Here is a 72,089-nt window from a genome sequence, read left to right as displayed (position 1 = left end):
AAGAGACTTTGTTGCTAAATATTACATGCATAGCCACATTGTCTATGTTAAGTTAGCCATTTGGAGGAATTATTAAAATAGAAAGGCAAAACAATATGGCATTATAGTCATCAATTAGTGCCTTAGTGGTACATATCGAATTAGGCACTATTAGCGATCAACATGCATAGAGAAAGAGAGTAAAGAGAGTAAAACCCAAAGAAGTGAAGTATTACAGTTTAGTGATGACATTTTTGAAATCATTATATCATCCTGATCTTAGTGCTATGGCGAAAGTGTATATAGATTATACCTTACAAAGAGCAAGTGATAAGTACCTTGTAACTTTGTTGCAGTAGGTCAATGGATCGGAGTGTATCAGTGTATGCCTATTTCAATTCTTACAGTACGTCAATGGAAGTGTATGCCCATTTCAATTCTTTGTACTACTATATTGTTGCACATGAAATGAAAAGGAAAATTACTCAATACCTACTGAGCTAATCAATATACATTGTCGGACGACACATCTAATTTGCATAGAGCAAATAAAAGTTTAAATTTTAAAAAAAAAAATATGATTATATAAACTCACACAACGACCAAAACTTGATAATAATAGTTATTATTATTATTATTATTATTTGATTGGTAAGTCTGTTTTAAATGAGATCAGTAACTCTTTGATGCTGGTGGGGTTCGAGCCCCAGACTTCTGGTATTATCACCCAAAGGTTTTACCGACTTTGCTAGTCGGCACCTGCAAAGGATAGAAGATAGGCGATAATAATAGTTATTGACAACATGATATATCTTATAATGATTACTGGCATCTGATATGTTTATTCATTAATTAGCATTATATATAATGTAAAAATAACATAATTAAAGAATTTGAAAAAAAAAAAAAAAAAAAAAAAAAAAAAAAACAGAGAGTGAAAATGTAAATGAAAAAATAATAAGAACATCAACAAAAACTATTTTACCCATAAACTATAAATTGAACTAGACTAAACTACACAAACCCCCATCAACATTTTAGACAAAACAAACAATAAAACAACTATTGAACATAATAAACTCATTAAAAAAGGATTGCCTTGGTAGTCTTTTAAGGAAGTAAGACTCCATAAGTAGTCAATCATTGATGGAGGAATGATTTTTTCTCCACCAAAACACAGTTCAAAGAAGGGATAAAACGCTTTGCCATGTCGGAGAGAGACATACCGTTTCAAAAGAATTCGACTATGTTGATGGAAATATGGAACTGCTCTTTATTTAAGAGAATTGAAATTGGAAATCCCATAAATTCGATCGACTGATAGAGAGAGAGAGAGGGCAAAAGAGAAGATGCCTTTTGGAGCCCGGGATGATTTGAAAGGAAACATTTTAAATGGAAAGACGAAAAGTCGTTTCAACCCTAGCCATTTGAGAGAGAATATTAACTGATTTTTTTTTAATCCTAACCTGTTGAACCAAAAAACGGTTATTTCGGGGAGTTCGCTTTCTTATTAGAATATATATATACGAGTAGGTTTCGTTTACCATACTTTTTATACCATAGTTTATACCATGCCCCACAACTTCACCTACAACGCAAATTATAATCTAGTTTTTTGCGGATGTGTTCAACTAACCATGAAGATCACCTCTATAAAATTTCAACTCATTTGATAATGTTTAACTATGTCAAAAGATGATTGCAAAATCGAATAATCTAAGCCGTTAAACAAAATTCAAAGTTAACAATGATTTTTAACTAGGTTAGAGATTTCCAAATAAGATGAATTTTTGTGTAGATGATATCTATGATTAGTAAATCATATCCACAAATTATTAGCCCTTAACTCATTTTGTAGGGGGGTGTAGTATAAACTATAGTATAAAAAGTGTGATAAACGGAACCTGCTCTCTCTCTCGTAGGGGGGTGTAGTATAAACTATGGTATAAAAAGTGTGGTAAATGGAACCTGCTCTCTCTCTCTCTCTCTCTCTCTCTCTCTCTCTCTCTCTCTCTCTCTCTCTCTCTCTCTCTCTCTCTCTCTCTCTCTCTCTCTCTCTCTCTCTCTCTCTATATATATATTAGAAAATAGGAAGCTCGAAGTTGCGATGTTTCAGATGGAATCCATGGTACTAGGTGAAGCTCCCATATTGTTCAGAGTTCAGATTACTGGTTAGACGCATAACCACACCTCAATTCTAATGCACATTCTATTTGAAGGGCTGATGTGATGAAAGAAAATTTGTAAGGCGCGTAGCACTTATATATGAAGAAAATTTGAAACAAAGATTTAGATTTTATATACATCAAGAACTTCCATAAGAGCAAGTCCAATGGAGAAGTTGCTAAATTGGGTCGCTAAAAGATGCCACATAGGCTTTCTAGCTTGCCCAGTCAAATTTGGCACCCAAAAATCAAAAAACCAATCCAATCGTGTTTTATGTTTTGGAGTGTTAAATGATACAGACGGCATAGTTTCTGCCGTCTATCCATTATTTTTTTGGATGGACGGCACAGTTTCTGCCGTCCGTCGAAATTTAACACACGGACGGCAGAAGCTATGTCGTCCGTCTTCCGAACTTATTATAGCAGCTGCTAGCGAAGGTCTTAACTTTGGCTGGGTTTTTGACTCCTTCCAAATTTAAGACCCTTTTAACAGCCCCATTAGAATGACATTTTTGTGGTTGGGGTGCTATATATATTTGCTTTTAGTAGCCCATATAGCCCCCCATTGGACTTGCTCTAAGGCCTACTGAGTAAATAACGGATGGCATTATATTCCATAAGGCCTAAAGAAAAGGAACAAATGCACTTTTGATTCACCAGCATTACTTTATTTTCCACCCAATTTCCAACCTCACGTTAGATTGTTTTACATGAGCCCCTTTTAGTTAATTTACTTTTTTTATTCCTTTCCTTTCCATTAGTAAAATTTTAACAAACTAACACACATTTATACTTCTCAATTTCTCAAGACAATCTATATAAAGTTTAAATTGTCTCTTACCTAATTCCCAACATAATCTCAAAGATTAATTTTGAAGAAAAGCGAAAAACACTCAACACTTTCGAAAAGTTTTATTTAAATCGGTTCTTCACTTGCTTCAAATCTGTGATTTTTAGGGTTTCTAGATCGCCAATGTTGAAATCTAATACCGAATATCTAACACATCAAATTCCTCTAAAGCGATAAATTTACAAAATTTCAGCGAGAAATATTTTGAGAACTCCACGAAATTTAAGGTGAAATCTTAGCATGATTTTGAAGAAAAGCGAAAAACTAACACTCAATACTTACGAAAGTTTTTATTTAAATCGGATTCTTCACTTGCTTCAACAAATCTGTGATTTTTAGGGTTTCTAGATCGCCAATGTTGAAATCTAATACCATAATATCTAACACATCAAATTCCTCGAAACGCATAAATTTACAAGAATTCAGCCGAAATATTTCAAGAACTCCCGAACTTTAAGGTGAAATTTAGCATAACATTGTTTTTTCTGTTTTTGCAACGAAATATTATGATATGTGGAGTTAGTGTAACAATCCGCCCATCCTAACACAATCGATAATGTTTCTACTTAGCCCTTTTGCAAATATCCGATGAGTGTGGGTTTTCGGGACTCGAGCAAACAACTTCCCACCCTTAGATTATTCCCACAAAAACGCTTTAATTGCGGAGTTCCCTGAAATTAAGAACTAAAGGATCGAAAAATGCACGGGCGTTAGGATTTGGTGGATTAATTACTTATGCCCCAGATCTCGAACAACTTCCTAAATGGTAAAATGCATATATTGCACAACCGCCACCCCAAGGGCTAGGCACCTTTCCAGATACATGTAGTAACATTTCGCCTCGGGATAGACGCCTTTTATTATATCCCCGAATGGACATTACATTCTCCCCTCGGGGAGAGAGCCATGCATCCTCGGCTCCGATACCATTTTGTAACGATTTCACTACGTGTCGATATTATCCCTTCTTAGTCACTGTGGACATTCGACAGTGTGAGGCGCGCTGGTTTTAACTCTAGACAGTTGTTTCCCAGGAGCTTACCCATCCTTCAATTACTCCCACCAAAACACGCTTAACTTTAACTGCAGAATTCCCACATAATCTGTAGCCAAACGATCGGGAAAAGGCATCGACGCTAGGTTTTGGTTGATCAATTACATACTTAGGCCACAGATCTCGAACAACTTCCTAAATATTAGAATGCATATATGGCGCAACCGTCACCCCATGGGATAGGCGCCTTTGAGTATGTCCCCACGGAATATTATAGTTATATATCGTGATTTTCTGGGATAGTTGCCAAACTACTCCATACCACACCATATATCTAATATTTTTCGAAATATCAGTTTTCTTTATATATATATTATAGCTCTACCCTCTTCAATTGAGAAAGCGTTTCTAGGGTGTCCACGTGTCATGACTAATTAAGAAAAAGTAGGAGATAAAATAGGAAACAAATATTTATCTTTATCCTTAGATATATATTATAGTTATAACTTCACCGATCTATTTTTTGGAGCACTCGCAAAGACTCCAGTTTTTTCTAAACTCTATTATTAATTATAAAAAGTATAATATAAATAAAAGAAACAATCCCAAAAGAGTTTCACAGAGTCTCTAACTTTTCCTAAACACTATAGCTAATTACGAAAAAACAACCCCATCTAGAGTTTCACGAGTCTCCAACTTTTCCTAAACAATATAACTAATTAAGGAAAAAAAAAGAGCCAAAAACTAAATTGCTAAAAACAATAGTTTCCCGTAATAACGATTTTCCTAAAACTCTTTCGATTTGATCACGACATCCATTTTGTGGGATTTAGACATTTATTCATAGTTAAGAATTCCAAAAATCACAATTAGACCACAATAATTCTGACATATTCCAATTCTTTAGATATATATTATAGCTATACCCTCACCAATCTATTTTTTTGGAGCACTTTCGGAGAGATTCTAATTTTTTTCTTAACTTTATTACTAATTATAAAAAAAAATATGATATAAATAAGGAAACAATCACATTTAGAGTTTCACAGAGTCTCTAACTTTTTCCTAAACACTATAGCTAAATCTAAAAAAAAAAATCTCATTTAGAGTTTCCATGAGAGTCTCCAATTTTTTCCTAAACAATATAGCTAATTAAAAAAAAAATATGAGACAAACAACTAAATTGCTAAAAATAATAGTTTCTACCGAAAAGCGATTTTCCTAAAAGCCTTTTGATTTGATCGCCATCCTTTGTGGGAATTAGACATTTATTCATAGTTAAGGATTCCAAAATAACAATTCTTGCCACAATAATTATGACATATTCCAATTAAATTTATGAATTTATAATTTTTCAGCACTATAATATAATTTTTCAACTCTATAATGTTATATATTCATGGAATAACGAGATTAAGTTAAAAGTGGATATTGGATTTAAATAAATTATATACCAAATCAAAACAAATTACATGTGGAAAATTAAATTATACAAAAATAACATCACAAAATATATAATAGAAAAATGAAAAAAAATAACGGCAAAACAATAATGACAAATATTTTAAAATATATATAATATTAAATGAAAATAACGTCAAAAAACAATTAATGGGGAACCCTAAAACTGGATACAAATGCAACGAACTAAACCTCAAATAATATTTAACGTGAAATCGAAACCTGGATGTAAATACAAGCATTAAACTAATTTTTAAAAAGTAATTAATAGAAAATTGGAATATAGATACAATTTTGCATTAAACTAACCTCAAAGAATAATTATCGGAAAATCAAAACTTGGATGCAAATACATCAAACTAACATAAAAAATAATTGTCGAAAATCGAAATTAGATGCAAATACATTGAATTAACCCTCAAAGATTTAATTAATGGGAAATGGAAATTAGATGCAACTCCATTGAACTAACCTCAAAGAAAAAATTAATTGTAGAGAAACATGATGCAAATCGTAGAACTAATCTTAAAAAAATAATTAACGGAAATTGGAACCCGGATGCAATTGCCTTGAACTAATCTCAAAAATAAATTGGATGCAAATACATTGAACTAATCTCAAGAATAATTAATTGAAAAATAAAAAACTTGATGCAAATTCATTGAACTAACCTCAAACAATAGTTATGTAAAAATCGGAAACTAGATATAAATGCAACATTATCAAATAATAAACCAGAAATCGAATCGGGAAATGGGATGCAAATGCATTAAACTAATCTCACATAATAATTAATCGGAAACTAGAAATTGGATGCAAATGCATCAACCGACTTCAAAGAAATAATTAATGTGGAAATTGAAACCTGGATGCGGCTATATTGAACTAACCTCAAAACTAAATACTTGAGAATCGGAAATCGGATGCAATTGCATTTCGAACTAGCCTCAAAATATAAATAACGGAAAATCAAAACCGGATGTAAATGCATTGAACTAACCTCAAAACATGGTTGAAGTTATATATATGTTGTGGGAATATCTCGATAAAGTACAATTTTGCATTTAAAATAGTATTTATCTTATCTCTTTCCATATGATTGAGAACTCCTTGCTATTCAAGTAGCTTCAATATATATAAACTTAACTTTATTGGATAATCTCACAAAACTTCAATCAAACTTCTATTATTAAACAACAAAATGAAGTTGAATTGAAGGTTTTTATCAAAGGTGAGTTTTTTAATGGAAGTGAGGTTTTTACATTATAAGAAATTTGGATGAGTGATCAATATAATATTAATATATAATAGTTATGTATATTTGCAAATATTTTTCAGAATAATTAATATAACAACACCCATTCGTAGATAATCTTTGAAGATTCTACATAGTGAGTCATGCATATAATTTAAAGAATAATTGACGGGAAATCGGGAATCGGATAATCTTTCGATGATCCCACATAGTAAATCAAGCATAATTTAATTTTTATGTCATGTTTGCAATGACACTACAGATGGATCATTAGAAGTTGGTATTACACACTACATTGGATAATTAAAAGAAAATCGGAAACTGAATTCAAATACATAACTGAGCTCAAAGAGTAATTACTTGGAAAATTGGAAACTTTATACAAAAGTTTCACAATGTTGGTTCCGCAATTAGATGCAATAAACTAAACTCAAAAAGTAATTAACTCAGAAATCGGAAACCTGGATGCAATTGCATTAAACTAACGTCGAGAATAACTAACGGAAAATTAGAAATTGGATGCAAATCCCTAAAAAATATTTAACGGAATTGGAAATAGTATGCAAATACATCAAACAAACCTCAAATAATAAAGCTAATGAAACTAGATGCAAATGCATTCAATTAAACTCAAAAAAATAATTAACAAAAATAAAAACCGAATACAAACCGCATCAACTAACCCCATAGAATAATTTGTGGGGAAATCATAAACTAAATACAAATGCGATTGAAATAACCTCAAAGAATAGTTAATGTAAAAATCAGAAATCGGATGTAATTGCGTGATAACTAACCTCAAAACATAAATAATCATAAACTAGATGGATGTATTGAACTAACCTTAAAGAGTTATTAACGGAAATAAAAAACTGATGCAAAATGCAATGAACTAATCTCAAAGACTAAGTAAATCTAAACATTGAAAATGGATTAAACCGCATCAACCAACCTAAATGAATAATTAACGGAAATTATAAATTTGATGTAATCGCATTGAACTAACCTCAAAAAATGAACTAACCTAAAAAAATAATTAATTAAAAAAATTGAAAACTTAATGCAAAAACATTGAACTAACCTCAAATAACAATTAGCATAAAAACGGAAATTGGATGCAAATCAGATTGAACTAACATCAAATAATAATTAACGAAAATCCGATTTGGATGCAATCGCGATTAAACTAAAATTAGAGATTAACTAACAGGGAAATCGAAATTGGATGCAAATGCATTAAAATAACCTTAAAAGAATAGTTAAGTGGAAATCCGGGCCAGGATGTAATCAGATCAGCACCGACCTCAAAGTATAAATAACTAGAAATTGTAAACTATCGAACTAACCTAGAAAAATAATTAACGGAAAATCAGAATTGGTGCGCATGTATTGAACTAACCTTAAAGAGTAATTAATAGAGATTAGAACACGGATGCAAATGCAATGAACTAATCTAAAAGACTAATTAACTAAAACATCGAAAAACTGGATGCAACCAGTATTGAATTAACCTTAATGAATAACAAATGGGAAATCATAAAGTGGATGCAATTGCACTAAACTAACCTCAAAAATAATTAACGGAAAATTGAACTTGATGCAATTATTGCATTGAACTAACCTCAAAGAATAATTAATGAGAAATTGAAACCTGGATGGAATGTACTAGATTGAACTAACCGTAAAATAATAATTAATGGAAAATCAAACTTGATGCATATGCATTGAACTAATAACCCCAAAACATGTTTGTATTACATGTGGGGAATATCTCGACAAATATAGTTTTGTATTATAGTGTTTTATCATAATTATTTTATTATGATTGAGAATGTTTTGCTCTTCAAGTAGCTTCAATATTATTTTATTTTTACATTTGGCATTCTCACAAAACTTCAATTAAACTTCTATTATTAAACCTAACAACAAAAGAAGATTTATATGTTTTATCAAGGTATGGTGTTTCCTTTTTATAGAGAGTGGTCAAGAAATTTGAATGAGTGATTAATATAATTTTCATATCTCATAGCTATGATACTTTAATTAACTATGCATATATGCATATTGCTAATATTTTTTAGAATAATTTTATAAAGGCACCCGTCGCAGGCCGGGTTCGAAGCTTAGCAGGGAATCTGATATCAGTTTTTGTACCTTTGGTCTTTAACTCAAGTACATTATTATTTTTTTGTAACATGCTTTTCAGTGAATAAAATTACAACTAGAAATTCATTGAAAAGTACAAAATGTTCAAGAAAAATATAGTAAAATTTCTCTTGGTTTCTTCTTCTTGTGGCTTCCAACACTTACAAGGGGTTTTAGTAGTATATAACGTATGTTGTACGTACAGTTTTATAGGACCTTCGTGGGAATATATTATCTTCTATGGTGGGGGTCAGCCCATCCAGTGCACAATGCTACCCGCCAATGCAGATGGGAGGGTCAAGTTACGCATCCCTTTCATCAGTTTCATGCTAATTGCTGGAGGCTGTGTCCGGATTTAAACCCGTGATATCCGCGTCACACCGGAGAAACATTGCTGTTTAAGCATTGGTTTCTAGGTAAAGTTTAAACTTCTAAAACAAAAATCAAAAGCTAACATTATCCAAAGCTGATCATCTAGTTCTTTATTGATTCTTGATATCCCAATTGGGCTTTAGTCATGTACGTACGTAACTACTACTGTTTGGGACATCATCCAACTTCTATTGTGATAAAAACAAGGTCCTACAGTTGGCTGAGACAAATGCAGTAAGTAATAAATCCAAAACAGCAAAGATTGAAATTGAAGACACCATGTTAATTATTATTATGTTTGAATACATGCATTGCCCATTCTGCTTATCATTTTCTCCTCCTCGTCTGTGAACATGATGACCGTGGAACTCCGCTTTATATGTGAGGTCGTATGTGAGGTCGGCTGTCAGATAGATGTCAAGGTAATGGCTAATAATCCAACTTAGAAACACACCCACTTCCCTTTATTCTGAGCTTCACGTGAGTGTGCACCCCCAAAACATTCCAGCAGCTTGTTTTCACATGAAATGATCCATCAACGTATCTGTTTTCGAAGGCAATTAATTATGACGTTTGGAAGTTTGGTGGTAGAAAGCAGTGTGTTAGAAATCAGTTTCTTAGCATTGTGTTCGAGGCCTAGTTTTAGCACATTTAGAATGAGATTGGGTATTTTTTAAAAACATAAGAAAGTAAGTTCTGTGTGTCAAAATTTCAACACAAAAGCCTCGATGCGTTTGGATACTTGTGGAAAGAGTTGTGTCATTCGGAAGATAGTCCGTTAGAAATCTAGTTTCTGAATATTAGAATTTTTACGTTTTCGACCTAAGTTTTTCTTCTAGATGGGCTGAGGTTGGGACTTCGAGTTCTACATGAAAAAGTATATCTACATACCTTAGTTTATAAATAATTAAGTTACATATCATTTGGATGAATGTAGGAAAAACTATAGCATTGACTATGTGGCTGATAAGAACTACGAAGGCTTGATTCCAATCTTAAAAGATTTGGATACGTAGGCAGCTTTGAACAAAAGTGCAGCCACTACACTATACTATATTATATATTATATATTAGTTATTAGTTATTGTGATAACTATATGTGTACAATGTTAGTACTTAATGTTGTACGTGATTGTGGTTGTTTAAAATGTATTCACAAGACATTTAACTAATACGTTATTCCTGATTGAACCTTATCAGCCACATAGTCAATGCTATAGTTTTTCTTACATTCATCCAAATGACATGTAACTTAATTATTTATAAACTAAGGTATTGTAGATATGCTTTTTCATGTAAAACTCGAAGTCCCAACTTCAGCCCATCTAAAAGAAAACTTAGGTCGAAAACGGTAAAAATCCTAATATTCAGCAAACTAGATTTCTGACGGACTATCTTCCGAATGACACAACTCTTTCCAGAGGTATCCAAATGCATCGAGGCTTTTTGTGTTGAAAATATGACACACATAAATTACTTTCTTATGTTTTACAAAAATACCCAATCTCATTCTAAATGTGCCAAAACTAGGCTCGAACACAGTGCGAAGAAACTGATTTCTGACGCACTGCTTTCTGCCAGTCAAACTTTCAAACGTCATAATTAATTCCACGATACTTCGAATACGATGAGGCCAATTGGAATAGAAATAAGACTTCCAGATCTTACTCTTTTATGCTTTATAAAAATACTAACTCTTAACCTAACTATTTTAAAACTGGACTTGAACACAGTGCGCAAAAATTGATTTTTGACGCACTGTTTTCTATCAACCAAACTTCCAGGCATTATATCTACCACCACAGACCTCGGAATATGACGAGGCCAATTGAGTTAGAAAGAAGACTTATAAAACTCACCTTTTCAAGTTTTACAAAAACTCTAACTCTCCCCCTAGCTTTATACAATTTGTGATCAAACCCTATGCAGAAAACTGTTTTCTGACGAATAGAATTTCTGACGCATAGAATTGTTGAGGTCATATATTTTCCGTCACTCATCCAAATTAAGTGAGGCTCACTGCGTCGGATAAACGACTCTCTAAGGTTTCATTAGGTTTTGGTTTCCCACAAATCTACAAAATATAGTGTCCTATACACTTCCTACAATGCAACATATCCAGAATATGTGCACAAACAGTTATCATATATTGAAATCAGTTTTCATAATCTTAAACACGAGTATAAACTCGGGTCAAAGTATGAGGTTGTACCTATGTAAGTCTAGACTCTAATGGTTTTGGAATCAACACAAAAGAGTAAATATTTTATTTTATATGATTTTATTACTACAGACCGCTCAGTTTCAGTCCCAGTTTCTGCGTCAGACTTCAACTTACATTTCAGTATGCAAAACGACTAGATATGAAATTTTACGAAACACAAAAATTGTAGATATGCGTGTCTACAGTAGATAGACTGTAGACAGGCGTTGGATTCATATCAAAAAGATTAAAAACGAATTTTCTATACTTAAATTACTAAGAATAGTTCTGAAATTCTAAAAATCAAAACCCTATAACATGAATCCAATGAGTTCACACCATTCAAAACAGTTGCAGGCATATATAATACTACCAATCAATCAATAAACACATGGTTTACTCACTACCATATACAAGTACTCCTGAACACAACAACACCTATATATCAAAGCTAAACTTTTGGTGTCAGTAACTCAATATACCGAAAGTCTCTGATTAAACAAATAATTTTGATCTCAAAGTTTTATATCATTATAGAGAATTAAATACACAACTAATCTAAACCATAGTAAAAAATCAATTATATGAAAATAAGGTTTAGACTACTCATCCGAAATTGAATTTGCAAAAAATAACCATATACGCTTCCTTTTCTCCAATTCCTTTTCTTTTTCTTCCTATTCTTTTTATTTCTTTCAATCAAAAATATTCTTTTTAATGGAGGCTAGGTTTTTGTTTTTGAATAATGAGATTTTTATAGAGGAAATTCTCAATGTTTTAAGTCTGTTTAAGTTAACCTATAGGCTTTAAATGGGTCTAAAAACACCCCAGATCCATACCTATATCAATTGGTACATTTTAACAATGTTTTCAAGCCCAAAAATGATTCTAAAATGCCCACACAAGTTCTAACAAACAATTCAAGTAAAAACCATTTTGAAAAATCAACAACAACCAAACAAATTCTAGAACAAACTAGACTTCATAATATAATAATTATTTTCAATTCAAATAATGTAATCTATGTTGTTTAAAAATTGGGGTTGTTATAAGGATGGAGAAGGAGACGATGAGTACACAACTTCAACTACTTTCCGTCCTTGATGATACAGTAGTAAGACAAGAACCAACACTCACAAGGAAAAACAGAAAGACAAACAAGAACAAGAAGAGCGGTCAGGAGTTGACTAGGAGAAACTCCAATATTTATTTTCCTGAAGAGATTTTCCGCAACATACTAATCAAGCTCCCTCCAGAATTACTACTAGGCAAGTTTAGGTTCATATGCAAATCGTGGTGTAATATTATTTCAAAGCATCTTTCTGGTCATTTAAACCTTGTCCTGTCTGAGAAGTTAATCTTAAGAATCCCAAGCAGTACAGGAAGAATAACCAAGACCAAGTCATGTATACTGGAGATGAAAGATGGTGAACTTGTCCGTGATGGCAACTAGTTTACTCAGGGCATGGGAATGGCGATACTGGATAATTGCAATGGTTTGTTATTGTCAAATGATTCGGATAAGAGAGGAGTGCTTCATGTCACTAATCCAGTTACCGGCAAGGATATAACACTTCCTAGTTGTCCTTCACGATGTCCACATATGATGCCAGAATGGCCGCATATGCTTTGCTCATGCTCGCTCGCATTCGATTCTGTCAAGAAAGTATATAAAGTAGTACACATGTATGGCTATTTTGTTGACCGCCCATTTGGGTATGAGATATTATCACTAGGAACTGATAGTAACTGGAGAAGGGTTCCAGGGCCTTTTGAGGAACTGATAGGGACATTATACATGAATCGGAAAAATTCAATTTCATTGAATGGGAAGATTTTGCATTGGTACGTTTGTTCGTCTAGTTTTCATACTTTCTATGGATGTGAATGATGAAACATCCCAGAAAACATATCTGCCCAGCAATGGCAATGCAGACACTGCAGTTAACTATGTTTTGTTCAAACTGGGTGGCTTTTTGTCAGTTATGTTCTACACGTCGGAAACTCAACTAGATATATGGATATTGCCATATTGGAGGATTTGAATACAAGTCGCTGGATGAAAAGACATAGCATTATGTCGTCGTCCATAAGGATACATATTCCTCCTCTAAAGATGCTTACGCCTCTTCTTAGTTTCAGAAACAGTGAAGTAATACTATTCAAGAAAGATGACGAGTCAAGGTCTTCTGCCTTGTATAGTTATGATATCAAGTCAGAAAGAACGAAGAAGTTGAAGATGACTTTCAAGAGTAACCAGAGTTTCCTCTTGGGGGTGCTAGTGCTGCGTTAACGGATTCTTCTCTACTTCACGAAAGTCTTTTTTGACCTCCAATGGATAGACAGATACAGCTCGCATGCACTCTGACGATACAAGATCGGTATCATCGGATTTTTTAGATTTTCTATTTAAGTATTTAGGCTACTTATTTCGGTCTAGAATGTAAATTTCCATCGGAACTTCAAACTGTTCAAAGTACCATAAGATGAATGTGTACTCCCTTTCTTGTATTTATTATTTATTGGCATATGGGCATATGGGCATGTACTCACTAAAATCTGATGCATAAAACATCAGATGGTGTCCTGATGGGGCCGTTGAATGGGTTCTTCACAGTCGAATTATGTGACGAGTTTCGGGTGGACTTCTGTCTGGAGGCCCAACATTAACACAGAAAAGTTATGGCACAGAGCTAAGCGGTTCACATATTTTTCTGTGTTATGGCACGTTTCCATACTGAAGTTTTTATGCCATCTTTGTCTTTTTTGAAGTCTGTGCAGAACATCAGTTTAACTTCAGTTCAATGGATTCTTTGATCTTGCCGGGCTGCTTCTCCCGGGCTTCTTAGTATTTGGTAATTGCATACGGTTTAACCATGCACATTAATTGTGGCAGGCGTTCAAATTAAATTTAGTACCAGGGTGCTATTGGATATGAGTTGGTGCATATTAGGGATGGAACATTTGTTTAGATTCATGGGCATGTGAATTGTGATTGGTAATGCGTAAAATTCTAACTCTTTTACATTATTGCTACTATGCAACTGATTCGGTGTTTTAGAACAACTCTTTTACATTATTGCTACAATGCAACTGATTCTGTGTTTTAGAACAATTTTAGAAGGTGAATAACAAAGTTTGTTACGAGTCTTCAACTTAGGTTGCTAGGAAACGCGTGAGGAGGCATAGGTTGGGCTGTTTTTATCTGTTATGCTACAACTCTATGATATCAAGATCAACATGCCGCGGTTTTTGGTAAATTAAAGATCTCTGATTTTTATTTTGAGAGAAAACTTGCTCCACTATGGAATGTGCACACCTGAAGGTCAAACCTGATCAGAAGTTTCTGTCACAAGACGTGGTAGAGAATTAAGAGCAGGGGTAAGCTGCCATCTCAACTTTGAGGCACACCCTATTATCGAGTCATGTCCATTTTTTATACTTAGATTGTCTTTAGCAGAGTCTAAAATCAGGAGTAACAAGAGCATCAAACCCCAGCTCGTGAGTATATCATTTTCAACAGGCGTTAGCTTCATTGAACGTAGGCAAAATAATATACTACATTCAACGCCAATAGCTAAGTATGCTGTATGTGCACTCCTTTATAATGTAAGGCGTATTGAGACTTGCTTGCAACAACTTTGAAATCTTTGCCTTTTTTTATTATCACGTTCTCGAGCCAACGGAAATAGGTGTCCATGTGAAAACGCCCTTCACCTCTGCTGGCCCTTCCTGCAGAAAGCGTGTTAGAGCAGTAACGGAGGCGGATACAGTAGCTTGTGTTTTATAACACTTTAAAACTAGTGTAACGTAAGGCAATAGTGGTGAACAAAAAGCTCCTTTGATATGGTTTCAGATGGTAAAATGAAAATCGATAAACAGCAGAAGTTTCGTGAATCTTGAAAAACGTATAGGTAAGTACAGGATGAAGTGGGTTGGGCATCCGTTCTATTTGGACAATGAATCATGAAAGAAGGGCCAATATGAACTTTTTTCCATTACTATTCTTATCAAGTGCATTCTAGAGTTTGCTAAGTTACAAACCGTAACATACGAACCAAGCGTCTCAGATATATTTTAGTATGTTGGTATAGATGCTCGCAGATATATTTTAGTATGTTGGTATAGATGCTCGCATGCTGCTCACGCTTTAAACCAACATCCAATGGAGAATTAGAGATCCATCAAACAGAAAAGGCCGTTACTGGTGCAGTGGAGTTAATGCCCCATTTATACTGAAGCGCCCTTCTGTAGTTGTGTACTACAATTAAAAGTAATACCATCATCAAAGAATCTTACGAACTTACCCAGCACTAGAAGAACACTTGTTAGCAATTGTAAAAGACTGGTTTTCAAGAGTTTACATGCGTTACTTCTCACTATTTCTTCAAAACCCCAAAAAGCCTTCCCTTTCTCATTAACCATGACCTGTATTTATCAAAGTGTTCTAAGCACATTTAGTTAGTTTAGAAGATACAGCAGTGGAACCATGGACATACTACTATGCTAATTACAGAACCAACCTTACTGAATCACGTATCCTCCTCCACAACGATATAGATTTAAAGGATTCCCTAGAATATAACACTGATTACTTACTAACCTCCTTGTAATGCCAAATTTGTTACTCTACTCTCCAAACGCTTTACATGTACAGCACAGTACAAACAAGGGTAATCCATGGCCACTGATCAGAGGTCTAAAACTCATTTTCGCATCATTGATTCCCCCAAACTGTAGTCTCACTCTCATATCATATTCTAGTAGCACAAAGGATGCACAGTGCGTACCCCCATGCACATAAAAGAATATATGCTTCAGTTCATTCAATGTGTGTCTATACCATAATGCAAGACAGATACCGTATAAAAGGAAAAAGTAACATCTTCGATTTGTATAACAAATCAAAAAGTTGAACACAGTCACGAAAATCGAATAAAGCTTCAGGTTTGTAACCAAGTTTATTATGATGAAAAAAAACGCATGTCCAAGATCACACTAATACAAAGAAGATCACACTGCTGCAGCTTTTTAGATACAACCACCACTTGCAGCTTTTAGAATATCCAAAAAGGCCTTCAGTGGGAAGCCTGGAAAAAACAAAAATGAAAGATAACTTTTGGTTGACAACAAAACCTGGTCTTAGCAATTTTACAGATGAAAGTTCTTTTATAAAATCTCCCCAAGATGTTTTTTCTTTGATTTGTTCTTTTGATAATGGAACTCACAAATACTCTTTGAAATGCGTAATGATACACAGACCTACTAATTTGACCTACTTAACCGACCTACTAATGGTAATCATTGATTTACATAGAGATATGTGTCCGTGTGTATTGCAATGCAAACCAACGTTATCCAAATAGTGAGTCTCAATAGTAGGTCCGTGTAGCACTACTCTGAAATCGTACCCATTAGAACTCACATAATATGACCTTAGACAAAGCACCAATGGTCATGTCATACCTCGTTCTCATGTTCATGCACATGCCCATGCCCATGTGCGTGATCACCATGACCGTCCCAAGGATGTCTCCAACCCTATGAACAATAGCACCATATAAGGACAACTCAAACCCAAAAAACAACAACAAAAAGAAGGCATGGGAGGGTAATAACAAACTAAACTAACAAATAAAGGAAGCTTACCAAGACCACAGGACCATCTTTCTTTGCTCTGTAAAGAACCCAAAACCTACAGAACAGAAACACTAGTGAGAAATTACTACAGTTAAAAGAAAATTGTGTTTAACTGTCGACAAACTAAGTGGTTCAGAGAACACAAAAAAGATAGGAATTATTTGTTTCCGCATAAGATAGTCAGATACATAAGTTTTAAGAAATGCATCTGAAAAGGCTTCATAGGCCTAATTGCCTAGGAACATGGGGAAACTCTTTAAGAACATCCATTCCTTTCTCATAAAACAAGGAACTTAGCCAGAAAAATACAGCAAAGCTACGACGCCTACAAGCAATCCAAAACTAGTAACAAAAACGAATAACAAGTAAGTAATCAAACACACATAGGGGTGAAGTCTTCTACCAGATTTAGTTACCTAAATGGAGTTGCAAGCATGCTAGGGCCAACAAATAAAACAGAAAGAATTAAGTACCAAAATATTCAGATCCTAGTCGACAAATTCTCTGGTGAACACATTTTCATTAGTTAATAGAAAGGAAGGACAGAGGCAGAGAAGTTTGAGCATTGAGTCGAAACAATATTATATCGAAACCTACACAAATAAACGGGCAGGCGCTGGATACGCGACCCTAGGGCCTTTCAGTGCATATATCCCAAAATTCCACTCATTGCAAACACTAGAATGAAACTATGAGCAAAAATCTTAATCCACAAAAAACACAATCTCCCTATCTATCAAAAGCACCACCAAGTCTCCCAAAATTCCACACTAATAACTTCGAAAACCCAAATAACTCAATTGCCAACTATACTTAATGTCAATCTAACCTATAATGTTAAATTGAATCCAAATGAGAAAAATACCAAATTGACCCCCAAATCAAATGGCAAAGAGATTGTAAATACAAAAAAAAAAAAAAAAAATATATTGGGTTAAAGAGAAGAAAGCAGTTGTAGTAAGAAAGAGTGAGTGAGTGAGTTAGGAGTACCACATGATGGCACACATGCCCTTTCCAGTGACAACATGCCAACGTTTTGGGTGATGCATCGTGAAACCTTTGTAGCTCGTGCTGTGTCCATCTCCTCCTCCCATCTCTTTCCAAACTCTTCTTTCTTTCAATCCCTTGTCATCATCATCATCTACCAATCGATTTCAGGAGATGGGCCAACGTTCTTCCGGCCCATATGGTCCAGCCCAATGGGGCATGTTGACTCGTTTGTAGCAAGGCTGTAAATGGGTTTCCATAACCCGATAACCGATTCGAACCAAACCGATAAAAAACGATTTAGTTTGTCCTCTACCGACTTAAAACTGAACCGAACCAATAAGATATTGGTTTGGTTTGGGTTTGCCCTCCACCGAACCGATAAGATAGTATTTTAATAATATTTATGATTAATTTTGTATATGTTTATCAATTGTGTGGTTAAAATTAATTAATTTAATTTAAAATTTAATTGATTTTATAGTTTTCGATTTGGGTTGGTTCAGGTTTGGTTTGCAATATATCTTATCGATTCGATTCGGTTTCGGATTAAACATAATATTATCGGTTCGGTTTGGTTTCAGATTCTCAATTTTCTTATCTGTTCGGGTTCGGATTTTCCAAAATCTGACCCAAACCGATCCATTGACAGCACTATTTGTAGTGCATGGAACCAAATAAATCATCTAATTCAGTTATTAGGTGCGGTGCGCCATCACGTTCCATAACTATCACAGGGAGTTTCTTTTAGAGAAAGATTCTAGGGACATATTTTATCTTGACACGTAAACAAAATCAAAATCATTAGGTCATTTATAAGTTTCAGATTAGGCTAATATTTTGTAGATATGATCTCTTAACTATTCTAAACATTGTCACAAATAATCAAAAAAATCAAAAAATTCTAAACTTGCCAAATGTAATTAACAATTTACAAAATTTGGCTAATTATAAACCGTTCATTTTCACCATTTTTGATACTATATTTGGCAAGTTTAGAAATTTATTATTTTTTTTTTATTATTTGTGACAATGTTTAGAATAGTTATAAAATCATATCTACAAAATATTAGTCTAATCCAAAATTTATAAATGTCTTAACGATTTTGAGTTTGTTTGTATGTCAAGATAAAATATGTCCCTAGAATCCCTCCCTTTTTTTATTGGTAGTGTCATGTTTGAAATGCAACTTAATACTTGTTCAAATCGTGATACTTGTCTACATAGGACAGGAATTCCAGCCCACCCATTGAGGCACTGTGCCATGAGCTTCTTGCTACTGGACAGACTGTATGCAAAGCGCTGGATTGGGTTCCTTCTCTCTCTTTTTTTTTAGATTTCTTATCATTTATTGTTTTCAATTTTTTGATGAAGTCCAAGTAGTATATTTCAATATTTGACAATATGTGAACACGATTTTAAGAGAGGGCCAAGAGAGCCAGAGACAAAAACATAATTACTTCGAAGTTAGAACCAAGTAGGAGTTGATTTAGTTAGAAGCAGGAACGTGTTGGACATCATTTAAGAAAATTGTATGCCACAAATTATCTTATATATTCTATTGACCGTAGCAAATGCTCTCTTATTTGGTGCCTATCTTATTTACATTGTTTGATATAACGAATGATTAACAAAACAATTAAACCAATCTGTATTCTTGTATGTGAGTCTCTTCTATAATCACTTCCAGTGTCCATCATCGCAAGGCGAGCAACCCTCTTGAGCAATGTCTGTTATCTGAACCCCAGTATCATATATTACACCAGCTTTCCAGTTAGCAGGAAGAACTTTGGGTGCCCACACCCACTTCCCATCAAAACCTCCAGTTACCACTAGCCTAAACTGCAATGGCCCTTGTGGTACACGACTTGTGTCCCAAACTGCACCATGATTCCTGCTTAAGTAACTCCAACTTGATGAACCAACCTGCCAAATAAGATCAAGATTTTGTTAGTAAGTACTTACGAGCTAAAACCAATTGCTCTGTATGAACTTCTCTATCAGATGCAATTTACAGAAACTGGGACGCAGTATGATTAATTGAGTATTTACCTGAGCTACGTCCACACCAACAATATCTGTTTGACCTCCTTGGTAGAGAAACTTAATTGCCAAATAATGTGGCGTCTGGCTCGACTCTTCAACTCGAACAGACAAGTTCTTATTTTTATAATCACAAGGTATTCTGTTCCATATAATTAAGAATGTACACATTAATTGATGAGTAGACCAACATTGAAACATACATAGCATAAACAAAAAAAACAGATAGGACGTTATTTTGAAAGTCAAATATTTTGAAGAGACCAGGCCTCAGCCACTCGTCAAGTATTGCCGTGAGATACAGTATGGATCGGTGGGCATCTCAGGGCACCAATGTCTGCACAGAGGTTTACTTGACGAGTGGAGGATGAGGGGCACTATTATGGTCCATGCGGCCTGGTGAAGTGACAGAAGCTATGTGACATAACTAATTAGACAGAAGCTATGCCGTCAAGACGCAAATCTATACTAAACGTCAAAACCCACCTTGGAATTGTCTATTTCAAATCAATAACACAACCAATAATTATGTGTAATCAAATTCTTTGGAAGACAATTAGCAATAATACTCCTTTTAGTGGTGGTTGTAACTAAACCACTCCAAGAAAAAGTTTTTCAAATGCAGCTGGTCCCCGTTATGTTATATATTGTTTTGATTAAGACCTCCAATCACACCATTTATTTCGATAATAAAAAAAAATGATTTTTCACATACCTCTTATACTCCACGTCAACAACTCCAAGCTTCAACATGTTTTGGCCCATACCCTTTTGAGCCATGGACATAAAAGCTTTGTTAGTTAGAACAAAATCTGTTCCATTGCTTTTATTGAGATCAGTAACCATGACTTTAGTTCCTCCACTGCTGCAAATGTTCTTGTTTTTGCACCTTATCTATCAAATAACCAAAAATATCAAAATTAGTACAAAACATATCAAAAATAAAAAAACAAATTAAAATGAAAAATAACAACTATGTGAATCTCTCATCATATATCATCTATACCTGAAAGCAAGCACCACAACCAACACCTTCTCTAAAAAGAGAAGGAACACCAGCAGCAAGGTGTCCACCACTTAAGCCTAAAGCCAAGGAACCATACCCACATGCCCCAGCTGCAAAGTAATACATTCTCATTTGATTATTTCACAGAAAGATGAAACATGGATCAATGCCCCTATAGCATAATTCAATCAAATTTCCAGTATGGTCATCAACAAATAAAATAACATATGAAGAAAGACAAACTTACAAGAGAGAGCAGCAGAAGAAGAGAAGTAAGCAGCTTTGGTTTGATGAACACAACGATCACAAGCAGAAATGGAAGAGATAAGAAGGAAAAAGAAGCATAACAAGATAGCCATGTTTATTGTTTCTTTGAGTTGGAGTGAAGAGAAAACTGATTCCTTATATATTTATAGTGAAGGTGAATGACAGCAAGGCAGCAAGGTAGTGAAGTCAAAGGTGGAAGACTTGTTGTACAGTTTATTAGTTAAGAAAGAGACAAAGTATTTGAAAGTTACGCGGCGAGGCAAAGTAAGCAAAGCAAAGAAACAAGGAATGGCTGAATGGCTCCTCTGTTTATCAGTTACCACCGACTCATTTATATTGCACACGCGGATAGGCACAGCTGTGTTTGGAATTGTGTAGTGTGTAGTGTGTACAACTACAAGTGAGAAAACTAGACTTTGGGTACTATAGGTGGGATAACTCTGCGTTGTGGGGACTGGCCGACTGGGGGACAACTTGGTGACGAAGCTTCTTATCTTGTTCTGTTTTATACTTGTCTACAGCTGTTTACTCATTGTTTTTTTTTTCACTTACCATGGACTGTTTATAAAAATGTAAATGTGTTTCATTTTCATTATTGATTTGGATAAAAAAAGATTGGGTCATTGATCATATAGACTATAGGTAGGTGTCAATGATATCGATATATGATAATCCTAGCCTAATTAATTTAGACTGAGCGGCTACTAATATGATGATATGTGAGTGGTTGAGATAAATTATACTTAAATTAGTTAAAGGTAGATTTGTGATAAACAGAAAATCATGTCATGAGTCATGATGCTACTTGACTTGCAAGCACGTTTTTGATGAAAATAATAAGACCATTTTAATAATGGTAGATAGAGGATACTTTTCTTGTTGCTGTCTCTGCTTTTGTTATTGTTAGGGGAAGGCAATTGCATATCTTGCTTCCAAAGCACAAAGAAAAAGGAGGATTGAAGTGAAGATTTTGCTAAGAGCTGATGATGGCTTGTAAACGAGTGGAAAGATAGGATCAAAATTTGTGGCACCTGCTTGTTTAATTGCAAATCGGTGCAAATCTAGAAATTGTTTGTGATACTAAGGAGGGGTATGATGGAAAAACGACTAGTCTAAATATGGGTGACAGTTGCGCTATAGTGTGATCCCACATCGTTTAAGCAGTTGTCTAAAGATCTTCGCTATGTGATATTGAGGAGGGGTATGATTGAAAAACATCTAGCCCGGATATGGGTGACGGTTGCGCTATAGTGTGATCCCACATCGCTTAAGTAGTTGTCTAAAAATCTTCGTTATGTTATGAATAATTGATCTTCCAAATCCTAATCCTAACGTCAATGTCCCACATTGTCAGAGGTCTGCAGTAGCTAGGGAGAACAATATCGGCGTGGTTGGATAGAGCAGGTCATTATTCCCGTGTAAAACTTTGTTATGTAAATCTTAGCAAAACATAATTTTGGATAGATTTTTATGTGCTCGGTTGAAGGTTAAAATGAGGGGTGCCGGATTGACGGGTTTGAAGAGAGAGAACTGAGCGAGACGGAAGGTTTCAATGTGTGGAAAGTTTTGCGGCTAGTTTAGAATGACAAAAATCTGTCCATTTTTCGGTGCAATTAAACAAATTTTTCCAAAAGGGACCCACCTCAAATGATACGCCAAGTACCAGGAAAATGGCAAATAGCTGTAAAACTTTCTAAAACAAAGTTTTGCTCTACAGCTAAAACCAGTACAAAAATAAGAGAGGAAAGCGCCATCTCTGTTCTTACTCCCAGTTTTCCACTCAAAAACAAAGAGCAAACCAAATCACGATTCTGGTGAATCATTCATTATATATCGCATTTTGAAGAATAAAAGGCCTAAAATCTCTTTCAACTAGATAACCATCAGTAACATAGATAGATAACTGACTGACCTAAACTAACTAAAAAACGTTTAAACTAACAATTATCTCAAGCATTTATGACTAACCTTCTTTCAAATCTTTGAAACTTATATTCCTTTCTAGTAGGTAATTCATTCCTTCTCATTATTAATTTGATTTTCCTTATGGCCCTACCGTTTAGTTCTAGCTCGGAATTTTTTCCTATTTCAACTTTCAACATTTAGTGTGTGGAAAGTCAAGTATGTGCACACCGAATCCAACTTTGTAGCTCCATGTCAGCAAGAAGTTAGTTACGGCAGTATTCAGTATTCACTACGTGAGTCCATATGATAAGAACAGATTTGAAATGGGATAGCCATTGACATCCTTTAAAAAAATTCTATATCTATGCATTTGAGTGCTGTGTTTATCAACTTTTGCCTAATTTCTGAAGGTTGCCTAATAAATTTTTGGTGCATTGTTTAGCAGAAAATATTTCATGAAGAAAATAAAGATAAATGCCACTGTGTACGTTACACATTTTCGATGTGTCAAGAAAACTAATAAACACGGGGTCACGGTTACGGTATCCATTTTGAAGTGTCCAAGTAACAAAGACTGTCATTTCCCATATTCATGTATGATGAGATGATGAATCATGTGAAGAATATTGGGTTAGCACAACCTGTAGATCTCAAAAAAGTATACGCTAATGAGGAAAACAAAAAATTAAGAAGTTGTATAAACCTCAATAGGGTATCTAGTAAGCATGTGACTGGTATCAGTTGTTTATGATACATAAAAGATTTGATTCAGTTGGTACTTTTATATATCTGATTCAGTTGGTTCTATTATATATATATCTGAAATTTAGCCATTTTTTGCATGCTTTCACAATTTAGATTAAAGTACTGCTGTACTGACAAAACTGCATACGAAGACTGTAAACAGAATTTTCAATCAGTACCTAACCTTACTGGCTACTGCAACATGTGTCCGATCTGTATTATCTCCAATAAAATATGTATATACCGATTCTAAATTCAAGAGTTTCTCCTGTCTGGAGGAACTGAAATACACCAAGAGTATATCTCACATAACTAAGTTCAGTACCATTACGAATTAGAAGCAAAAAGCCTTTATATCGCAACTGAAGCTGCCTTTAACAAGTAAAATATTCTATCATGCAATGTATAAGTTTAATGTATGAACAGTGAGGCCACAATTCAGTTGTACTCAACTTACTTTTTCAGAAAGAATGGCCACAAGATCTGTTCGAGCTTTCTCAAGAGCACTTGCTAAGTTCTCAGGTTCCTTTCCACCCGCCTGGGCAAAATTAGGCTTGCCACCTCCTCCCCCACCACACAACTTAGCGATGGGTCCAATAAATTTTCCTGCCTGAAGCCCAAGATCGACTACACCTGGACTGAATGCAGCAACTAGACTCACTTTGCCTTCAGCTGGACACGATCCTAATATCACAGCTGCAGGGTCTTCTAGGTTATCTATCAAATACTCTGTGGCACTCTTTAGTGAATCAGCATCTAAATCACCCATATTCTCCACAAGAACCCTGGAAAACAATTTTTATCTCAAAGAATGTTAGAGCCTGTTTGATTCACTATTTTCCTGTGGGAAAATACTATTTTATCACGTTTGATTCATTTAAAGTGGGTAGGAAATTATTCTTGAGAAAACATATAATTTTTCACCTTTTTTAGAAAACAATTTCCTACCCCCACCCGGAAAATTTTCTTGCTAGAAAATGAAAATTATTTTTCCTTGTTAATAACTTGTTTTTTTTTTCCATAAATAAAACTAGAAAGGTAATGAATCAATTATTTTCCCATGACCAACCTTGTTGGTGTCAAACACCAAGAAAAAAAAAATCATACTGGATAATGAAAAATATTTTTCCTTGTTAATAACTTGTGTTTTCCATAAATAAAACTAAAAAGGTAATAAATCAATTATTTTTCCATGACAAACCTTGTTGGTGTCAAACACCAAGAAGAAAATTTCCAAATTTTCTCGTGTATGATGGCAACAACTACCCATTTTCTTGAGCATATTTTCCGAGCAATCAAGCATAGCCGAAGGAAATATTATAAAATTCTACCTCACATATTTCCCTCAAATTATTTTTGTACATACAAAATCATTGTTAGCTTTTATTGAGCTTAGTATATATATCAACTATTCAACTATATGTAGCATTGTCAATATCAAGCTAATCTTCAAATTTCACATTACAAATAAAGATCGCCGCTTTCTTTGTGAAAAGAAATACGAATCCTGACACAAAAGTACTAATGCAATAGTTTGAAATCGTATCCCAGTGAAAGCTTCACTAGACTGACCACACAGAGTAGGCAAGAGAAATATACCTTATTGTATTTGTAGTTCCTACAGAGAATGCCTTGCTTGCAACTATTGATGCTTTGTACACCGCTACTTGAGCACGTAGAGCAGAAACTTCATTTCTTGCCATCCGCAACTCCTCCAAAAGGCTTTCAATCCTGGGTCTTACATCTTCAGCTTTAACCTTCACAAAGAAATGGTTCAAGAACCATGTATAAGCATTGAACGGGGTTATTAGCTTTAGTGATAAAAAGTAAATGTATGCAATGATGCACTTCTGTAACCAATAGCTCAGATGCCTATTGATCCAAAAGTGACATGGGCGACTCTGTCGAGGCCATCCAGTCTGACATATTTTTCCAACCATCAGGTGAATAGCATGCATCAAACCCTTATTGATGCTCTATAGCTGTAAAACTACAGCATTTCTCATCCACCTGAAGTTTTAGATTTCTAAAGTCTAAACACACTCTTTTCTTGGTCTTCTGAATAACTACACCCAGATGAGGCGAAAAGTTTGATGAAGCCAGTGGGATTAATAGTGACTGGCATTTGGCAATTTGGCACATAATATACGGAACGACTCCAGGAGCAGGAAAGCGCATGATAATATTCAAATTAAATCTACCGCCTCATCAATATACAATTTTGAGTAAAATAATTATCAACTGGCCCAGTGAAGGAGAGTGTTGCATACTTATTATAACACAACGAATGGCGTGGTATTTAGGAGTCTATGCATATTAACTTCATATGTTTCAGCACATCTAGTACGTGCTTGCCAATGATTGTGCGTGTACTTTCTTTTTAATATGATGAAAATTTTAGTTGTTTCTAGAATAATTAATAATATCATAAAACACTTGTCTAACTATATTACTAAACAACCGGACAAAACGCACCTTGAGGGTAGAGCACAGATGTTTCATATGGCTATCCCGAACATCCATATAATCAATGAAAGCTTCACCAGCTACAGCTTCAATGCGTCTAATCCCTGATGCTATCCCCTGCTCCGAAACTATCTTGAACCCACGTAGGTCAGATGTATTACAAACATGGGTTCCACCACAAAGTTCCATTGATACACCAGGAACTTCCACAACACGCACCTATAACATAGTGAAGAAAATATCTTATAATTGGAGAGAGAGGCATTGCAAACAATATCCGTTATATTGATGAGTTTAAACTTTTTAGAATTTCTTTTGATTTGTTTTCTTCCCCTATAGTAAATAAATAAAAAGAGGATTGGGACGGCTTATGTACAAAACGAAACAAGAAAAGATAAAGAACCAAAACCTTTTTTGCATTCAGGAAAGCCGTTTTTTGTTGAAAGGCAGGAAAACTTCTTGGACGTTTGTATAGTGGTACTAACATGTTTTGACTTCACCGTTAAAATAACTTAATAACTTGAAATGTACGAGATTCTAACCCGCTCTCCGTATTTTTCACCAAACATTGCAATAGCTCCAGCACCTTTGGCATCTGTTAGAGCCATAACTTTTGTTTCAAGATCAGTGGCATCGCCAATCCATCTATTGACCATTCTTTCAGTCTCCATAACCTCATGCTCTGAAAGTGGTCGGTGAAAGTTGAAATCAAACCGGAGACGATCAAAAGCTACCAGTGAACCAGCTTGCGCTGTTTCCTGACCTATTACATTTTTAAGAGCAGCTTGTAGCAGATGTGTAGCAGTATGGTGAACCTGATATATCCGAAATAAAACCAATTTGAGCATGTAATGATATTGAAGATACCGAAAACGCTACAACAACATCCTGTCACATGTGTGCATACAATAACATTGATATTACGTATTAAGTAAAAAAGAAAAGAAAATATTTAACACTCTTTCTAAGTTTCTCTAGATATAAATAACTACTACCACTGCAAAAAACAGCTTTTGCATATAGCTATAGTAACAGGTTAACATCAATCCAAGTATCCAGTGTGATGTCAAAGTATTACTTTAAAAGATGTTGTCAAGGATTTAAACTTAACAGTTTTACCTTAGCCCGTTGTCTCAATTTTGCATCTACCTCAGCTTCCACTTCTGCACCTTCCTCTATATCTCCTTCCTTAACAGTACCCTTATGAACATACATATTTCCAAGAGACTTTTGTACATCTCTGATCTCCACAACAGCTTTTCCTTTAGACTCAGCATCCAATACATAGATATAACCATTATCTCGATTTGACCACCAGATTCAGCATAGAAAGGTGTCCTGTTCAATAAAATTTCTACATCCTTTCCTTCAGAGACCTTTACTTTCGCTTCCCACTCACTAACAGGCATTCTATGACTGCTCTGGTAGAAAAAGAGTGTCATATCCTAAAAATTCAGTGTCAGGTACTCTATCTGTGAATTCTGAAACATCTCCAACTGAAAGTTTAACGACAGTGTGAGCCTCCTGAGAATTCTGTCTTCGCTTTTCCATTTCAATATCAAAACCATTCATATCTACTCTGACACCTCGTTCTTCGGCAACTTCTGCTGTTATTTCGACTGGGAAACCATATCTGTCGTACAAAATAAAAGCATTATCCCCAGACAAACAAGGTGCAGTTCCATTTTCTTGAGCACTTAGTAAGGCAGTATTTAACAACTGGTCAAGTAATTTTTCTCCTCTCTCTAGAGTCAGCACGAATCGTAACTCTTCCCTTCTCAATTCCTCGTATATACGAGCAGTTCTAGTCCCCACATCTGAATTTATATTGGCACTTAACTCAATCACTTTCCCTGCAATTTCCGGTACAAAAGCTCCTTCAAGGTTTCCTTGCCATCTCCTCTTATACCAAGTAACCTGCCAATATTTAACAACCCTTCGGATGAGCCTACGAACTATGTACCCCCTTCCAATATTTGATGGCACAACTCCATCTGAAATGAGATAAACAATTGCTCGCATATGGTCGCCGATAATCTGGAAAATATTACACCAATTACCAAGTAATCCAAAGATAATGTTTACTACTTTGTTTGTTGATATAATTCAAAAAAGGTAGTGAAACAAAGAGTAAAACCCTGAAGAATAACATACTTTAAGACTGGTCTTTATATGATCATCAGCTTGTGCATATGAGACCATAGCCAAATCAGCGACCTTCTCTATTATAGGATAGATCAAGTCAGTTTAAGTAATTGGTTGGAACCTGCAACAAGATTACCTCAAACAAGTGAGACAATTTCACCCAAGTTACAAAAAACAACATATCCTCCTTTATTCTATCACAGTTGCAATATGAAACCGACAAACCATTATAATTACAGAGCAGTAATTTGGTGCGGACTTAGTATGTTTTACAGCGTATACCTTCTGAAGGATGCGAGCCATACGTTCAAGGCCAAGTCCAGTATCTATATTCTTCTGCCCGAGGAGATTCAAGGGAGCCATCATCCATCTTGTTGTACTGCATAAAGACCAGATTGTAGAACTCTATAAACCTGTTATCATCATCTAGATCCTGTAAAAGTGTTGAGGTTGAAATTAGAAAAATCGTAAAGTAACAGAAAAAAAGCTAGCAATTGCATCAACACACATACACCGATACACCACACACATACACACAAATTAAAACTTCAAGGAAATAATACATACAGCATCAGAATTACCCCTCTCGGGATGAAAGTCATAATAAATCTCAGAGCATGGACCACATGGACCAAGTAACACCACTGGTCGAAGTTGTCATCCTCACCCATCCCTCTTTATACGCTCCCACGGGGACACCTACCTGATATGAAAATACAGAGCCTCAAATGATTATATCCTTTCGAGAACATTCAACATCAAACAAAAATTTTAATAAGGTGATCAGTCCATGAGGAGGCAAATGCTGGTTGGGCACTAAATGCACATGCAAGGAAGCTATTATAAAATAGAAACATATAATAGTAGAGAGTACAATATTTTAGAGTAAAGTAACACGAGAGTTTTTATTGTTATACATATCCTCCCCGGCTCACGAACCTCCCTACAGATATAGCATGTGGTGTCAAGACCATCCAACATCTAAGAGTGACAAGGTATTAGGTAGATGGTAATACAACCCACATCCACATGAGGCTCATATGTGTGAATTTTCCAGGGAATAAGCTATAAATATGTATTCGTCCATAAGGAAGACTATAGCTAGATAAAACAATCTGTAAGAGTAAAAAACTAAAAACAAAAAGTAAATGTGTAGCTAGCCACGGATGTATCTAATAATAAATTCACATCTAAGCTCACCTCATCACGCCATATAGAAAAAGCTTCATCATCATCTTCGAAAAACACTAATCCACAATCTTTTCGGATGGTAGAAGCCGAACTGAAAGTGAAAATAGTGGAATGAGCACATTCCTATCTCACAAGTTATTTTCATTTTACTAAGATTGGTAGTACAGGCGTAATTGTTTTGATAAAAAGAACTGCTAAAAGAAGTGGTAATTTGGGTTTCTCAATAATATTTTCCCAGACAAGCCATATGTACATAATTCACATAGCAATGTCCGCCATGCTGTACGACTTCCATTATACAAAGTACAATCTTGTGCTCTCTCGACTATCATTAGGATCGAACACCCAATGAGATGAGAATTTGGTTAATTAAAAGCGAAAATCAGCATGGCTTAGAATATAAGTATAACAAACTGTCAAATTGATACGTCATCTTCACAGACGTCGTATCAGCTTGATGATGTTATTACTTATTAGTTTTGTATCTTTATCAAACAAACCCAGTGTAAGCCTTCCTAAAGTTTATATGTAAAACAACTCTTTTCGGAGATGAAAACGTAATTACATTTCAATAAAAATAAAATTAACCAATCTAGATTTTAATGCTTACTCCTTAGTTGAAAGTTCCCAGGCCCACTTGATTGCTTCCCTCTTGAAGTAATCACCAAAGCTGAAGTTCCCAAGCATCTCAAAAAATGTATGATGTCGAGAAGTTCGACCAACATTCTCCACATCATTCGTTCTTATACATCTTTGTGCAGTTGCCGCACGAGGTACTTCTCTAGGTGCCTTCAAAATATAACCACACATTCAAAATCACGCAAAAACCAATCCATACAAATATCCAAAACTAAAATCTAACCGTACCTGTCCAAGAAAAATAGGCTTGAACTGAAGCATTCCAGCAATTGTGAGAAGAACCGTAGGATCATCTGGAACAAGTGAGGCACTTGGAAGGACTTTGTGACCACGTGAAGCATAAAACTCGAGAAACCGACGTCGTATAGAATCTCCACTCGTTTCAAGATTCTTCGTCACTTGATTAGTAGTAGTAGACTGTAATGATGCTGAAAAACTAGATAAAGACTAAATAAGACAAAAGCTATTTAATGTATGACGTAGAAAAACAAATGTGAAAAACCTGAACTAGTTGTAATCCGGTAGTGTAATGACTTCCGACCGAGTTTACATTTTGTTGGGAAATTAGAGATGGAAATTAATGTTGTTGAAGTTGTAATAAGTGAAGTGGGATATTTTCGTGTGTGAAGGATGTCAAGTGATTCTGAAAACTTCAATCCTTCCATTGTGGAAGTGAGAGCTAGAGAGTGAAGCACCAATTCTTTTTTTTTAAAAATTAAAAAACGAAAGTACATAAAAGATTGAACGTTAATTACGGATAAGGCTTTGAGATCCACACGTTGGGAAAGTGTAGATATTGGGCTTGGCTACGTTAAATACTTGGGCCTAATAGAGGCCGTAAGGAACCTCATATCTTCGACCTCCATGAGTATATATGACTTCCATTCTAATGTGATTTGGTAGTGGTACCAGTGGATCTTCTATCAGGCAATGGGTTGAGCCCTCAAAACATAAAAAAACCTGAGCATGTTAATACCATAAAGTACTAGTTGGTAGTTCTTTATATTTTAACACAAAAACACTAATAACCAAGTATTTCCAAGCCAGTTGTGAGTGTGAAAGCTAACAGCCAGTAGATGCTTTTGTTGGAGTTATCCCTCACATGAGGAGAGAAACCGGGCCGATTAAACGGGACAATTCGACATCGATTAAGGCGAAGGCTACTGGCTCGATTTCGATGACTAAGCGAGTTCCAGTTCGAAGTTCATAACAGGCGACCAGGCTTCAAAGTGCAGCCCCGCTTCACCTTCCAGTCTCAATACTTGACTTCGCTCAAAGGAGCCCGCCAGCTTCGGCATAAATTTTGTGGGCCTTGCTACAAGATGCGCCGAAATTTGGTTTTGGAGATAAAACCAAAAATCAAGGTTTTGGAAAACCTAACCTATGAGAAACCAAACAAGTCGGAAGGATTGGAATCCGGACTAAAACAAAAAGAGAACCTTTACGAGATACAACCACAGCAAAGAGATAAGAGTGATCTAGTAAGGTGAGAATTTGAAAGGAGAGATTGTAATCTTCCTTCCCATTTTATTAAGAACTGGCTCTTGTGGAAGTAGGCATCATTGGCGAACCACGGTAAATCTTTGTCTTGTGGTTTGCCTTTTCCGCTTTTACATTATTATTTGTTGTTGATAGTTGTTTAGCGAGTTGGGCATGTTAGATAGGTAGTTTGTGATATTTGAGATTTATCCGGGTTGAAGTGTGTTCATACAAGTTATCGTGTAGTGGGGAACCGATTGGTATTGGTGTAATCCCCAACAAGTGGTATCGAGCCTTGGTTCGAATATAGCAGGGTGTTATCGAATCTTTGTCGGGAAGGTGTTTGTAAAATTCCCGAGAAGAAGATTTGAGGTTAAATAACTTGTAGAGATGGACCATTCCGTGAACACTTTCATTATGATGAGTCGAATAGGAAGAACTACACCATCCGGAAAGCCAAGATGGAAGACTTGCTATCTGCGAGGACTTGGCACTTCCCATTGAGAATGAGGGGAGTAAAACCGGAAAAGACCGATGAGGTGAAGTGGAAAAAGCTTGAGAAAAGCTATTGGGTACATTCGACAATGGATAGGCGACGATTGTCTTTCACCATGTGGCCCAAGAGACTACGACGCCCGGTCATGGAAGAAACTTCGAAGACCTTTATGAGAGGAAGCCCGGGTGGAAACAAAGTGCTAGTCGTTAAGAAGTTTGCGACCACGAAGTACTAAGAAGGTTCTTCAATGTCCGAGCATCTTAATGAAGTCTGAGAATATCATCAATCGGATGCATTTGATGAAGATCAATTTGGGAGGCGAAGTTGAGGCTTTGTTTCTATTAGGCTCTACCGAAAGTTGGGAGACATTAGCGGTTTTCTACATGGAGCGACCCAAAGGATGGAATTGTTACCATGGAGATGGCTACGTCTTTGTTGAATGAGGAGACTAGAAGGAGTGCAAGAAGCGGCTCTTCTCACCTCGGAGGTCCTTTTCACAAGAGAAGCGGGGAGATTTAAAGGCGAAAACCATCTCGTTCTAGAGGTGATGTGAAGTAAATCTAGGGGTGAAGCTAGAACTCTAAGGCGGAGAGGCAATGTTACTATTGTGCCACCAAAGGCCACTTCCGGATATGAGTCAGAACACTGAAGAGGGATGAGAAGAATAAGCGTGTACATGAAGACATGGTGCGAGGAACGGAAAACACAGCAGAGATACTACCGCACTAGTCGATGACCTAGTGGGAATTGTGTCGTTGTGGTGTGTCTGCCCGAAAAGTACCTCATGTCGAGGATCTGAGTGGGTGATAGATCTGAGGAGCATCCTATCCGTCACACCGCCGAGGGGATTCTTCACTACCTACGGTTAGTGGTGAATATGGTGAAGTGAGGATGGGTGCTGATGATGGCGTCTCGAAGATTATAGGCATTGGAGATGTTCATGTAGAAACCAATGTCGGCTACACCTTGACACTCAAGGATGTAAGACATGTCCACGACATCGGTTAAGCTTTAATTTCGGCTGGGAAATTAGATGATGATGGCTTTGTAAACTCGTTTGGTAGCGGGGTATGGAAACCGAGCGAGAGGTTCCATTGTAGCGACCGGAGGAAAGAAAACTTGCTCTCTTTACAAAACACGGGCTAGTTTGTGTAAAGCGGCGAATCGTGAAGAAGAAGCTTCATCCGAACCGCGTGGCACAAGAGGCGTGTCACACGGGCATAAAAGGGATGGAAGTTCTTGCTAAGCAAAAGGCCATGCCGGACATCAAAGGTACACATTTAAATACATGTACTCACTTGTTTGGTAGGAAAGCAACACAGGGGTGTCTTTCCAAAGATTCCCGTCTCACGAAAAGGACAATCATCCTTGAACTAGTGCATACCGGACTTATGTGGTCCTATGAGAGTGAAGTCCCACCGGGGAGCCGTGCTTTTTGACATTCATTGATGATCGTCAAGAAAGATATGGGTCTATAGTTTGAAGACCAAGGATGAAGTACTTGGCGTGTTTGAGAAATTCCACAAAGATGGTGGAAAGAGAGACCTGGGAAGTTGTTGAAGTGTATTCGCTCGGATAATGGGGGTGAGTACATTGGGCCATTTGAAGAGTATTGCCGAGTCATGGGATTCGTCATGAGCGCACCGTTCCCAAGACACATATGACAAGAATGGAATAGCAGAGAGAATGAACCGTACCATTGTAGAGAGGATAAGATGCATGCTATCTCACTCTAAGCTACCTAGAAGCTCTTGGGTAGAAGCAATCGCGTCAAACCGCGTGCATGTGATCAATCTGTCACCGACCAAAGCCTACGAATAGTGATTATCCGGAGAGAGTATGGTCAGCAGAGATGTTGATTATGGATACTTGAGGGTATTTGGGTGCGGGACATTTGTGCATATTAGAAGGATGAGAGATCCAAGCTTGATGACAAAGCCAAGCGGTGCATTTTTCCGGGTTATGGAGATGAAAAGTTTGGTTACAAACTCTATGATCCGATTAACAAGAAGGTAATCCGAAGTCGAGATGTTGTGTTCTTAGAAGACCAAACCATAGCAGACTTTGAGGAGGGTGAAATTTCTGGGGCTTTCACCAATGATCTTGTTGATTTGAACCGAAGTTCCTACCGTGGAGCGTCGCGAGAGGCATTGAGAATCGCAGAGAACCATGAGTTTGAAGCTCATGATGAGAATCCTATTGCTTCATGATGGGATAGAACCTATTGGTATAGAAGATGCGGATGAGATGCATGAACCACCACCGAGCAAAAGAGAAGTGTATCCTCACGAGGCACCGGCCGGATGGGGCAAGGAGGTCCGACGAGAGGAGAGAATAGCTTCAACCGGTATCCACCACATACGTCACGTGCTACTATCATCGGATGGTGGAGAACCTATGTACTATCAAGAGGCACTGAAAGTACGCAGACAAAGAAAAGTGGTTGAAGGCCATGCATGCGAGATGGATTCTTTGCATAAGAATCACACTTATGAGTTAGTTGAGAAACCCGGGGAGAAAAGTTCTCAAGTATAAGTGGATATACAAAGTCAAGCATGAGGGAGAACAATCTCACCCAAGGCACAAAGCTTCGCCTTGTTGTGAAGGGATTGGTCAAAGGAAAGGGATTGACTTTGATGAGATTTTCTCTCTGTAGTGAAGATGACTTCTATCCGGGTGGTATTGGGTATGGCCGCAAGTATGAACCTAGAGGTTGAGCGACTAGATGTTAAGGCGGCTTTTTCTTCATGGAGACCTTGAAGAAGATGTCTACATGGACCCGACCCGGAGGGGTTTGAGGTCAAAGGCAAGGAGCACCTAGTACGCAAGTCGATAAAGAGCTTGTATGGGTTGAAGCAAGCACCGAGGGCGATGGTACATAAAGTTTGACTCCTTTATGGTGAAGCAAGGATACAAGAAGTCCGCTTAGATCATTGTCGCGTTTGTTGAGAGATTTCCGGATGGAGATTTCATTGTGTCTATATCTTTGTATGTGGATGATATGTTGATAGTTGGCCCAAACATCAACAAGATATCAAGTGAAGAAAGACTTGAGTAAGTCCTTTGAGATGAAGGATTTGGGTCAAGCAAAGCGGATACTTGGGATGCGGATCACTTTCGTGATGAGAAAGAGTGGAAAGTTGTGGCTTTTCAAGAAAGCTACATCGGAAGGTGTTGAAGAGATTCAACATGGATCAAGCTGAAAACCCGATCGGTTATCCCGCTTGGTGGCGGTTCCGCATGACCAAAGAGATGTGTCCTAAGGGTGAGCATGAGCGAGTCGGATGGAAAAGATTCCTTATGCATCCCGGTGGGCGGTTTGATGTATGCCATGGTGTGTACTAGACCGGATATTGCTTTCGCCCGTTGGGGTGGTAAAGCGATTTATCAAATCGGGTAAAGAACATTGGGAAGGTGTTAAGTGGATATTGAGATATCTCAAAGGCACTTCCAAATCATGTTTGTGCTTTGGTGGAAGTAAGCCCTTACTTGAAGGCTACACCGATCGGGACATGGCGGTGATGTTGACTTCGATGAAGTCCACCTCCGGTTATCCGGGTTACTTTTGCGGGGAGCGGTTTCTTGGCAATCTAAGTTGCAAAAGTGTGTTGCTCTCTCCACTTCTGGTTTGCGAGTATATTGCGAGCCACCGAGTGTTGCAAAAGAGTTGCTATGGATGAAGAGGTTCTTCGACGAACTAGGGCTAAAGCGTAAACAGTTTGTAGTTCTATGTGACGGTCGGCGCCATCCACTTGAGCAAGAATCCGAAGTTTTCATTCTAGATCCAAGCACATACGTCGCGTTATCATTGGATTAGAGAAGTACTTCGAAGACAAGCATTTGTGTATCGAGAAGATCCATACCGACAAGAACGGGTGGGATATGATGACCAAAGTCTTACCGAAAGGTAAGTTTGATGTTTGTCAGGCTATCGCTTGGGAATGGCGACGAGACTCCTCTATTGATTTGGCAATTGCATGGAGGTATCCCCCTCACCGTTCGGAGGGGAGATTGTTGGAGTTATCCCTCACATGAGGAGATTTGAAACCGAAGCGGGTAAATTCGACAATTCGGCATCGCGACAAGCGCCAGCGCTCGATGAAGAAGCGACTTCGCCGAGTTCCAAGATAACATAAAGGCGAATTCGCCCTCAGTCTTCCAGTCTTCGCGACTTCAAGCTAAAAGGGAAAGCGCCTCGAGCATTCAGCATAAATTTTGTGGGCCTTGCTACAAGATTACCCGCCGAAATTTGGTTTTGGAGATAAAACCAAAAATCAAGGTTTTGGAAAACCGACCTAATGAGAACCAAACAAGTCGGAAGGATTGGAATCCGGACTAAAACAAAAAAAGAGAACCTTTCTGAGAGATACAACCTCAGAAAGAGATAAGAGTGATCTAGTAAGGTGAGAAGACCGAAAGGAGAGATTGTAATCTTCCTTCCCATTTTATTAAGAACTGGCTCTTGTGGAAGTAGGCATCATTGGCCGAACCACGGTAAATCTTTGTCTTGTGGTTTGCCTTTTACTGCTTTACATTATTATTTGTTGTTGATAGTTGTTTAGCGAGTTGGGCATGTTAGTATAGGTAGTTTGTGATATTTGAGATTTATCTGGAGTTGAAGTGTGTTCATACAAGTTATCTGTGTAGTGGGGGAACCGATTGGTATTGGTGTAATCCCCAACAGCTTTATGCCTCGTAGTCCTAGATGGCTAGAACTTGTAGAACTTCTGTTGGCTGAAAGTCAGAAACACGATCAGTTGAAAACTGCAAGTCTGCAGCAGCACCAGACTGAAATCCTTGGCAACTGAAAACTTGATAAAGATGTTTTTTGAAGCATGCAAATTGTTAGGGGAATTGAGAGCAATGGAAATGATGTGACTTTTAGCAAGTACCAACTACAATAAAATGCAGATCAAACATGCTTTCTGAACTGAAAATTCCAGGACTAAAAAACAGTATAGTGTGCATAATGCTATCATCCATAAAAAGTGAGATTTAAACAAGCACGAATACCACATCTACTTAGATAAAAATTCTACAATGGAAAGCATCTGTAGTTTTAAAAGTTTAAACATGATCAAAACACACTCCATTAGAAAACAAAACCAATGTAAGTTGCCTAGTATTTATGCAACATTCCATGTAAATCAAAAAGTTTAGCTGCTGGCGCCTGCGGCTTAAAAAGTTTGAGCATGGTCCAGAAAACCAAAATCTATTCTGAAAATCTACTTCCACGTACAGAACACGAGAGAACTCATGTCAATGTGAGGCCAGGGTTGGTAGACCTGGAATCAGGAAGAGTGGCAAGCCATGTTGGTGGAGCCATCCCTGTTTGCTCCTGAACTGTCTTCAACAAAGGAGGTAACATCCGATAAACACCAGCAATCTCCTTCATGGCTGAATTACCGCCCTGTCCCGATCCATCTGTTAGCTGCTCACCATTGGTCCAGACACTGATATTTGGTTTCATCCCAGCAACAGCCCCAGCATTGACCTTTGCAATCTCTTGAAACATTCCATTGTTAATCATCAGATAGTCTCTCATTGCGAGATAGTTTCCTCCGAAGGATTCTAACATTGTTTTCACATAAACACCTTGTGCACTTGCTAGTGCCACCAGCCCTTCAGCCTCTTTCATTTTTGCATATAGTTCTCCTTCTGCTGCTTGTTGACGAGCAAACAGGGCTGCCTCTGCATTCTTCTTTTGAGCCTCAGCCGCCTTTTCCTTCTCAAAGAGCACTGCCTCTGCTGCCTTTTGCTTTCTATAAAACTCTGAGTTTGCCTCTTGCACCTGAAAGTTTTGATTTTAGATTTTTAGCAAGATACGAAATTTAAATGGTCAATCACTTAACTCAACACCTAAACGGAATAAGAAGTCGAAACCCAAATAGCCAGGGTATGTGTTTTAAGCGCTAACTCATATACTCAGCAAAATAACGTAGGAATGATCATGGATTCTGATCAACAGAATTGGATATCATATACAAGCATACTATTCAAGCATCATAATTCCACTCACTAAAGAGGATTAATATGAGATGAACAATAAATGTTCCCAACCATTGCCTAAAAATATACATGTTCAACCACTTTGAAATTAAGTAAAAAACTTGGAACTCAACCAGATCGAATGCAAAATCAACCTAGCAAATTCCACTATTCCGTGTGATATCATATGGGGAAATCATTGATCCCAGACAACAGAAAAGAATATTTCACAACTGAATAATCTATTTTTTATCTATGCACACTATATCATTCAGAAAGATAAATCACATACAGCAACAGAACTGCGACTTAAAAGTACTAAACAGAATTCAGAAAATGTATATGTACTAATTACTCTTAAAGTCTTATGAAACTTTAGCACTAACAATTCAAGAACACAAAAGCAACTATAGCCCGTTTCTGTCAATCATACAATAACATGGCGAAAAATCATTAGACATTTTGTATTGTGAAATACAATACATCAAACTCAACACCAAATCGATCTCCGATTCAATAGAGATAATTAAATCAAGGAATCCAAACATACTAATCACATTAAATTTGTAACTGACTAAAACCATTAATCCCTTTTTTTAACCTGTTAAATAATGATTTATGGCTAATTAATCAACAAAAATAAGAAAATATACCTTGATGTCATATTCGACGCTGGCTTTGCTAAGGAACTCAGCCTTGAGACGTTCAGTCCGAGTCAAAGCGTTTTTCAACTCAACCTCCTTCTGCAACTCAGCCTCTCGAATCTCAACTGCCTTCTGCGACTGCACTTCCGCCAACTTCGACTGTTGACCCCATGTAGCCTTCTTAGTTGCCAACTCAGCATTAGCTTCAGCTATTTCAGCTTCCTTCTCATTCTCAAAAATCTTCAAAGCAGTCTTCACCTTAATCTCCTCCTTCTTCCCTTCTCCAGTCCTCTGCGTCGCAATAATCTTAGTCTCCGCATCAATCTTGGCAGCGTTTTTGAGTAGTCTGTCCTTCTCTCAACTTAGAACCAATCTCTCCCTTCATCTTAGCTTCCGCAACATCGATCTTCGCTTGGTTAGCAGCCTCATTCTGAATCTTCTGGCCCAAGTATGAAAAATACTCATGGCCTCGTACATCAACAAGTTGTTTAATATTAGCATTGTATATCAACAACCCAAACTGATTCAACTCCAACTGAACTTTCCCAAAAACTTCTTGTTTAAACTCTTTAGTCCCCTTAAAAACTTCTTCCATAGTCATTGAAGCTGCCAAAACTCTAGTCTCCCCTTCGATAATACCTTGAACAAGTTCCTTAACATCGTTAGAAAGACGGTCATGTGGGGAGAGGAGTTTTGCATACTTCATTAAGCTCTCTGGGTCGTCGACACGTGGACCGATAGTGAAAACAGCAGGGAGAAGAAAAGCAAGCTTTTCTGCACTCATTGCATGAACTTCGAAAGTGTAGTTGACGGGTGAGACGTCGAAAACGGTGCAAGATTGACCCGGTAAGATCCATGCTTTCTTTGCTAGTTTGATGTCAGTGATTCCATACCCTGTTATTACCAAGTATTCTGTTGCCTTTGCTACTCTGTACCACACCATTGTTACTTTCTTTGCTTTTTGGATCTCTGGGGACTGTGGATTGGTCTATTTATAGGAAAAACATATGGTTGTAGTCTCCTAGTGTTTTCTTTCTTGGTTTGCAAGACTTAGGGTAGACTAGTTTGACTGAATCACAACCGTTTATTTTTAGGTTTTTTATGATGTTACAGAAACTTTGAGTGGTCACGATGAGAGTAGGTAGCAGTGGGGTAGAAGTTAGACAGAGAAAATCGAATTTGATAGGGATAGGAATAGAAACTAATAGTGTGCTGGTCAAAATGACGGAGATATCACAAACACGATAAATAGTGTTTTTCTTCTCCTGGAGTGTCTCTAATCCAACTATCCAAGGCCTAAAATATCAAATTCAGTGGATATTTTGATGTACCAAAAAATCAATATATATTGGATATATCGAAAATATTTATTTTTTTTGTTAATCCGTCTAAATTTTGTTTTGTATGTCGATATATCAAAAATATTGTCGATTATATTAGAAATATCGACAATATATTAGTCAAAGTCAGCAATATCGGTCAAAATCAACAATATATATCGGATATATAGGTCGATATATATCATTATATCATAAATTATGATATATATCAAGAAAAAAAATATTCAATATTCAGTTGAGATATGTCAAATATTTTCATTTCGGTGTAAAAAAAAACCATATATATCGACGATATCTCGGATATATTGATAATATTTTGGGCGTTGCTCTAATCTTTTTTTTTTTTTGAAAGGTCTTGTTTGCTCTAATCTAGATACATATATCGGCAATATTCGAGATTTTAGAGATATTGGGTAGTCGTCCACTCGTCCTTCACGTCCAGAATGAAATTTCCATATCAACATTGTGGAAGTGGTGGGTTTTGATTAATTTATTCCCGTTTGTAGCTGATAAGATCATAAGAGTGAGTAATAGGGGTGGGCAATGGGCCGGGTCGGGCTAGCCCGGCCCTAAACATTTAAAGCCCTAAAGTCAAAGATAGGGTTGGGCCGGCCGGATCACAAGTCTAAACCTCAAGCCCCTACTCGAATAGCCCTCTTTAAAAGGCTTTAGGGTAGCCTATATATTTTTTTTTTACTACATCGGGTTTAAAACTCATTTATATTACAAAAATGTCTAATAATCTACAAACTCAAAGTCCAACCAATCTAAGTAATAATCTTGTATAAGTCCAAAATTTAAAATGCACATCCACAATCTAATGAATCAAGTACATCGAGAGTTCGAATTTGTTATTCCTCAGACTCAAACCTCACTAAAATTACATTTAACATTGAAATACATGAAACAAATAATTATATTATCATTTTAAAAGGAAGAAGTAATAAATATAAAGAAGAAACATAATAGTTTTGGTTAAGGGTCATGGAAGTTGTTAAACTATTTGTAATATCATAAATTATTTCTATAATAGATTCAAACAAATATAATATTACCTTTCTTCTAATTTAAAAGTGATTCAAGCTTTGTATATGGAAATGAAAATATTGGCTTTTGAACAAGTGATGGAGAAAGGTTTTGAGATTACAAATGTCATTTTAACAAAAGATTGTTTTTGGTTTCTATGTTACAAATGTCCGCTCATTTTTTTTCTTTAATGGTGTGGAAGGAAACCTTTAGTTTTAGACTTGGCTTGGATGTGAATAAAAATATAATTTATAAGAAATAAGTGAGAAAAGAAATTGAGAATAATAATAAGGTATGGACTTTGACTTCGATGATCAAAGGAATAAAAGTATTATTTTTATTAAATTTAGTGTTCATTGTTCTTCACAAGTTAAGTCGACAAGTTTTGTTATATAAAACAAGTTATTGGAAGTGACTTCTTGGGTGTAAGTGATAAAATTACAAAGGACAATGTTATTTTAATTGAAAATATTTAACAAAAAGAGTTGGACAATTATGGTATGTGTATTTATAAGTGAAAAAGTATGAAAAGGGGGCGGGGGCTTGGTTTGGTTATTCCGGGCCTATGTTTTAGAATCTTTTAGCCGCCTCTAGAAGGCATTAGAGTCGGCCCGTCCCGGTCCTAAACTTTGTGAGGGCTTTAGTTGTGAGGGCTTTATAGGGCTTAGGGTCGGGTCGGTCAGGGCCGAGTTAGGGTCGTTAGGGCCAAATTTCCACCCCTAGTGAGTAAGACAGGCATTAAAAGTTAGCTTTCCGAAATACGGAAATAGTGATAGTGGTCACAGAGATCGTGACTTTCCGTATAACAGAAAAGGACAACTGGAATAAAAAAAGTTGACTACCCTCTGTTAGAAGGCTGGTGAGGATTTGAACTATTTGGGTAATTTGTAAAAAATACTTACATCGTGGTTATTTTGTTTTTGGAATGAAACTGAAATTTGAGAGAGAAATTGATATCCACTGCTAAGGCTAAGTCTTGGATTTATTTGATGAGGATCAGCTTTATGAGCTGGTACAGTAATGCATTGCTATTTCAACTAAACAATTATGGAAGGAGAATCAGAACAGTGAAATTTCGTACTGTTTTAGAGTTTTCATAATAACATGCACTTCAACTATCCCATAAGTTCGTTGGCCCCATTGCCCAAATGAAAAGTATAGCCCCATGTTGACTCCAATATCTGTTACTTTGTGATTTCTTTGATGAATACCAGCTTTTTTAGATGGTTTTAATTTCTCTTGGAAGACTGGAAGGAAGGAGGACCAGAAAAAGGTACGCACACTTTCTAACTTCCGGTCTTGGTGAAAAGAAAGCCTTCACGAAGCTGGTGCAAGGACCAAATAAAAAAACTCTGGTCCCATTATCGATAGTTTTTTTCCCGATAATGCCATTATCTCGATAGGTGAAACATCGATTGTAAACTAGGCTGGCCAATCCGAACCCAACCTGAATCTCTTAGACCATGAACATCGTAAGTGTTGATGATAAGAAACTAACCCATTGTAATTTGGGATGGGTTTATGTTGGGGTCCTAGCAAAAAAACACTCTTCCATGCATTTGCGTCATTCTATCAGCTAGTGGAATGGAACGCATAGACCTACTAGGCTATACTATACTCTCAATTATTTTGGGTGCTTTTTATGGCTTATGCTTTTCATCCTTGCCAACTTCTTAAGGGTGTATTGTATTTGCCTATTTGGTGTCCTACCCGTATCCATTGACATCGTTCGGGTATGCTATTTGCATTTAGGAGACGAGGAATGGACTGATAGAATGGGACAATGACATCGAAATCACCCTTTCTTATACCAACCCAGTATTCTACAATGGGGCATTTATTGTTTAAGTCAAGAAAGACACATATAGGAGTCTTTGATCTAAAGGATGGCAGCAGTGATTGGATTATTATTCGTGCGCCCTAACCTTATACCTTCATGGCTCCATTAATGAAAAATATTTAGTTGGGTGTGCTGCATTGACGCATTGTGCATTAAAGAAAACTAAGATCCATTCCGAGCATGTGCTGCATTGCTGTTTGATTGTGCCATCTTTTTTCTCACGTGTCTTTTTGCCTTTGTTCTTCTGCGAGTATTTTTGTTTTTGTTTGACATCTGTCACATATTCAATTCAACGTGAGCAAAAATGTCATTGAATATCGCATTTATAGATGGATAAAGGGGGTGCGGTGTGGGAGCGGTCACACCCCTTTAGATTAGAAACACTACACTACCCTATAACTAATTGTCTACAAAAATCTTCAAATTATAAGGACTCGCACCCTCTCCTCCCCCACAAAAATTATTTTAGCAAATTTTTACTACTGCACCTCCAAAATTTGCACAACTATATTGAGAATATAATTAACAAAAAACAATAGTATGAAAAAAAGACTAATAAAAAACATTTCAATAAACCCAATGTTTTTTTATACTTCTCTTTTTGCCCTCACAAAATTATCATTTATCATTTATTTTGAGTCTAAAACCATTAAAGATGGACAAATGTGTTTTTGAATGTTTGATGAGTTAATGAGACTAAAACAAATAGCCAAAGGCCCAAAGCCCAATCGATCAGTTTATATAATTCTAATCACCCATAACAAATCTGTAAGCTCTCCCTCCTTTTTTTTTTTATTATCAAGCGTTAGACCTCAACAAAAAAAAAACAAATTCAAAAAGGACTTGCGACGTAGTTTGTTGCACGTTTGTCCTAATTATCTCGTTATTATTATCAATAAAATTTCCACTTAAAAAAAATAAAAAACAAAAAACAAAAAACATAACAAAATAATATTTTACTTTCAATGTTAATCTTTTATAGCTTTCTTATGGTTCTGCCTATTCTTGTTTCCCATATGTTGAGTAACATAATCAAATTTTCATTAATGTTGACATATATAGCCGTAATATAGTCATTTTATTTGGTGTTGCTATATCATCTAAACTACTACTTCCTGATTATGATAAAAAAATTATGATGTGTTTGCTTGCTTATATTATACAAATAGATGATTCAAGCCTATCATTCGTCAGATGTTTGAAAATATTGAACCCTAACTTTTATAGGTAAGTCAATGGGCTAGTAGTTTTTTCCAAGCACCTGCTAATCCCTTGACTAATACCCCGTTATACTGAAGTTATTAGTGGTATATGCTTCCACATGTGCAAGCATACAAAAATAGTTGGTGCATAAAAGACCAAGTTTCTGTTATATGTAAGCATGCAGTAAGTCCTACTTCAGTTTGATAATAGGTCTCCCTACAAAAAAATTTGTATGTCAGTGTGTTTATAGTGGATCTGTAGGTTTAATGGCTTAATTTAGTTTTGTGATTTTAAAAGGTTTTGAAATTAACCTTTTCATTTAAAGTTTTAAATTTTAATAGTGGATCTAAATAGTTTACATCCTCCACGTACCTGAAAAACCAGGCCTGGTCCCCTACTGATACCCCATTGTAGTTGGAATAATTAGTAGTAAGCTTTTTATATTTGCAAGGCAAAAAAGTACAGCCTACTATTTCTGCTGTTTTTTTTTTTTGGAAATAACAAGTCTGTGTTCTTTAGTACCCAGTCAATACTACTATAGTTGCATAAAAGTTTTCATCAGCAGAAGTTACATATCAACAATAAAATTTTATAATTAGGAAGTAGTAGTTTAGATGATAATATAATCAAATTCAGAAATATGTATCTTAAGGAAATCTATGTACTAGAAATTTTCTTGATGAGCTTTCTATATGGTCCTTGAAATTTTATTTTTCTTGCTTCATACCTGATCATACCTAAATAAGAACAAAAAAGAAATTTAAATTAAAGGGCGGAGATGGGGACGTTAGATCTTGTCGTCATCTCCTTTTGTCTCATCTGATGTTTATTTTTTGTTTTGATGTTAAGCTAAATCAAGAAATTCCATAAAAGCAAAAAGATTATGTGGAATTTTTTAACAAAAGTAAAATTTGGGGATCTGAAATCTCAACACCCGAAACAAACACAAAAAAAAATCTCAGCACCCCATTACTAATTAACTATCATAAGTTCGTCAATTGTTTTGTTCGATTGCAATCAAATTGTCAACTTGACTAATTTTCCAATTAGATCAACTCATCAACCATCTAATAATTAGGTTATATGAACAATCAAATAACATGTGAAGGAGAAAGTATGTAGAAGACGACAACAAATTGAAGATGCTCCCAATTCCCGTAAAATGATCTAAGTGTCAAAAAGTGGCGTGAAAAAGAATCTTGTGTTTTCTTTTAAACTCGGTGCATTCTCGATATTTTCAATGCCACATATGGAGTTGTGGCCCATCGAGTGGGTTTCATGACTTTATCTTATAGTATAAAACAAGTATGCGAACTGTGCTACGCATCGGTTTTTTTCAAATCTTTAAATTTGTTACTCTAACATCTTTAAAAACAACATAAAAACATAATTTTTTTTTTAATTTTTTTTTAGAAATTCGCATTGTAATTGAATGAAGAAGAACTCTTTGAAAAATCTGCAACATAATTTTTTTTAAAATTTTTAATTGAAAAATAAGATTTTATTTTATTTTTATTTTTATGAAAAAATAAACTGATTTGGAGAGAGAATAAAATAAATATTTGGTTAAATTTAATTTAACTAGAGTTAATTAACATTTAAAAGATAATGAATGTGCGGTGGATTGGTGCCTAAGAGACTTTTGTGAATTTTTCAAATAGTAGCTTATTGTGAATTCTTTTTGAGTTGTTTTGAATTTGTCCAAATTGTATCTAGTTTTTATTAGATGTTTTGAATTTGTCCAAATTGTATCTAATTTTTATTAAAATTGGGAAAAAAACCGGCCAAAGGAAAAAATATATAATTTACTGGATCCTCTCCAGTCTTCACTTGCCAAAGACTCGAAATCTTACTCCATTAATTTGCCAATCTCATCCGTATATAATAATGTGATATATTCCGAATATATTGAAAAACTGGCCTGACTGAATTATTGGCCTGGAATGATATTTTCTACTATGGTGGAATTATGCATATTTTTTTCGATAATAAAAGAATTATGCATTTCTTATTACCCTTAAATAAATATATCTATTTGCAAAGGAGTCCATTAAAGTAACAGGTTAATTAGACATACCCCACAATTATAGTGGATTTAGCAATCCCCCCAGTTGAAAGGACTCATTTGTGATCTTTGCGTCTCGATCTTTTCAATTGCCACATGTCGACCATCAAGTGGGTTTCTTTCATCCGATGACAACTAAAACGGTTTTGTGTATGAAAACGTTTACAAGTAAAACATAAATACTGTATTCTAGAAAAACTGAAAAAGCGATCGTAAACTAGAATTAGAATGACGTTCGAATTAGAATTTAGAATGTGAAACGTCACGTCCCTCTATAAATACTTGCAAAGAGAAAGAGAGCGTAAACTAGCAAGTGCTCCGTGCTGCTGATTTACCTTTTCCTAGTAATAAACTTGTTTGGTCCTAAGTTTCTAATCTGTGGACTATTATCACTTCGCTCTATTTCTTTCCTGTCAACACAAAATTGCCTACTCGACTTTTTTTTATCCGGCTGAATTTAAACGTGTATTGGTATCATGGTGAACGAAGTAGCAAACAAGAAAAACAATCTTCTTCCACCTATTCCTGGACCAGCACCTTGGATTATATTTCCTTGTGGAAAGGGTAGAAAGTTGTTACGTAAACGAATGCGGAAGCGCGTGACAATTGGACAAAGAAAATTGAATGTGGTGATAAAAATCGATAAAAAACAAATCAATTAAAACACTTACCAATGCAAAGCGAATAACCAATAGAAGTGTATGTGGTTTGGCGTTAGCCTAATCCACCAAGCAAAAGAGGAGAATTTTACTAATCAAGAGATAAACAAATAGAGTACAATCACTCACAAACGAATCCCGAAGAATTCACAAACTCTCTCTCACAAATTTGAGCATTACAAATCCCACAAACCGGTCTCATATTTATAGAGGTCGTGGGCATCAAATTGGAATCCTATTTAGAATAGGAAACCAAAACCAAAACCAATATGAATTTGGTAACCGTATACCAACAATTCTCCACCTCGGTGAAGATTTATCCAAATCTAAGCCGATCAACCGAATAGCAAATCCCCTCTTCAAAGCACAAATGTCCGAAGGACCAAACAAATAATAAATGTCCCGTAGGACCAAACACGACTGTACCACATAGTGGCTGCCTACGTACCCTTATTAAAGGATCAAGCCGACCGTAGTTCACCAATGCCCTTAAGAGCCAAATCATCTCACATGAAGGATATGAATCAAATTCAAACAATGTTGAAACTTGATTCTAGAAACCACTTTGGTTAACATATCAGCTGGGTTCTCCTTGGTGTCTATCTTAGTGAGTAAGATATCACCCTCCTCTAAAATTTCTCTGACAAAGTGAAAACGCACATCAATGTGCTTCGTATGGGCATGATGAACTTGGTTCTTGGCCAAATATATAGCACTCATGCTATCACAGTGAATCTCGAGCTGACCCTGCACAATACCCAAGTCATCTAACAAACCCTGCAACCAAATAGCCTATTTCATAGCCTCAGTCACCGCCATATATTCTACCTCTGTCATAGACAATGCAACTGTAAACTGCAAAATAAACCTCCAACTTACCGGAGCACCAGCTAAAGTAAATACATACCCAGTAGTGGATCGGCGCTTATCCAAATCGCCTGCATAGTCAGAGTCCACATAACCCACACAAAGCTTACTAGTATCCCTCTCAAACATCAAACCAACATCTACAATACCAAGAATGTACCGTAGAATCCATTTCACAGTTTGCCAATGTTTCTTCCCATGGTTATGCATATATCTATTAACAACACTAACAGCTTGTGAAATGTCTGGCCTAGTACACACCATCGCATACATCAAACTACCAACAACATTTTGCATATGGAACATGAGTCATGTACTCACGCTCCTCATTAGAACTTGGAGACATAGTAGCACTAAGTTTAAAATGAGGGGCAAGAGGTGTACTCACAGACTTAGTGTTCCCATCAATACCAAACTTCTGTAATAACTTCTTCAAATATGTCTTTTGAGACAAACAAACTATGCCTTTTGCTCTATCTCTCTGAATCTCCATGCCAAGAATCTTCTTAGCTTCACCCAAGTCCTTCATCTCAAATTCGAGGGACAAAAGGCTTTTAAGCTTATCAATCTCGATCTTCTTGCTTCTTGAGGCTATAAGCATATCATCAACATACAAGAGCAAGTAGATGAAAGAACCATCATGTAGTTTGCTAAAATAGACACAATGATCGTAGTGACTTCTTGTGTACTTGAGCCCTAGCATAAACCGATCAAACCGCTTATACCACTGCCTAGGAGACTGTTTCAAACCATATAGCAATTTTTTCAATTTACACACCAAATCCTCTTTGCTTGCAACTTTAAACCCACTTGGCTGAGTCATATAGATCTCCTCTTCTAAATCACCATGTAAAAAAGCAGTTTTTACATCGAGCTGGGCTAGCTCCAAATCATACTGAGCTACCAAGGCCAAAAGGATGCGTATGGAGGAGTGCTTCACAACCGGAGAAAACACCTCATTATAGTCAATCCCCTCCCTCTGAGCGTAACCTTTAGCTACCCATCTTGCCTTGTAACGTAACTCATTACTTAGAGATCCTTCTTTCAATGCAAACACCCATTTCCCGCCAATTGCCTTCTTATCCTTAGGTAACTTTACAAGCACCCAGGTATCATTCTTATGAAGAGATTGCATCTCCTCATCCATAGCTGTCTTCCACCTTTCTGACTTGGAGCATTGGATTGCTCCATAATATGAGGAAGGAACATCTTCATCAAGACTTTCAATAACAGGAAGTGCATAGGTAACGTAATCGTTTAGCCAATACAATGGGGAAACATTTCTCTTAGATTTACCAGTTGCAATAGGCTCATGAATCGGAGCCAAAGGACCAACATTCATCTGCTCCTCTAATGGAGCCATATCCTATGCATCATCATTTGTTCCATCACATGTAATCACTATTTCTGTGTCTTCAACTGGAACATCAACTGACTTACTACCCATGGTTGCCAATCTACTAGATACAAAACCATCTGGACTAGGTGAAGACGATCAATCTCCACCTCTTTGCAATACCTCTTTGGCCATACCTCCACCTGGCCGAGTCGGTAGACTTCAACATAGAAGCCTCATCAAATGTCACATCTACGCTCAAAACAAATTTCTTATCTTTCGGATCCCATAGCTTATAACCTTTAACTCCACTTTTGAGACCCACAAAAATAGCTTTCTTTGCTCTAGGATCCAACTTACCATCTTTGACATGAAAGTAAGCGGGACACCCAAAACACACAAAGGGAATCATAATCCCGAAAGCAGGTTTTACGGACCAAACCTCCATAGGAGTTTTACCTCCAATTGCGACCCGAAGGCAACGTTAACAAGGTAGCATGCATAACTCGCGACCTCAACCCAAAATGCTTTGCCCAATCCAGCATTGGACAATATACACCGCACTTTCTCCATTAGAGTATGGTTCATGCGCTCAGCTATCCCATTCTGTTGCGGCGTACCTTTCATTGTGAAGTGCCTCTCTATTCCCTCATTCTAACATACTTGCAAGAACGGATCACTCGTATATTCACCACCATTATCAGTTCGGAGTCTTTTGATCTTTCTGCCAGTCTGAGTTTCAATCAACTTCTTCCACTTCACAAAAATATCTAGGACTTCATCCTTGTTTCTCATGGTATATACCCACAAACGCCTAGAGTAATCATCAACAAAGGTCATATAATAATGTTTGTTCCCTCCAAGAGATGCATTCCTGGAAAGACCCCAAACATCCGAATGAACATAATCAAGGGTTCCACTCGTACGGTGGATAGCAGTGCCAAACTTTACCCTTGTCTGCTTGCCCAGAACACAATGCTCACAAAAATCCAACTTACAGGTCTTAGCACCTTTCAACAGTTCTTATTTTATTAATGTTTGCATGGACTTCTCACCTGCATGTGCAAGACACATATGCCATAATCTGGTGGCCTCCTTAGCAACTGTCTCTGAATGCTCAGTAACAGCTGCTTCTCCACTAACTGTACCACCCTTCAAATACCACCCTTCAAATAGTACAAGTTATTCTGACGTATGCCTTTCATGATAACCATTGCTCCAGAAACTATCTTTAGAACACTACTGTCAATGACTACTTTATAGCCCTTAGCTTCTAAAGTACCAACAGAGATAAGATTCTTCTTCAAAGCGGGAACATAGCGAACATCCTTGATTTCCTTAACCGTTTTATCATACATCTTGAGACGAATATTACCCATCCCCATAATGCGACAGGGTTGATCATTCCCCATCAACACATCACCACTTTCAAGCTCCTTGAAACTTGTAAACCACTCCCTTACGGGACAAACATGATAGGTAGCACCCGTATCCAAAATCCAATGACTGGAATCAACGAAACAAATACTCGATGTAACTGGAAAAAGAAATTTGAACTATCGAATCATTACCTCCTTGAGCAATGTTGACATTAATTGGGTTTTACGCTTGCCAATATCTTTCTGCTTGTGTTTCAACTTCTTGCAGTCATTCTTCCAATGTCCAACCTCATGACAAAAAGCACACTCATCACGGGCTAGATTTCGCCCTCTCGACTTGGAACGAGATTTACTTCTTCCACCACCAGAGTTTGGGCCGTCATTAGACCTCCCTCTTACCACAAAAGCAGTGCTCGTCGACTCTCTTAACTCCTTTTCATTGTTGTTCATCATATCCCAATTTGTCAATGCAGACTGCACCTCAGAATAGTTTAAAGCTTTCTTCCCGAACACAATGGTGGTTTTTTATATGCCCATACTCCTCCTTGTGAAGAGATCTCAACAAATGGAAAGCTTTGTCTTCATCCTTCGTTTCTTCTTCAATGTTCAACAAGTCGATAAGTAACTTGTTAAACTCGTTCATATGCTGGGACAATGAAATACCTTCTTTCTTTCTCATATCATACAACTTTGATTTCATAAAGACACGACCTTCTATTGTCTTATCTAAGTACTTCTCTTCAAGGATTCTCCAGATTTCCTTAGCCGAAGTCTCATTGAGAACAAGGTACTTCACATCCCTAGCCAAACACGATCTTATGATACCACAAGCTCGCCTATTTTTCTTAACCCAAACACTCTCCTCTATATCCGATAGTTTTTCATCTAACACATCATCCGATCCAAGTCTTGTTGGCATAGTGCATCTATAACTTCACAACGCCACATACTAAAATTGTTAGATCTATCGAATTTCTCCATATCAATCCTTGCATGGTTAATATTCAAAGTCGTAGGAGGTGATTTCTCCTTAGACGTTGTAGAAGTAGTACCCGATGGAGGATCCGTCGCCATATTTTCTCAAACTTTCATATACCACAAAACAATCAATAAACCAACAAAAGAAGCCCTAGGTAGAACCTTGGCTCCAATACCAATTCGTTACGTAAACGAATGCGGAAGCGTGACAATTGGACAAAGAAGATTGAATGTGGTGATAGAAATCGACAAAAAACAAATCAATTAAAACACTTACCAATGCAAAGCGAATAACCAATAGAAGTGGAGACGAGATTTATGTGGTTTGGCGTTAGCCTAATCCACCAAGCAAAAGAGGAGAATTTTACTAATCAAGAGATAAACAAATAGAGTACAATCACTCACAAACGAATCCCGAAGAATTCACAAACTCTCTCTCTCACAAATTTGAGCATTACAAATCCCACAAACCGGTCTCGTATTTATAGAGGTCGTGGGCATCAAATTGGAATCCTATTTAGAATAGGAAACCAAAACCAAAACCAATATGAATTTGGTTAACCGTATACCAACAAAAGTCACATACCTTCACCACCATATTAGATCCACAAGAAGGGTTACGTCACGAGCTGCCTTGAGATTCGGAGAAAAAGGTGTTTGTTATCAATGCATGGTTGGCTGTTAATGATAGATGATCTCAACAAAGACCAGTTTGGAAAAGAACAATATTTCTTGTGGAACCCCGATAGACGAGAAGTAATTAACCTACCATTGATGGATTCAAAGGATGCTAGTGACTGTTGTTTATATATCCTATCATGTGTACCTACAAATCCAGATTGTATGATTTTGTTCGTGGGAGAGAGAGAATTTCTTTTTGTTCTGCACACCAGGAGATGAGAAATGGACTAGGCAATCCTACAAGCTAGTAAGAGATAAATATGTTTCCAATGAATATATTAGAATGGGCGTTGCTTGTACAAGTAGAACCATCTACGCCCTTACTTCTCAAGGAGCCACGGCTGTTATTGAACGGAACCATTGTGGTACATTGTCGGTAAGATTGTTGGCCTTTGAGAAGTCTCAAACGTATCCTGGAACAATGATTTATCGACCTTACATGGTGGAATCCTGTGAGGAAATATATTATGTAGTCATACATCACCTAGGAATTAATAATCTGAAGGCCATAGGCCATGTCGAGATTTTCAAAATGGATTTTGCAAAAGAAGTTTGGGTGAAAGTGGAATCCCTAGATGGACGCAATTTCATTTTGTCTGATAAAGGTTGTATGTCTTTCTCCGCTACAAAGTCAGGAACGGAAGGAAATATAATTTATTTCACTTTATATGAAGACAATGGTTGCTTGTATGCATTTGGTGTGGAAGATGGGAGTCTATCAGTTTATCTGCCTTGTCCCAATCTAAAAACACCGTTCTTCTCACCTTTTTGGTTAATGCTCAGTGACAGTAACAGGTATGCTATGCATCTTACATTCTTACTCTTACTCTTTCATAGTATGTTTTTCACTTTTTCTTATCATCATCATTATTATTATTATTATTATTAAATTTCTCAGTTCTATATTAGTACGTGTTACGACTGAAGCTAATATAGTTTTTAATTTTATTGTATTAATTAGGCTGGTGCAAGTCCTCAAAGGAAAGGCAAATACAAATCCTTTGGAGGAGTCTCAGGGGAAGAAGATTAACGACACACTTGGCATTGTAAAGGAAAATGTCGAGAAACCAAATTCGCCTAATAACTGGATTGACCTCCCCTTGGATATACTACTTTCAATAACAATGAAGCTCCCTTTACCCGGTGATTACATAAATTCTCGTCTTGTTTGTAAAACATGGGCATCATCCCTTCCTCCAACTATCCGATGGACTGTCAATCCGATTTGCTCTGCAACTCAATGTCCTTGGCTCATCTCTCTATATATTATAGCTCTCCCATTTTCAATTGAGGAAGCGTTTCTAGAGTGTACACGTGTGATAGTTAATTACGAAAAAGTAGGAGTGAAAAAAGAATTTTTTGTTTTACTTTAAAAAAAAAAACTATAAAATCGCAGATAAAGTAGGAAACATCCTAAAAAATAGGAAATAGACAAGGGCGTAAGTAGAATAAGAGTCCTAAAGCTAACCTCCCTCATTCTACTTTTGTTAGTTTCACCGAATATACAGATGTTTTCCTAATCATAGGCTTCTATATTTACAAACTACAATCTTCCATTCGCTAATTTGTTAGTTTAACCAATAATGGCAGACACTATCCTTGAATCCCTGAGAGCATAGACGTTTCTTATCATTAAGTTTGTTATATAAGTAGGTATAGGCAGTGGGCAACAATGAAGAATGGGAACATCCGCTCGAACACTAAAGATGTATGCAACAACCGATTGGGGAATGCAACAACCAATTGGCAGCAACAAATAACGCATAATCCAAGACGTGAGACTTTCCTGCCTTCAAGTTTATCTTCCATGCATCTTATTAAATTCTAGAGTTGAAATTGCGAGAAAAAGTTTCCTACTGTGAGATTATAGAATATCGGGTGTGGCTCCCCGTCAATCTGGAAGGACTAGAAGTTGTATTGAATAATTGGTTGGGTGTGACTAAATTGTTTAGTGCTTTTGTTTGATCGGGGACTAGCAAGACTGGGTGTTAGATAGCCTATAGTTGTGCACTTAGGAGTTTGTTCCAAGTATCAGGAATCCTGTGCACGGTGCAAGCAATCCTCGCATACCCTATTTGGGTCTAATGGTGTACTTTGATAAGTGGCCTTCGCCTTTTTAGCTTTGAGATACAACGGTAATATCCAAGATCGCAGTAATATGGTGTTCTCAGTAATAGGGTCATTAGAATCATCTTGCAGGACCTCACTTCCACCAGCCAATGGAATGCTATTATCACATGTCCCTCAAGTGTTCCAAATTTCCAATCCCTATTGAAATTTTTTTGCACCATTTCTACCATTTTCTTATCAGTGTTAGGCCTACCATCAACCTACATCACCCAACGGTTGCCTGCTAGCTTACCACTATTCCAATGATTCCCTGTAATCAGTGCCAAGACATCAAATTACCACTATTCCAATGATGCCCTGTAATCAGTGCCAAGACATCAAACGTGTGTAGATAGCCGCATAAGAATGTCGCTGGACGATCGAGATGCAGGGCATACTCAGTTTTTTTTATCAATAATCAAAATGTGATATATGGTCGTTTCCATTCTCTCAATACTGCTCATACTTTGCGCACTGCTTAATTGGTATTTGCTAATAAATCACCAATTTGAGCGCTTTTTAACCCGACAACTCGGAAGAGACTTTGAATTTTATTGGTGTCTTCACCTCAGCATTGTTTTCTCCCTGATTATATAACGATCAACATGGTGTCAAATGTATTTGACTTTGTTTTGGTGTGAATCGTGATTTTGCGATTATCAACTATCCTTGGAGACCAACTAGATTGTAAATATATCGGACAAATGTTTTCAACTCACTAACAAGTAGATATTTACTTCCATGGCGGCAAAAAAAACTGACCAAGTAATAAAGAATGTCCGTCTTCCCTTTCGGAACCGATAAGCCCAACCATCAGGACGAATAGCACCACAAACTTTGACGAGGCCATGCCATAATTGCTTTTAATATTGTGAACATCTGGGATCTCTTCACCCCCAGTAACCATAAGCATACGTACTATAAGTGATTGAAACTGTGGCCTTCCCAAAGAATCCCCTATAAAAGCAATAGTTTTGTCCTGTATCCTAGACCCCATAATCACCTTTAGAAAACTCACCAACACATTTAGTCAAATTATTGGCCTGTCTTCTTGCAGCAAAAAATGCACACACATTTGGGGTTTCCAATTGGATATCCATATATAGTATGTATTAAGTAATCATATCACTAATTCAGTAGCCAGAGCTGCAGGAGTTGTTGCTAAAGATGATCGAGAAATGCTTCCAAAATCAGCAGTCAAGAGATTCAACGCATCGTCTTTGGAAAAAGCACAGATAATTTGACTAACCAATTGATTTGTAATGGGGTATTAATCCCCCATGGTGTATCTCTATAACACATAATTTATCACTGCACAGTAAAAAAGTGAAGATACAATGACAATAGTACAACGAATGAACAAATAATTTTAAACAGACAATAGGCTATATAATAATATATACAAAACAAAATGTAATCTATATAAAAAAAAAATAGGCTAAACAATATTATAGTAAATAGGCTAAACAATATTATAGTAGACAAAAGGACATAAACCAATTTTTAATCCAAAACATTAATACGTAGAAACCAACTTCTAATCAAAAACATTTTTTAATTTAGAGCAACACAAAGCAAACAATATATTATTGAAAGAGGTTAGATGCATTATTTATTCGACATAAGCTTCTAACCAACTCAATTTTTAAATTAACTTACTTGGCCAAGCAAAATCATTAAACTTATTCATCCGAAGTCTTCAATTTAGTTCGGATTTTATCCAATCATATCATATCGTTAATCAATTTCACCAATTCTAATAAATTTCACCATAACAAACAACTGTATGCAAATGCATTAAACTAACTTCAAAGAATAATTCATGGAGAATCGGAAATTGGATACAAATGCATTGAAAATAAACCTTGAAGAATAATTAACGAGAAATCGAAAACTAAATAAACTTTGATGATCCCATAAAGTGAATCATGTATAATTTTTTTAATGTCATGTTTGTAAAGATACTACATAAGGATCAATAGAAGTTGGTGTGTAGGTATTACACACCACCTTAGATAATTAACGAAAAATAAAAAACCGGATGCAAATGCATTAAACTACCCTCAAATACTAACAGGGAAACAGAAACTTGATGCAAATGCATTGAGCTAATATCAAATAATAATTAACAGAAAATCGGAAACTAGATGCAACTGCATTGAACCAATCTCAAAGAATAACTAACGAAAAATCACGGGAAATCGGATACTGAAACAAATTTATCAAACTAACCTCAAAGAATTATTAAAGAGAAATCGAGAAACTTGATGCAAATGTAACGAACTAACCTCAAAAAATAATTAATGGAAAATTAGAACATGAATGCAAATGTATTAACCTAAACACAATGAATAATTAACGGAAAATCAGAAACTGGATGCAAATACATGGAACTAACTTCAAAGAATAATTAACGAGAAATAGAAAAATGGATGAAAACACATTGAACTAGCCTCAGAGAATAATTAATGGTAAATCAAAAACTAGATGCCAATACATCGAATTGATCTCAAAGAATAATTAACGAAAAATCGGAAACTAGATAAAAATACATCGAACTAACCTTAAAGAACAATTAATGGGAAATTAGAAACTGGATGCAAATGCATTGAACTAACCTCAACAAATTATTAATCGGAAATCGAAAACTGGATGCAAATACATCGAACTAACCTCAAATAATAATTAACGAAAAATCAGAAATTGGATGTAACGACATCGAGCTAACCTCAAAAAATCATTAACTAACATGAAATCAGAAACTAAATACAAATGCATCGAACTAATCGCAAATACAACGAACTAACGAAAAATCGAAAACGGGATATAAATGCATTGAACTGACCTCATAGCATAATTAATAGGAATCGAAAGCTCAAACAATATATTATTGAAAGAGGTTAGATGCATTATTTATTCGACAGAAGCTTCCAACCAACTCAATTTTTAAATTAACTTACTTGGTCAAGCAAAATGCGTCGCTTATTCAGCCGAGTCTTCAATTTAGTTCGGATTTTATCCAATCATATCGTTAATAAATTTCACCAATTCCAATAAATTTCACCATAACAAACAACTGTATGCAAATGCATTGAACTAACTTTAAAGAATAATTCACGGAGAATCAGAAATTGGATTCAAATGCATTGAAAATAAACCTCGAAAAATAATTAACGAGAAATCGAAAACTAAATAAACTTTGATGATCCCATAAAGTGAATCATGTATAATTTTTTTAATGTCATGTTTGCAAAGATACTACATAAAGATCAATAGAAGTTGGTGTGTAGGTATTACACACCACCTTGGATAATTAACGGAAAATCAAAAACCGGATGCAAATGCATTAAATTACCCTCAAATTAATAACTAACAGGGAAACGGAAACTTGATGCAAATGCATTGAGCTAATATCAAATAATAATTAACATAAAATCAGAAACTAGATGCAACTGCATTGAACCAACCTCAAAGAATAACTAACGAAAAATCGCGGGAAATCGGATACTGAGACAAATTTATCAAACTAACCTCAAAGAATTATTAAAGAGAAATCGAAAAACTTGATGCAAATGTAACGAACTAACCTCAAAAAATAATTAATGGGAAATTAGAACATGAATGCAAATGCATTGACCTAAACACAATGAATAATTAACGGAAAATCAGAAACTGGATGCAAATGCATGGAACTGACCTCAAAGAATAATTAACGAGAAATAGAAAAATGGATAAAAACATATTGAACTAGCCTCAGAGAATAATTAATGGTAAATCAGAAACTGGATGCCAATACATCGAACTAACCTCAAAGAATAATTAACGAAAAATCGAAAACTAGCTAAAAATACATCGAACTAACCTCAAAGAATAATTAATGGGAAATTGGAAACTGGATGCAAATGCATCAAACTAACCTCAACAAATTATTAACGGGAAATCGAAAACTGGATGCAAATACATTGAACTAACCTCAAATAATAATTAACGAAAAAATCAGAAATTGGATGTAATGACATCGAGCTAACCTCAAAGAATCATTAACTAACATGAAATCAGAAACTAGATGCATAATCGCAAATATAACGAACTAACGAAAAATTGAAAACGGGATACAAATGCATTGAACTGACCTCATAGAATAATTAATAGGAATCGAAAGTTGGATGCAACTACATCGAATTAAGCTAAAACAATAATTAAAATGAAATAAAAAATAGGATGCATATACATCGAATTAACGGGAAATTGAAAACTGGATGCAAATGTAAGGAATTAATCTAAAAAATAATTAACAATAAATCAAAAATTGGTTGCAACTGCATGGAACTAACCTCAAAGAATAATTAATGGAAAATTGGAAACTTGATGAAATTGCATTTAACTAACCTCAAAGAATAATTAACAAAAAATCATAAAATTGGATGAAAATGTGTTGAACTAATCTCAAAGAATAAGTAACGGAAAATTGGATATAAATACATTGAATTAATCTCAAAGAATAATTAACAATAAATCGAAAAATTGGATGAAAATGCATTGAACTAACCTCAAAGAATAATTAACTGGAAATTGGATGCAAATGCATTGAATTAACCTCAAAGAATAATTAATGGAAAATCAAAAATTGTATGCAAATGCATTGAATTAAGCTCAAAAAATAATTAACAAGAAATCGAAAACTGTATGTAAATTCATTTGATATAACCTTAAAGTATAATATTTGGATATGCAGTGGGAATGCCTCGACAAGTATAGTTTTGTATTTAAAATATTGTGTGTCATATTTATTTTCGTATGATTGGGAATGCTTTGCTATTCCAGTAGCTTGAATTTGATCTTCGCCTCATCGGGCATTCTCACAAAACTCCAATCAAAATTCTATTGTTGAACAACAAAATGAAGTAGAAGGGTTTTATTATTAAATGTGGTTTATTTATTATTTTATTGAGAGAGAATTTTTCATGTTGCAAGAAATTTGGATGAGTGATCAATATAATATTCGATCATATCTCATAGTTCTACATAGTTGCAAATAATTTTCAGAACAACTTAATATAAAAGCACATATATATAGACAAGCGTTTGAGCTGATAGACAACTACGAGTATATAGTTTGTCTTTTCGCTATCACTAAGTTATTGAAAATAAAATAGCTTTTAGTATGATCTCTGATTTATCATAAGTAAAAGTTAATAGATAAATATAATATTAATATCTTTTTTTTACTCATACATTAAAGCAAAAATAAAAATATATGTTTTTTTCAAATCATAAGAAAAAAAACATTTTCATATAACGGCACCCGTTCCCGTTCCCGTTCCCGTTTCCGTTCGTAGGACGGGTTCAAAAGCTAGTATTTTAATAGAGGGAGTAGCATAGCTTTGATATGCCGCAAAAGTCCAATGCTACACATAGCTTTGATATAAAGTTCATAGGTAAAAGTTTTGTCGATCTAAAGTCCAATGCTACACATAGCTTTGATATGCCGCAATTATTGGGTGCTCAAATTTGCTTCTCAAGTGATGGTTGGTTGCTAATGTCAAAAGGCGATCGTTTGATGTTCTTTTTCAATCCCTTTACCAAAGTCACAATTGAACTTCCAGACTTGCCACGGAATTTTGCATTTAGTGGCTTATCCTTTTCATCCTTTTCATCCTTGCCCACTTCTGCCCAGTGTGTTGTATTTGGTATCATACCCATGACATACAACTTCGCGGATGTATGCTACTTGCGTTTAGGAGAAAAGACTTGGACATGGGTACAATGTGACTGTAGGGGAGTGATATTCTCTATCCAACACGCATTTAACATGGAAGAAATAACACATCGACCTATGTACACAGGTCGCACTAGCGAGCCAGTAGAACGCTACAGGCAGATCGCAATATTATGCGAACTATGCTAGGAAGTGACACAGACCCCCTATCCATAAGCAATCATGACTAAGGATGTACTTGTACATATCTTGACCGTCAGCCACTGGTCACGCCGCAGTTACTACTTGTCTGATCGCCACTCCACATCATTCTGGCCAGACTATGAGAACAGATCTCACGTGCAATCCTAATCTCCACCCCTCGTTTAGGACATCCTTTACACGTGGAGAGCAAGGATACACTCTCAGTCCCTATAAATACCTCTCCTATGAACTACGCCAGACCTGATTCGACTCTCCCACAAGAGCCCAGAGTAAGATACGTAGGCAGTTCGCTCTCAAGTCGAACTCGGTCTCATCCAAAAACCTAATCCAGTCCTCTAAAGACTGTTTGTAAGGGAAAACCATATCACACCTTTACATTGGCGCCGTCTGTGGTCTCGATTACTTGAGTAACCAGACCATTTCCAAACAAACTTGGAACCAAAATTCTCAAGCCCACGAAGCATGGCAAGCCTCGAAGCTCAACTCCACCATCTAGAAGGCCAACTTGGGACAGTGAACGAGCAAATAGCTGAGCTTCGGCAAGAAAACATCACACTCCACGCACAAGTGGATACACAGAACCCACTAGGAGTCACCGCAGAGGACGACGTCATCAACGTCAGTCAACAGATCACCGAACTGAACCAAAGGCTCGACAAAAATGCGGTCAAGAAAGATTCCACCAAGATAGTGCAAAAGATGTTGAAAACCTACCGCGCATCTCCATTTGCTGCTGAAGTACTTCACAAAGTCTCTCCTCCAGACTTTGTCCAACCACGGTTCGATGTAATGCGCCGCGACTCGCGACTGCCCAGGCAAAGATATAGCACGATATGCTCAAAGTCTTGCACTCTACAGTGCACCAGAGTTCGACCATCTCCGTTGCAGACTGTTTCCGGAGAGTCTAAAGGATGGCCCACCCGATTGGTTCTTCTCCCTCGAGGCAGACTCCATAAAAAGCTTCGAACAGCTCACCGACCTATTCGCAAGCCAGTACGTACACAACAGACATAAGAAGGGTGATCTCAATTCACTCTTCCAGCTCGCTCTTGGCAAGGAAGAAACCTACATCTCCTTCCTAAGCCGGTTCAAAACAGAACTCCTGGACATGGAGAGCGGCCTCAAGGAATCATTTGCCGCAGTGGCTTTCACAACCGCATGCCGCACCCGCAATACCGACCTAACCAGATCGCTCCTGAAAGACCAGCCAGAAATGCTGGCCGAGCTGTACGCTCGAGTTGATAAATACATCAAGCTACAAGAGGGTCTGGAAATGCAGAACCAAGAAGAAGAAGAAGCAGAAGAAGGAGAGGTTTACGAGGTAGCATCATCCTCTAGGAAACGACCCCGACAACAAGGGCAACCCTCCAAACCCAAACCAAGAAATGATCGAGAATTCGCCGTCCTCACGGATCTCCTAGTTACATACTAGAGAAGATCAAGCGGTACGCCTTTTACCGACCGGAGATAAGGCGTAGCCAGATCGCCCGATTAACTTTTTGCGGCGTTCCATCGGCGCCAAATTGCCATGAGACCGGCGTGCCGGGGCTCAAGCATTACTTACAAGACACGGGTCGGTTGGGCACATCAAGCAAGACACCAATATACCGACGGCGACTGCGCCACAAACTCATGGCCCGAATCTGGCTGAGGTCCCCACCCCGACGCGAGCGATCTCGAGGTCTCAAAGTCGCCCTCACAGCAGAGGGGCGTTCGCAGAACGCGTCCGCCAAGATCGCCGTCGGCCATCAAGAGAAGTCGCGAGCACGCACGAAACCATCCACATGATCACACTCCGGGATGATTCCGCCTCGAAGTTCGGGGAAAAAGAAGGCGCCGTAGGTGCCTTCCATGAAGTGTACAACTTCTCTTCACAAGCTGCACCCGCCCACGCAGATTCGCAGTAGAGCGGGAGACATCACCTTCTCTCGAGGCCGACCTCAACAAGGTTTGCCTCCCGCGATAACGACGCGACTCGTGGTCCACGTCAAAATCGATGATCGGACCGCAAAGCGAAGTCTTGATCGATCCCGACAACTCTTTGCGATATTTTGTTCTACCACACGATCCAAGAGATGAACTTGCCAAAGTCGGTCTTCATAGACCCCATCGCACCCTCTTCGGATTCAACGGTTCGGGCGTAATCTAATAGGAGACATCATACTCCCCGCCCGGTGGGTTCGGGGAAGACAAGGTTAAACCTTCAACACGCGCTTCGGGCGTTCTAGATACCAAGTCGCCCTACAACGCCATTCTAGGACGACGGTGGATACATCGGATCAGCCGGGCCGCCCACCACGCGTGCACCAAGTCATCCGTTTTCCGCCCAAGCGGGAATGATGGAACCGAAGCAAACCATTTCGAGGCCCATCATTGTAACCGGATCATCGCGACAAACAAGACCATTGAACCTCCCATCTCCGTCTGCAACGAGCCCACCAGCTATACAATGGCCAAAGACTTAGTGGCTGAAGTGAGAGCCAGCGCACCAAAACAGAATGCTGGGGGCTCCAACAAGAACTTCCGCTCACGGCCCGATCCCCACCACTACCAAAAGCAGACGCGGGCGTACCAGAAGGTGCAAACCCACGAGGTCGCCCAAATTGGCTTAACGTCACATACAAACAAAGTCTCGAGTTCGCACCACCAGCTCCCATACAACCAAGTCGAGTCGCGAACTACCCGGTTTCGTTGTCACGGCGGCCCGGCGGTAGTCACTTCGACCTGTTGTCATAACCACAGAAGACGTTCCAGTTCCTACGGCCACTCCAACCAGCTATCAGACCAGCCCAGCATTGCCAAAGTGCAACCCTCCAAAGAAGCACTCGGATCGCATTGTAACCAAGCACCGACTCGTAAAAGCAAAGAAGTGAATCGGGAACCGAAGGCGATTTAAGCTCGTCTATGGGAGCCAACCTTGACCCCCACACTTAAGGCTCATCTTGTAAATTTTCGTCCATGAATAAAGATGTGTTCGCTTGGTGGTCGATATCGACGCATTCGTATCGACCCTAGCATTGCATGTCACCGGTTAAACGTCAACCCACAGGGCCAAAACCGATTCAACAGCGACCTAGAAGATTGTCATTACGCTTTCAAAAAGCAAATAACGATGAGGTAGATAAACTCAAACAAGTAGGTTTCATCGGAAGGTCGATTACCCAGTGAGTGGGTCGCAAAACATAGTGGCAGTTCGAAAAAGAATGGTATAAATCGGAATGCGCCGACTTCACCAACGCCAACCAAGAAACTCAAAGCGACGACCTTCCCACTACCCGAGAATCGACCAACTAGTCGACCCCGGACTTTGCGGGCATGAGCCGCTCTCATTCATGGATGCATGATAGTGGGTACAACCAAATACCACTTTTGTGAAGAAGATCGAGAAGACCTCATTCATCATCGAAAGCAAGGAATTTATTGTTACAATGTTCTCCCATTCGGACTGAAAAATGCAGGGGCGACATATCAACGACTTGTAACTGACATGTTCCAGGACATGTTAGGAGATACCATGGAGGTCTACATTGCGATATGGTCGTCAAAAGCAAGAAAGCAGGCGACCACCTCACTCACCTCGAGCAAGCGTTCTCTAGACTACGACGAACCGGAATGAAGCTGAACCCATAGAAGTGCCTTTTCGGAGCATCCTCCAGAAAATTTCTCGGTTATCAGGTCTCGCAGAGAGGTATCGAAGCAAATCCAGATCAAATTCGGGCGTTCTCGACATGCCCGACCGACCCAAAACAAAGAAGATACAGATACAAAAAAGTTGTCGTATGGGCCGCGACTCAACCGATTCATATCAAGAGCATCGGACAAATGCCGACCATTCTTATAGATACTAAAAAAGGCGCAGTTTTCATGGAACGATCAATGCCACCAAGCATTCTCCACCCTTAAGGAATACTTGACAACACCCCCGCCTTAGCTAAAATGAGGACGGAGAAACTCGGGGCTTTATTTGGCGATGATCGGACTAAAGCTTATCAGTCGGTCCTATTCAAAGAGGAACACAATTCAGAGAAGCCGATCTACTTCACAAGTAAGACACTCACTCCGGCAGAGAGGAATTACTCCTACATAGAGAGAGCAGTCCTGACTTTATTATACTCGGCAAGAAAATTCAGACCTTACTTCCAAGCCCATCCAATCAAAGTACTTAGCGATCTCCCGTTGAAGAGGATCCTTCACAAGGAAAACAAGACCACCAGGATGGCAATATGGGCCGAAGAATTGGGCGAGCACCACATGGAATTCGTCCCCCGCACGTCTCAGAAAGGTCAGGTCGTCGCAGATTTCCTAACAGATTTTCCAGTCGACGACCCCAATTGGGAGTCCGAAACAGAGGTCGCACCCTCAAAAGCAAACATAAAAACAGTTTGGTCCCTCTACGTCGATGGTTCCAGTAACCCAGGAGGTAGCGGTATCGGAGTTGTTCTAGTATCCTCTGAGGGAGTTATGATAGAGAAAGCAGTCCGCATAGACTTCGCAACGTCCAACAACGAAGCAGAGTACGAAGCACTAATAATGGGAATGCGCGCGGCGATCCAGCTCTGAGTAAAGGAGATCCAAATCTTTAGTGACTCGCAACTGGTCGTTCGCCAGGTTGCAAAAGAGTACACTACCAGCGAAGGTAACCTCTCCAAGTACCTTCAAGTTGTTAACGATTTGCTTCCTTCTTTTAGCAGAGCTACGATACACCATTTTTTTTATGGCGTGACCGAACCGCCACGCAGATGCTTTTGGCATACTTAGCCACTCGGACATTAATTGTGCCCCGCATTAACCGACCATCGAGTTGGTCGATCGACCAGCCTTTACCAAGCTGGCCATGTCTTGGCAATCAGCGACACATGCCCCTCTCTCGAAGATCCGGATGTGTCAAACATGGATGCGACTTATTATACAATACATCCAAAGACGCGCACACTTCGGATGATGAACCAAAGCCGTTTAAAGGTCCCACACCGTGCACGAGCTATTGTTTGTTGAATAACAGGTTATTCCGCAAGTCTGTAGGAGGACCTCATCTAAGGTGTATCCGTCCAGAGCAAGGTCAGTTAATTTTCGCCGAGATCCATGAAGGAGAATGTGGCAATCATGCCGGAGGTCGCTCACTGGCCCACAAAGCGATCTCCCAAGGATACTTCTGGCCCCGTATGCAGATTGATGCCAAATCGTATGTCCTCAAGTGTGTCAAATGTCAAACATTTGGTCACAACATTATACAGCCAGCCCGCGAATTGATCAACATCGCAAGCCCTTGGCCGTTCCACATGTGGGGCATGGACATTATGGGACCGTTCATCCCTCAGAAGAGCACCGGCTTCCGCTTTGTCCTTGCTGCCACAGATTATTTCACTAAGTGGGTCGAAGCAATCCCGTTGACACACGTCAAAGAGTCACATGTCAGGAATTTCATTTGGACTCATATCATCACCAGATTCGGCTTACCACACACACTAGTGATGGACAACGGCTCCCAGTTCAAAGGCAAAACGGTCAGAGAATTCCTGGCCAAGTGGAAGATAGTTCACGATTTTCCACTCCCCAAGACGCTTCAAAGCAATGGTCGCAGAGGCCAAAGAACAAAGCTATTCTAGAGAATTTGAAGAAAAAGATTGAAAAGAACAAGAGCCAATGGCCAAACCATTTCGAAAACATACTATGGGCTCACGCACCGCGACGGCTCCGCTTCCAAAGACAGCGAATCGCCATTTTCCTTATGCTATGGCACAGAAGCCGTCATCCCCACCGAGCTAACAATCACGACAACCCGATCTGAGCTTGTCGAGTCAGGTCATAATGACTCAGTATTAGCTCGAGAGGTCGACCTCCTCGAGGAACGGCGCGATCTAGCAGCTATCAGAGTAGCATCCTACCAACAAGTCCTAAAGCGATCCTACAACAAACGAGTACACCCCCGATCTTTTCAACCTGGGGATCTAGTTTTGAAGAAAACTCAAGATGACTCAAAGCTAGCGCCTACGTGGGAAGGCCCCTACATTGTAGAACGCGTCGTTGGCAATGGAACGTATTGGATTAAAACCCAGGAAGGGAAGTTGCTGCCACGACCTTGGAACACATACTTACTAAAACAATTTTACCAGTAGCGGCATTATCTATATTGTAATTCATATCCACATGTACTACAAGTTCAAGTGTAAGCTACTGAAGATTGTCATCATAAACTGCGGTCTTTGTTTACTCAAGTCTCCAAGCTAAGCCAATCGCACCACAAGCATCAGATACACGCTCTCATGCGAGTAGAACGCTCTCAGGAGCTTACAGGCTCATCGCCTTTCCGAGTCTCGCTAAGTTGAGAACCTATACTCCTAGGATCAACTCAGCGAGAACGCTCTTAGGAGCACAACGCCCTCAGGGGCTACACACGCTCTCATGTGAGCAGAACGCTCTCAGGAGCTTACAGGCTCATCGCCTCTCCGAGTCTCGCTAAGTTGAGAACCTATACTCCTAGGATCAACTCAGCGAGAACGCTCTCAGGAGCACAACGCCCTCAGGGGCTACACACGCTCTCATCGCGGGCGTAACGCGGCTCGGGGAGCTTAGGGTGCTCATCGCCTCTCCGAAGTCTCGCTAAGTTGAGAACCTATACTCCTAGGATCAACTCGGCGAGAACGCCAGAATAATAACGCCTCGGGGGCTACACGCTCTCATCGCGAAAGCGTAACGCCTCGGGGAGCTTTACAGGCTCATCGCCTCTCCGAGTCTCGCTAAGTTGAGAACCTATACTCCTAGGATCAACTCGGCCGAGAACGCCTCGAGATAATAACGCCCTCGGGGGGATACACACGCTCTCATGCGGCGTAACGCCTCGGGGAGCTTACGTGCTCATCGCCTCGAAGTCTCGCTAAGTTGAGAACCTATACTCCTAGGATCAACTCGGAGAACGCCAGACCTGGCAACGCCTCGGGGGGCTACACACTCTCATGCGGCGTAGCGCTCTCGGGAGCTTACGGTGCTCATCGCCTCTCCGAAGTCTCGCTAAGTTGAGAACCTATACTCCTAGGATCAACTCAATGGAGAATGCTCGAGAGCACAACGCCTCGGGGGCTACACGCTCTCATGCGCGGCGTAACGCTCGGGAGCTTACAGGCTCGTCGCCTCTCCGAGTCTCGTTAAGCAAGAACCTATACTCCTAAGATCAACTTGGCAAAACGCTCTCAGCGAGCAGCACGCCCTCAGGGAGTCACAAAGCCATGAACCCCTAAGTCTACACTAGCAGAACACCTACATCTCCTAGATCGCTCTTCCGAACAAGAGTAAACAAGTATAACGCTTAATGAGAACACATCTCAGAGACAAGCCCAACAAACTAAGTACGTGAGCAATAAGCACAGTCAATCAAGCAAAAGGAAACCGTTAAGCATATAATTACACTGGAGATATACAGCAGGTTTCAGACAACCAATTCAATCCCACCGATCTGCTGGGTCTACCCAGGAAATCCAGATCGGACCCGGGAACAAAGTAACAAAAATTAACGAACTGCCACTTTCGTGGAAACGGTTCTCAGTATCAAATTAAAGTTTAACCGCTTTCGTGGCAAACCACGAAAACACAGCTCTAATGTTTAACCCTCGTAGGGGCAAAAAACAAGCAGGGTCGTTACAAACACGAACAAATCTTACCAAGAAGCAGAATCAACATCACGGAGCATCAACCACATGTTTGTCCTGAGGAGCGGCTTAGTCGAAGGAACATGCCGCGCAGCCTGAGAAACAACGCTGCGATAATTGGTCCCTCGAGCCCCATCCGCCTTTAGTCACCGGTGACAATACTTCGCCCAGCCTTTGGCATACTCACTACAAAGGCCGTAGTATACGGCGCTTTGAGCTTTATGAAGCAACCCGTTGACATCGCTTAGCATACTCGGTGACTTCCGCCACTTCCATCCGCAGCTTCGACCATCGCATCGCTGACCGGTCTAGCGTTCATCATCCTCCAGAAGACGGTGCTTCGCAGTCATCGCTTCCAGTTTCCTCTTGTCGCCTCCCGGGCAGCTCGCGAAGCACCCGCACAATTCGACCGGGAGTTGACATCGATGATCGACGTTTACAACGCCTTTGAGTTTATCATACCCGGCCTTTAAACTAAGGACAGAGTCACAATCAGAACTACTTAAGACACAAAGCGATAAAGCTGCTAGAGAAATACGTGCCAAACAACTCGACATATCCATAGTCCCCAGCAGCGTGTCCATATCTTCATCTTCGACCTCCGCTCGATCCCCATCTAACACGATCCCCTTCAGCAAACTAGTCGCTATGGGCGCCGAGTGGAAGCTGCAATCAGAGCGTTTCACAGCACGCTTCTTCCCCGTCCTCCCAACGTAGTAGAACTCACTCCCTACGTCCCCGACGCTCACTAGCGACGGGACGACCTCGCCCTGTGTCGTCGCTTCCATCGCTTAGCTGATGGAGCATTCCGCTTCGCTGGGCGACTGAAAACAATGCGCCCATCGAATTTAATTCCCCTTGGATCGTTTGCTCTTCTTACCTTCAGACACAACAGCTTTCCTCTTCCCGCGATCCCCATGCACATGAGGATGGAACTCCATCTCCTCCATGAGCAGAGGGGAACTCGCTCTTACACTCCATTCTCCTCTGACGTACGGCACACACCGAGCCATAACGAAAAGCTACACACAGTAAACAAAACAGAGACGCTCAGAGCAAACCAGCAGTTTCTATGGCACAATCTAAACGAAAGCCAGAAAAACATACCTGAGTAAAGGGACAGAACAGAGAAGCCGAAGCAGGTAGGAAGAAGAGCAGCTGCAGTATGAAGAGCAAGAAAAAGCAAATGCCGTTGTTCTCCATAGACCGGTCGTATTTAAACTCGCAAAACGTCTCTTCCCAAGGCACACCATTATGACATCTAGACACCAAACGCTAGCCAACCTGGTAGCCATCATTTCACACCCCCTGACCGCCCATATTCCGACCGTCGCCACGACGCACGCAATCTCGCCTTCCGCCGCTAAAGTACAAAACGTCCGGCGTCCTCATCAATACGAACGACCTGCGCCATTCAGTTCAGTTCATAATAGCAGGCACACACTTACAAATATAAACATTCTTCTCATACACAAGGCAAGGCATAAAGCGAAAGAGCGACAAGATACACATTAAAACAGGGAGCGACCTAAAGACAACAAGGACACCCCAGTTCACAGATTAAGCGTGCTGCTGAGAATACTCAGGAAATCCAGCACAATTAAGCGTCAAGTATCATAATCAATAACAAAGAAGAAAAGCGAGCTGCCCAGGTCAACCTAGGAAACCAGCTCTATTGTTTACGGCCAGAGGCCCACTACAACCGTATGCAAAAAACAGTGATTCTAAACATTTTCGCATACATCTTCTCCAAGAACAACATTCAAACCAGACACGGAGCTTGGACCACCGGAGGACGCCACAACTGCATCAGCACCAACCACAGGGAGATCGCTGGACCCCTGAAGCAGCTCACTCATCAAACCAGTGAGGGAGGGTGGCACGACTTCAGGAACAGGGGCGGCCTCTTCAGGCAGGCCACTTTCGAGCTCGCCCGATGGCCGGCGTTCCCACTCCTCCTGCTGGTCGTCCATCTTCCTTTCCAGCTCCTCCACCTCAGACGGATGGCGAGATAGGCCTCTTTTTGGCTTGCGAGTGGAAGTCTTTATAGCGTTCAAGATAAAGCGTCAGCTGCGGCTAGTTGGCCCCTCAACGCCTCCACCTCATGCTTCAACTCGATCGACTCGTTCACCGCAGAGGTCCTCTCCGAGTCGAGCAATGAGCCGAGGCCCCGCCAAGATCCAGCTCGGCCTTTTTCGCCTCTTTGCGCATTTCGCCAGATTGGATGACTCATCCCTTAGCGACTAACATCCGCCTTCTCCAACTCGGCTATCATTCCGCAGCCCATCTTCAAATCTTCGGTACCAAATGACCCGGATGATTGCACCATATATCAGATCATTATCAAATAACAGCATTTAGTGCAATAACACAGTCAAGAAGAGCTTAAAGACACTTACGGTGCACAGCGCTTTATCCATCCCCTCGTGTTCGACTCCGGCTCCCTTCAAGATCCAAGTCTTTTCCTATCACCGTCTGTGGTCATCCCTCTAACCAGCAAGCAAGGCTATAGGGGCGGACTTGTAGCTCGCAATCGGACCTCCTCACATAACGTTTTTTTCCGGATACTTTATCAGCATTACATCGAGTTGCGCCTCCGGCTCATCCTTCCCAAGATCGGATCGCCTTTACCCTCTCAAGGCGCTAACCTTTCCCTTCATCTTGCGGAGGGATCTCCAACAACCCTGGGTCGAAGCGACCTCGAGCAACCTCAGGGGCGTCCTCACCTAAGACGCTGAAGTCGGGCATCGGCCTCGCCCTCGGGTTTGCGCTGCGCCCTTCCCCGATTCGACTTCACCCCGGTCGCGGGTCCGATCCACCCGAAAGCAGCTTCGCGGGTCGATACTCACAGGATGTCAAAGAGCGTCATCCAGATCGAAAAGGAGCGCCCTCTCGCCCTTCCCGCTCGGAGACCGGAAGCCCAAAGACTTCCAAATGGTCGCTTCACCCGATCGCGGCCCGTTACTGTCTTCCAGCGTCCGCGGATCGCTCTTACGCTTCTCCATCACAGCTCTCTTCGACATAGCCCCATTCAAGTTACCCCACGCTCGAGCCTTCTGCTCTACTCTTCTTTCCCGGATGGCAGGTCCTCCGCGCTCTTTAAAGAAATGCGCAACTTCTGGTAGCTTAGCCTATTTTTCCTCTCGCGACAAGCAAGCGAACTTCTCGATCACTTGTCGACTTGACTCCTTTTTCAGGTGGATATCTGCATAACCAACAAGACAACAGATTCAGTACGAGTTCTACAAAATTAAGCTAGCCTAATCAGACAACGCGCTGCCACCCACCAGTAAAGTTGCACACGTTATGGTTCACACTGAACCCGCTAGCACAGTAGCGTCCTACAAGGAGCAATGGTCGTTTGTCCCACGACTCGTTACTCTTACCGTCCAGAACGCCCGACAGCGTAGCTCGTGTTTGCAGGCTAAAGTTCAGCGACCTAGATCGCTTTACGAGGTAGTGTTCGATCACATCAGCGACCTCGATTCGATACTCACCACTGGCGTTTAGAAGGTCAAAAACCTTAAACAATCGCCAAGTGTTCCCTATTAAACCGAACAGCGCCTTGCCCACAGCGGTTCGAAACTCATAAACCAGCTTGGAGAACGGTATCGTCATGTGCGCCCTCAGCTACCCCTCACAGATGATCACCCCATGATTTGGTGGGATGTACCTCTCGCTAAAGACCGAGGCCTTCTGGCGGGCTCATGGATCTCCGGATAAACTTTTATGGTTATCCCATATTTCTTTTCGCGGAGATATGGGAACGCCCTCAAAGCATGTTTATCCCACATTACTGGCACGCGCCGCGTTTGAAGACGACGACCCCTCACCGCGAACTGAAGTGCTAGCCCAAATTCTGACGCGGTCGAACCACATCGAACTGCCATCCCCCACCGGCCGCCTCGCCTTCATCATCACTCTCACCCATCCCACACACAGATTCATCTTTCTCATCACCTTCGTCATCCCAACC

The 72,089-nt window shown here is 38.4% G+C and overlaps 4 protein-coding genes and 1 pseudogene across 5 annotated transcripts; all 5 read right to left on the bottom strand.

Moving 5' to 3' along the window:
* Window positions 1-16,290: 16,290 nt before the first annotated feature.
* Window positions 16,291-18,293, bottom strand: LOC147520300 (NADH dehydrogenase [ubiquinone] 1 beta subcomplex subunit 2-like). Its single transcript, XM_086591858.1, has 4 exons — window positions 18,055-18,293; window positions 17,074-17,119; window positions 16,891-16,965; window positions 16,291-16,514 (listed from the first exon to the last, which is right to left on the bottom strand). Exons 1-4 carry the CDS (start codon window positions 18,156-18,158, stop codon window positions 16,503-16,505), a joined length of 237 nt encoding a protein of 78 aa, XP_086447984.1. The 5' UTR covers window positions 18,159-18,293; the 3' UTR covers window positions 16,291-16,502.
* Window positions 18,294-19,571: 1,278 nt separating this feature from the next.
* LOC147520299 (expansin-like A2) lies at window positions 19,572-21,671 on the bottom strand. Its single transcript, XM_086591857.1, has 5 exons — window positions 21,348-21,671; window positions 21,101-21,210; window positions 20,810-20,988; window positions 20,104-20,236; window positions 19,572-19,977 (listed from the first exon to the last, which is right to left on the bottom strand). Exons 1-5 carry the CDS (start codon window positions 21,457-21,459, stop codon window positions 19,732-19,734), a joined length of 780 nt encoding a protein of 259 aa, XP_086447983.1. The 5' UTR covers window positions 21,460-21,671; the 3' UTR covers window positions 19,572-19,731.
* Window positions 21,672-23,751: 2,080 nt separating this feature from the next.
* Window positions 23,752-28,930, bottom strand: LOC147520298 (alanine--tRNA ligase, chloroplastic/mitochondrial-like; annotated as a pseudogene). The gene is made up of 8 exons (XR_015213159.1): window positions 28,910-28,930; window positions 28,637-28,729; window positions 27,602-28,519; window positions 27,025-27,297; window positions 26,492-26,701; window positions 25,616-25,773; window positions 24,474-24,801; window positions 23,752-23,913 (listed from the first exon to the last, which is right to left on the bottom strand). The product of XR_015213159.1 is annotated as an alanine--tRNA ligase, chloroplastic/mitochondrial-like (transcript).
* Window positions 28,931-28,934: 4 nt separating this feature from the next.
* On the bottom strand, window positions 28,935-31,167 carry LOC147520297 (alanine--tRNA ligase, chloroplastic/mitochondrial-like). Its single transcript, XM_086594264.1, has 5 exons — window positions 30,960-31,167; window positions 30,686-30,885; window positions 30,429-30,607; window positions 29,828-29,909; window positions 28,935-29,060 (listed from the first exon to the last, which is right to left on the bottom strand). Exons 1-5 carry the CDS (start codon window positions 31,120-31,122, stop codon window positions 28,935-28,937), a joined length of 750 nt encoding a protein of 249 aa, XP_086450390.1. The 5' UTR covers window positions 31,123-31,167.
* A 6,259-nt stretch (window positions 31,168-37,426) lies between these two features.
* LOC147520296 (flotillin-like protein 4) lies at window positions 37,427-40,007 on the bottom strand. The gene is given in 3 exon segments (XM_086594943.1): window positions 37,427-38,223; window positions 39,074-39,400; window positions 39,402-40,007. Coding segments are annotated over 3 exon segments (1,470 nt in total). The 3' UTR covers window positions 37,427-37,686.
* Between the last annotated feature and the right edge of the window lie 32,082 nt (window positions 40,008-72,089).

Source organism: Coptis chinensis, chromosome 2, assembly GCF_015680905.1.
Source record: "Coptis chinensis isolate HL-2020 chromosome 2, ASM1568090v1, whole genome shotgun sequence".
NCBI lineage: Eukaryota > Viridiplantae > Streptophyta > Magnoliopsida > Ranunculales > Ranunculaceae > Coptis > Coptis chinensis.
The sequence above is the reverse complement of the archived record's forward strand: the minus strand, read 5'-3'. Positions and strand labels throughout refer to the sequence as shown.

Bases quoted from the DNA above. Each gene is read 5' to 3' on its own strand.
- LOC147520300 (XM_086591858.1), bottom strand. From the start codon at position 18,158: ATGGGAGGAGGAGATGGACACAGCACGAGCTACAAAGGTTTCACGATG. The intron at 17,120-18,054 runs GTACTCCTAACT...TCTGTTCTGTAG, and splicing joins GGCATGTGTGCCATCATGTG to GTTTTGGGTTCTTTACAGAG. The intron at 16,966-17,073 runs GTAAGCTTCCTT...TATTGTTCATAG, and splicing joins AAGATGGTCCTGTGGTCTTG to GGTTGGAGACATCCTTGGGA.
- LOC147520299 (XM_086591857.1), bottom strand. From the start codon at position 21,459: ATGGCTATCTTGTTATGCTTCTTTTTCCTTCTTATCTCTTCCATTTCT. The intron at 20,989-21,100 runs GTATAGATGATA...GTTATTTGATAG, and splicing joins GTTGTGGTGCTTGCTTTCAG to ATAAGGTGCAAAAACAAGAA. The intron at 19,978-20,103 runs GTAAATACTCAA...CTTATTTGGCAG, and splicing joins TTGGTGTGGACGTAGCTCAG to GTTGGTTCATCAAGTTGGAG.
- LOC147520297 (XM_086594264.1), bottom strand. From the start codon at position 31,122: ATGGAAGGATTGAAGTTTTCAGAATCACTTGACATCCTTCACACACGA. The intron at 30,608-30,685 runs GTACGGTTAGAT...TATATTTTGAAG, and splicing joins AGCCTATTTTTCTTGGACAG to GCACCTAGAGAAGTACCTCG. The intron at 29,910-30,428 runs GTAAGCATTAAA...TTTCACTTTCAG, and splicing joins TGGGAACTTTCAACTAAGGA to TTCGGCTTCTACCATCCGAA.